This window comes from Amblyraja radiata, chromosome 45, assembly GCF_010909765.2.
Source record: "Amblyraja radiata isolate CabotCenter1 chromosome 45, sAmbRad1.1.pri, whole genome shotgun sequence".
NCBI classification, from domain to species: domain Eukaryota; kingdom Metazoa; phylum Chordata; class Chondrichthyes; order Rajiformes; family Rajidae; genus Amblyraja; species Amblyraja radiata.
This window is the reverse complement of record NC_046000.1, coordinates 7802962-7875050: the sequence shown is the minus strand read 5'-3', so window position 1 is coordinate 7875050 and position 72089 is coordinate 7802962.

Genomic DNA, 72089 nt, shown 5'->3' with positions numbered 1-72089 from the left:
TATTCTAGCTGTTGGGTTAGCATATAACAATTTAACCCATGTACGGTACAGTACTTCTCTCCCAATTGAAAATTTACCATCACCGAAAATAAATATGACCATTCTACCTGGTCAAATGTTTTTCAGCATCTAACGAAATAATTGCTAGATCTGCATTAGGAATGCTAATTGAATATATAATATTGATTAGTCTTCTAAGATTATAAAATAAGTAACGTTTTGGAATAAAACCTGATTGGTCGGGGTGCATTAATTTGTTAATCACTAAGCTCAATCTATGAGAGGATTTTGATAAAATATTTTCTGATCAGTATTTAAGAGAGCTGTTGCTTTATCCAATCCAATCCAACTTTATTTGTTAAGCACTTTAAAACAACCAATGTTGACCAAAGTGCTGTACAGAAGAATAAACAAGACATCATAAACAGACATCATAACAGCTCACATGAGGCGCAAAAATTACATATGAAATACAACAATAAATTAAAAGACATAAAACACGAGTAAAAATAATAGCCACGCAATAAAAGCAATCAAAATAAGAAATTAAAGAGTGCTTTACATGGAAAAAAAATTAAGCTTCCGTACATCCATAGAAAAATTAAAATTAAGAAAAATGACACAACATATTGTATAATTCAACACAAACGTCCACCCACAACAGAATAAAAAATGTCAACTGTGGGGAAAGGCATCAAAAAGTTCAGTCCTCTCCCTCTGTGATCACCCGAGGTCGGGGCCTATTTGTGGCCTCCGCAGCCAGTCCGATGTTTTCAGGCCCTCTTGCCAGAAAGCTGGAATGCCGGCATCGGGTGAAAACCCCTCGGCGGCTTGGAAATGTCTGGAGCGGCCGCTTCCTCCCCGGAGACCGCGGCACCCGAGGTCTTCAGACCGCGCTGGTTGGAGCTCCGACTCTGGTGATCTCGAATCCCAGGCTCCGCGGTGTTTAAATCCAGCGCCGCCTGCGACTGGACGCTCCGCAGCCACATCTCCTCGGATGTTGGTCGTCGGTCACAGTACTCCGGAGCTTTCCGCACGGTGACCCGGTAAGGCATCACCCACTCCGTGTTGGTGTCCCAGCGCTGCACCGTCGCCGAAGCTGTAGTCCCGGCCGATCCCGACAGGAAACGCTGCAAATGTCTGACGGAAGGTCGCGAGGAAGGGGCGAAGAAGCAGCTCGGAGGGAAACCGCCTCTCCGACCAGATAGGGACCCCTTCCCCTCCCCCCACCCATATAACCATATAACCATATAACCATATAACAATTACAGCACGGAAACAGGCCATCTCGGCCCTACAAGTCCGTGCCGAACAACTTTTTTCCCTTAGTCCCACCTGCCTGCACTCATACCATAACCCTCCATTCCCTTCTCATCCATATGCCTATCCAATTTATTTTTAAATGATACCAACGAACCTGCCGCCACCACTTCCACTGGAAGCTCATTCCACACCGCTACCACTCTCTGAGTAAAGAAGTTCCCCCTCATGTTACCCCTAAACGTCTGTCCCTTAATTCTGAAGTCATGTCCTCGTGTTTGAATCTTCCATATTCTCAAAGAGAAAAGCTTGATCACATCAACTCTGTCTATCCCTCTCATCATTTTAAAGACCTCTATCAAGTCCCCCCTTAACCTTCTGCGCTCCAGAGAATAAAGACCTAACTTATTCAACCTATCTCTGTAACTTAGTTGTTGAAACCCAGGCAACATTCTAGTAAATCTCCTCTGTACTCTCTCTATTTTGGTGACATCCTTCCTATAATTGGGCGGCCAAAATTGTACACCATACTCCAGATTTGGTCTCACCAATGCCTTGTACACCCACCACATAAAAGAAGACCTCCAACAAACATTTTGTAATAACAGGACTAAAAATAAAAATAAAAAAGGGTGAAAGGACGGACTGCAGGCAGAGCAGCCATACACAACGGCGCCCCACTCCTGCAGTCCAATTATATGAACCTAGGTCTTCAAGATCCTTATCAGTTTTTGGTATAAGTGTGATTGTAGATTCATTTAACGTTTCTGGGAGTTTTTGTTGAGAGTAAGCGTATTTGTACAGTGTCTGTAAACGTGGAGAAATCAGATCATAATGTTTCAAATAAAATTCAGACCATAGGTCATCAGGACCTGCGGTCTTTCCGTTTTTTAAAGATCTAATTGACTCTTCGATTACTTTTACCGTAATTTCAGCACCTAGTACGTTCTCTCTTTCAGATCTAAACCCGTAAGATTACATTTCTGTAAAAATGTTTCCATTCCTGCTGATTGTTCTGACGTTTTAGTTGAGTACAGTTTTTGATAGTAGTGTAACAATCTGTCGTTGATATCTTTAGGCAGTGTTAATGTTTCTCCCTCGTCTGATCTAATTTTGTAAATTGTTTTTTCCCCGTTTAGTTTACGAAGTTGACGTGCTAATAGTTTGTGTGGTTTATCACCAAATTCAAATTTTAACTGTTTTGTATGTTGGTAAAGTTTTATAACTTGGTCTCAGTATATCTTATTTAACTTATTTTTCAGAACTGCAGTTTTATTGTGTTTTACCATAGATGGTACTGCTGCATTACCTATGTCTAATCGCCTTATTTCCATTTCCAATGTCTGTTATTTGGCCCTACTCTCTTTATTAAGAAATGATTGGGAAGAGATTAATTCTCGTACAAATGCTTTGAATGTTTCCGAAAGAAGGGAAGCAGAAGTTCCAGGGCTATCATTAGCCTCAAAGAACATATTTATCTGTTTTACACGGTATTCATGACATACCTTGCATTTAAAGATTTGGGGGTTAAGTCTCCATTGAGACTGTTTCTTGGCCATCCCGCTTAATTTAATCATAAATGTTAGTGGAGCATGGTCCGAGATTATGATGGTATGATACTGCGAGTTATAGGTAAATGGGTTAAGTTTAGAGTCTACTAAGAAATTGGCTATCCTTGAGTAAGTTTTATGCACCGGTGATTAAAATGAATAGTCTCGACCACATGGGTTTTCAATTCTCCAGACATCCATAATGTTGGTAGTATTAATATATCAGTGAAACATGGTTGCAGGAGGGCTGTGAATGGAACTAAATATTCCAGGATTTCGTTGCTTCAGGTGTGATAGAATTGGAAGGACAAGAGGTGGAGATGTTGCATTGCTTATCAGGGAAGATATTACAGCAGTGCTTTGGCAGGATAGATTAGAGGGCTCGTCTAGGGAGGCTATTTGGGTGGAACTGAGAAATGGGAAAGGGGTAGCAACACTTATAGGGGTGTATTATAGACCGCCAAATGGGGAGCGAGAATTGGAAGAGCAAATATGTAAGGAGATTGCAGATATTAGCAGTAAGCACAAGGTAGTGATTGTGGGAGATTTAAATTTTCCACACATAGACTGGGAAACACATTCTGTAAATGGCCTGGATGGGTTGCAGTTTGTAAAATGTGTGCAGGATAGTTTTTTGCAGCAATACATAGAAGTACCTACTAGAGAAGGGGCTGTGCTGGACCTCCTGTTAGGAAATGAGACGGGTCAGGTGGCAGAGGTATGCGTTGGGGAACAGTTCGGGACCAGTCATCACAATACGATTGTTTTCAATATAATTATGTAGAGGGTCAGAACTGGACCTAGGGTTGAGATTTTTGATTGGAGAAAGGCTAACATTGAGGAGATGCGAAAGGATTTGAAAGGAGTAAATTGGGACAGTTTGTTTTATGCGAAAGATGTGGAAGAGAAATGGAGTACATTTAAAGGTGAAATTTTAAGAGTACAGAATCTTTATGTCCCTGTTCGGTTGAAAGGAAATAGTAAAAATTGGAAAGAGCCATGGTTTTCAAGGGAAATTGAACACTTGGTTCGGAAAAAGAGGGAGACCTACAATAATTATAGGCAGCATGGAGTAAATGAGGTGCTTGAGGAGTATGAATAATGTAAAAAGAATCTTAAGAAAGAAATTGGAAAAGCTAAAAGAAGATATGGGGTTGCTTTGGCAAATAAGGTGAAAGTAAATCCAAAGGGTTTCTACAGCTATATTATTAGCAAAAGGATAACGAGGGATAAAATTGGTCCATGAGAGAGTCAGAGCGGACAGCTCTCTGCAGAGCCAAAAGAGATGGGGGAGATATTGAACAATTTATTTTCTTCGGTATTCACCAAGGAGAAGGATGTTGAATTATGTGTGGTAAGGGAAACACGTAGAGTAGCTATGGAAATTATGAGATTCAAAGAGGAGGAAGTACTGACACCTTTGAGAAATATAAAATTGGATAGGTCTCCAGGTCCGGGCAGGATATTCCCTAGGACAATGAGGGAAGTCAGTGTAGAAATAGCAGGGGCTATGACAGAAATATTTCAAATGTCATTAGAAACGGGAATAGTGCCGGAGGATCGGCGTACTGCGCATGTTGTTCCATTGTTTGAAAAGGAGTCTAAGAGTAAACCTAGCAATTATAGACCTGTTAGTTTGACGTCAGTGGTGGGCAAATTAATGGAAAGGATACTTAGAGATAATATATATAAGCATCTGGATAAACAGGGTCTGATTAGGAACAGTCAACATGGATTTGTGCCTGGAAGGTCATGTTTGACTAAACTTCTTGAATTTTTTGAAGAGGTTACTCGGGAAATTGATGAGGGTAAAGCAGTGGGTGTTGTATATATGGACTTCAGTAAGGCATTTGACAAGGTTCCTCATGGAAGGTTGGTTAAGAAGGTTCAATGGCTGGGTATTAATGGTGGAGTAGCAAGATGGATTCAACAGTGTCTGAATGGTAGATGCCAGAGAGTAATGATGGATGGTTGTTTGTCAGGTTGGAGGCCAGTGTCTAGTGGGGTGCCACATGGATCTGTTTTGGGTCCACTGTTGTTTTATCATGTACATCAATGTTCTGGATGATGGAGTGGTAAATTGGATTAGTAAGTATGCAGATGGTACTAAGATAGGTGGGGTTGTGGATAATGAAGTAGATGTTCAAAGTCTACAGAGAGATTTATGCCAGTTGGAAGAGTGGGCTGATAGATGGCAGATGGAATTTAATGCTGATAAGTGTGAGGTGCTACATCTTGGCAGGACAAATCAAAATAGGACGTACATGGTAAATGGTAGGGAATTGAAGAATGCAGGTGAACAGAGGGATCTGGGAATAACTGTGCACAGTTCCCTGAAAGTGGAATCTCATGTAGATAGGGTGGTAAAGAACGCTTTTGGTGTGCTGGCCTTTGTAAATCAGAGCATTGAGTATAGAAGTTGGGATGTAATGTTAAAATTGTACAAGGCATTGGTGAGGCCAATTCTGGAGTATGGTGTACCATTTTGGTCGCCTAATTATAGGAAGGATGTCAACAAAATAGAGAGAGTACAGAGGAGATTTACTAGAATGTTGCCTGGGTTTCAGCAACTAAGTTACAGAGAAAGGTTGAACAAGTTAGGGCTTTATACTTTGGAGCGCAGAAGGTTAAGGGGGACTTGATAGAGGTCTTTAAAATGATGAGAGGGATAGACAGAGTTGACGTGGATAAGCTTTTCCCACTGAGAGTAGGGAAGATTCAAACAAGGGGACATGACTTGAGAATTAAGGGATTGAAGTTTAGGGGTAACATGAGGGGGATCTTCTTTACTCAGTGGCTGTGTGGAATGAGCTTCCAGTGAAGGTGGTGGAGGCATGTTCGTTTTTATCATTTAAAAATAAATTGGATAGTTATATGGACGGGAAAGGAATGGAGGGTTATGGTCTGAGCGCAGGTATATGGGACTAGGGGAGAATACGTGTTCGGCAAGGACTAGAAGGGTCGAGATGGCCTGTTTCCGTGCTGTAATTGTTATATGGTTATATGAGTTTAGAAATTCACTTGGCTGAGATTTTAATTTTCTTTGAGTTGATGATCTGTCTAAATAAGCATCCAGTGTACAATTGAAGTCTCCACCTATTATTAAGTTATGTTGTTGCATTCCTGTACAATGTTGAGTATTCACTTTTTAAAAATGGGGCTATCAAAATTTGGTCCATATACCTTAAGAAGAGTCATTTTTTAAAAAATATAACTCCCCTTCTAATACAATATATCTGCCATCGATATCTTCTAAAGTTGATATATGTTTAAAGGGAATACCTTTGCGGATTAATATTGCAACCCCTCTAGATTTATGTGCGAATGAAGAGTGATACGCGTTAGCAATCCATTTTGCTTTCAGTCTATGTTGTGCATCCTTTTTAAGATGTTTTTCCTGGAGGAATATTATATCTGCTGTAAGTGATTTTAAATGAGCTAATACTTTACCTCTCTTGATTGGTTCGTTAATTCCCTTAACATTCCAGCTACAGAATTTAATTCCTTCACCCCCAATTTTCAGATTAACGTCTTGCATCTTGTCAGTCTCCCTACCTGCTTCCACTACCTGCAAACTCCGGCAACCATCTGCAACCTCCGGGAACCGCACGGAAACATAGGGTGGGGAACAAAGACTCCAGAGGTTTCCGTTCAGGTTTCCTAAGTGGGACAGGGGCATAACTTACCATCGGGGACTTGGCCGAGTTCGGAGCGTGAAGAACTGTGGTGGCGCGCTGCTGCAGCCCGACCCCGGATTTTCGGAGACTCCAGCCGCAGGTCTGGTGGACGGTGACATCGGGAGCCCGCGGGTCCCTGGTGGGAGACCGTTTTACGAGGCTTCCGCAACGGCGACTTCTCACGCCCGAGTAATGGGGTTGAAAATAACTAGTGGCGGCGCGGCTCTGGCTGCAGCGGCTCTCCGGCAGTCCTGTTAGTTTTGTGTTTTTTGGTTTTTTGGTTTGTTTATTTTCGTTTTGGTTAGTCTAGTTTTGGTTTTTAGTTTGTGTTTTGGGGGGGGGGGGGTTGAAACGGGGCTTGCTGTCTCTCCCTGCGGGGGAATGCGACTTTTTGTTCGTATTTTTCTTCTCTGCCTCCGTCTGCGCTGAGGCCTAATGGCGGAGCTGGCGACCTCGAGGCTCAGGAGGCAGAGCCTGCCAGGACTCGCACTGAGCTCGCTCCCGTGAGGACGGCCCGGCTCGGGGCTGGACAGTGCTTTCGTGAGGGGCTGTGACGGCCGGCCCGAGGAAGGAACGGTGCTCCCGTCGGAGTAGCCGAGCTCGGGGAGGTACGGCGTTCCCAGCCTGAGGGAGGATGGGCGCCCGGTCAGGGCGGCCTGGCGCGAGGGAGGAGCGGCGCCCGGTCGGGGCGGCCCAGCCTGAGGGAGGAGCGGCGGCCTGGCGCGAGGGAGGAGCGGCGGCCTGGCGCGAGGCTGAGACGGTGGCAGTACTCACGTGAGGGCGATCCGGCTCGGGGCTGGAACGATGCTCCGGGGGCTGGAACGGCAGTTCTGGTGGCGGTGACCTGGGACCGGGGTTCGGCCGCGGGCCAGCGGCTGCGTCAGCAGGTCTGGTGAGCGGCAGCTTCGACTACCCCGGGCCGCGGTGTTTGAGCCGCGAGGACAGGTTTTAACATCGCCCGGGGGGTATCGCCTCAGCGCAGAAGGAGAAGAGGAGGGAAGAGACTGCAGCCCTAAGACTTTTGCCTCCATCACAGTGAGGAGATGTTGGGTGGACTCACTGTGGTGGATGTTAATATGTGTTTATTGTTGTTTTTTATTGTATTGTATTATATGTATGACTGCTTAAATTTCGTTCAGACTTCGGTCTGGATGACAAATAAAAGGCTATCTATCTAAAATGACCTGGAGCGGGGCGTTGCATCGCCCGGTGCGGCTTTAAATGGCCGCGGGACATGTTAGCGCCCGCCGGGGGCTCCAATATCAAGACCCGGAGCGTGGCCTTGCATCGCCCGGCGCGGCTTTAATGGCCGCGGGACTTACTGGCCATCGCCCGCCGGGGGCTTTGACTCTGACATCGGGAGGAGAATGGAGAGTGCAGGGGAGAGATAAGACTTTGCCTTCCAACTCAGCGAAGAGGAGATGCGCTGTGATGGATGTTTGTGTATTGTGTTGTGTCTTGGTTCTTCTACTTGGTTGTATGACTGCAGAAATTTCCTTTGAACCTCAATGAAGTTCAAATGACAACAAATAAATTGAATCATTGTATTGTATCAGATAGACGACAAGAGTGAATAACATACGGCAGACATAATGGGGGAAATTCGACAACGTAATTAAGCTTGCAATCCGCAACGCGGGTGAACTTTATTGTTTAAGTAAGTTGACTATTACATTGAATGGAAATTTGACTGCGTTCTTCAGCTCATTTCTGAATTTGCTCTGAGTAAGCACATAAATGCACGTATTACTGCAGGTGCAGGGAAGTTGAGGCTTCGCTGCTATGCCCTCTACAATGTAAACAGGGTCAGAAGGGGAGTAAGAGTAATTCAGTAAGAGTAATTCTTCGTAATTCGCTTATAGATATTAAAACCAACTTGTGTTGCCCACAACAATATGAAACTACCGGTTATACTGAATAGTAAAATGATGGATTTCCTGCGGTTCGCTATCTCCGGGTCTTTGTCTTTCCCTCCTTTGCTCCGGTCCAGGAGTCCCTTGCGGACTCTACTCGACACTAAATTCCGCCTGACGGTCACAACATTGAGCAGTAAAATGAAAAATAATGGAACACAGGGGGATAGAACTCGGTGAAACAACTCAAATGCCGCCCATGCGGCTGACGTGTAAAAGCTTGGATTATTGACACAAAGCCATGGAACGTTGTTAGTTATGTAGGAATGTTGCAATGTAAAGAATCAGGGGACACTTTCTAGACACCACAGCACACTCACTGTACCTATAACCACAGCCGCCGTTTTTTTCGGTGCAATATTTTGTTTTTAGCTTCTCACAACAAATGATCACAAATCGATCAAATGTGAAAGCAACTGTCAGCCAGACGGAAACCAGTGTTGATGCAAAAATCAGAAAATAAATGCATTGGCAGACCGGATTGCTGAACAGGAATGAACCTGAGAAATATATCAGAGGAATCCACCTTAATATGACGTCACTGATAACGACCAGGAGATCAGCCGCAGCCATTCCCACCAGGTAGCGAGTGATACATTTAGAGAGACCACATTTTCCTCTGGATATAATCGCAATTGCCACCAGATTAATTGCAACAGAGATATTTAGTAATACACTAGAGCATAACGGAGCGGTTTACATAAAACATAGAGATTATGAACAGGAGTAGGCAAATTGGCCGCTCAAATCTGCTCCGCAGTTTACTGACATCACATCTGATCTGATTATAATCTGAACTCGATCTCAATCTCAACTCGGAAAATTCAATTCACTGGCTGACCGAACATTTATTTAACTTCGTCTTAAAAGCACTTAATACCTATTTTCCACCGTTTCATTCAATAAGCAGAGTCGAAAAAAACCCACAGCCCACAGTGTGCGTCTTTGTTATCTTTAAGAGAAAGTCGTCAAGAGTGTCATATTCTTATCATATTCCGTTCCAATTCCCTTCCCGTCCCCACACTGACCTTTTCGACCTGGGCCTCCTCCATTGTCAGTGAGGCCAAACGCAACTTGAAGGAACATCTCCTCATATTTCGCTTGGGCAACTTATAACCCACAGGTATGAATATTATTTTTTCTAACTTCAAGTGTCCTTTCCATGCCTCTCTGGCTGTCCCTATTCCACCAGTCTTTTTGAGTCTCATTGTCTCGTTTTGATCTCGCCCACCCAATGATGGTCCGTTCCCTTTATCGTCGTTAATTTTTTGCATATTTTTCATTCGTGTTCTATATCATCCGACATCACTGTCCATATATTTCGTTTCCCTTTGCCCTGACGCTCAGTCTGAAGAAGGATCTAGATCCGAAACGTCACATATTCATTTGTTTTACAAGATCTGCTGTCTAATCCTGCTGAGTTACACGAGCTTTTTTTGTCTACGGTAAAAGCCTGCATCTGCTGTTCCTTAATAAACAAGGACAGGTCATTCGGCCCATATTGTCTGTGCCAAACATTATCTGCGTCCAACAGTATGATACCATCATTATATTCCTGCACGTAACCCATATATCTCCATTTCCTCCATATCCATATGCCTATCCAAACGTATTTTAAATGTCACTATCACATCCTCCGCCCACAATTTGCTTTTGAATCTGAATTCCACCATCACCAATGTCTTGTCGCAGAAAAAAAGCCGTTTTCACTCCCCATTGATTGTTGGCAAGGTTGGTTGCACGCACAAACGAATTAGTGTTAGTTAAGGTACAATAAGTCAAAGTATATACTTCATCCTCCATCGCGGCTGCGCGTTCGAAACACTCATCACCCTTGCACATCGCCATTAAATTCTGCTCTTCTCATGCTAAAGCTATGCTGTCTAGTATTTGTTTTATTTTCATCCAAGGTAAAATAAAAATATGTATGTCCACCCTATCTATACCCCACATTTATTTTCTATACTTCAATCAATATCACTCGATCAATGTCAGTTTTATGAAATGAATTTGCCAGTAGCGGTACAATGAAAAAGAACACACAAAAACACAATACAAATGTTTTAACACAAACAAGCACCACAGCATTCATCACTGTGGTGGACTGCACAAAATGTGGCCAGTACTCCTTCATTTTCCCCCGGCGTCGGAACCTCAACCCTCCGCAGCCGCCGCTGCGGGCGTCCAGCCAAGGCACAGTCCAGATAAAGTCCAGGTATGCCCTGAATCGGTGCTTCCCCACCGGAGACCGCGGCTTCAGCTTGGTGTAGGCCGCAGGCCGGCGGTGGAAGATTTAACGTCCCCGCCGTGCCGCAGCCAGAAACACCGCAGACGGCAGGGGCGGCGATCGGAGCATGTTCTCCTCCCGGGTCCCCAACGAGTGATCCCAGGCTGCGGACGCCGCGCCAGTTGGAGCTCCGCAGACCGCGAATTCGGGCTGCCGTGGGCAGCGAACGGAGTGCTCCCCTCCGGCGACCGCCGGCGACGGCTCACCCGCTCCGCTCCGCTACGAGAGTCCACGCTGCGCTCGCCGCTGAAGCCCCGGGCGCTTCTCCCAGAAATGCCGCCCGGTCCTCGATGTTAGGCCACGGGGGAGGCGACAAGGAAAAAGTCGCCTCTCCGTGGAGGAGGCGACAGAAGCGGTTTCCCCCTTAACCCCCCCCCCCCCCCCACTCAAGACACACAGATATACATTAAAACACACATTCAACATACAGAAAAAAATTGAAATTGAAAACACTTTTCAACCTCAGGTATTCCAGGATCACCGTGCAAGTCGGTGCAACATCCCCCTGCAGTTAATAGCCGCAAATCGAGGTACCATTCTGTTACACTTCATCTGCACATGTGCCAACGCCTTCCTGTGACGGGGCGTCCAGAACTGCATGCAATAAATTGGGGTTGCTCTAAGAATAGATGCATACACTGCAATTGGAACAAATTGAGAAGTTCTGGTAAATCTTTCCCTCCAATGTGTTATATATCAATCTTACCTTGCAGCTCTTTTTACAACACCCTCTGCTCCCACGGTTAATACACAATGAACCGTCGTACACGGTTATATTGCCATATCCGGAACTTGCGCACTATCTGCTTGCACTAATTATATTATCTACGGATTTACACACAGTTTGTTTAGTGTGGATTTAGCTGCAAATAATCTAAAAATTGACGTCTCCTAAGTCCCACCCAGAAATGGCAATGAAGGGAATTAAAGGAACAAAATGTCGCTTCCTATCAGACCTCACAATATGTTTCCATTTTTGTCCCTTCCAAATGACTGCGATAGTGGATAGTCCGTGTCAGCGATCAGCTGGCATCGTCAAAGTAACCATTGTAATATTTATTAATTGATCTTCGCATCTTCGAACGCGTTCTTCGCTGCTGCAGTCGCAGTTCACGTTACAATATAATAACGTACACATGTTTAAATTTAGAACCATAACCAGTGAACAGAGGAAAATTGAACTTACGGCGAAGAAGCCATGAAAGAGTCTGCAATAAATCATTTTAAAGAAAGGACTCTTCGGCATTTGTGGTCGTGATGCTGCATTAGTCCTAAGAATAGGATGTACCATGTGATGAAGAAGATATAGGCAGATGGTGGCAGGTTGGGGATGGAATCGGGAAACAGCGATGGTGGATGATAGTTAGAGTCGCGAGGAAACAAGAACAAGGTGCAGAGAGAGGCTAGTCGAGGTAGGGGAGAATGCAACTGGAGACGGAGGCTGAAAGGTAATACGTGAAAACAAAAGGCTGTATTGGAAACTAATTAATAAAGAATATAATGCGGAAAGCGATTTGTGTGTGTGTTTGTGGGGGGGGGGGAGGAGACAGGCGATACCAGTTGGAGAATCGATTATAAGAACATTTTCGCCCACTGACTAATAATGTGCCTGCACAGATGCTGCTCGACTCGCTGATTTCCGCCCGCAATTTGCATTTGGATCTAAATTCCACCATAACCAATGTCTTGTCGCTGACAAAACAGTTTTCACTCCTCAGAGATTATTGGCTAGGTCTGGTGCACGCACAATGAAATTGGTATTAGTTAAGGTATATGATCTTCTTCTTGCGTACAACCTAAAGTTGTAGGTCAACTTGTTCCATTTGATATATTTGTTTGTGCACGTCGGGTTGATTGCATTAGACGAAACAGGGTGGACCACGTGAATGTTGCAATCTCCCACCCCAACGAATATGATGAAAAATACAGATAATGGGCAACATATTTATTGGAAGATGTGTGCTATTTAATTGGGTTTTTGTGAATCATATCATGGTGAGAAACACAATTGAGAACAAAAGATCAAATTAATGTCACATCATCAAACTAAAACATAACTTTAGCTCGTGTGATTCCTGAATTTAGATCACTTAATGGAACAAGTACAGATAAAAGTATAGAACATCGCATTTCTTTATATAAGATAATAATAGTACTTGTAGTTCTCCGTCACAAAGATGAATTTCCATCATTAAATCGCTGAAAATAAGTCGACGGTTGTGAAATACCAAAAGAAAACATAATAATACAATTAATACTGAATTCAGCATGTACATCTGATATGACCGATTACCAGTAACTCCTGTTGCCGCAAGGAATGTGAAGAAAATTGATGCTGACGGAGCGATAGACGTATGTCCCATTTCTGAGTTTGGCAGTGTCCGCACGCACTTTGAAATCCACAGTTGTCATCAAGTGCACTGAGTTGAATCAATCAAAAGTTCTCCAGTTTATATTGTCTTATGTAACAACTGGATACGTGATATATGTGGCGACTTGGACAAACATATTACTTCAGTACCTTGGAATGCGATGTTGGCATTAAATTTAAATCAGTCATATGACATTCAACTATAGAAACTCTTCTCTTGGGGATAATTCTGAAGCTCCTATCATACACAGCACGAACAAGGCTAATAAGAACATAAGCGCATGACACATGAGCGGAGTTAGGCATTTCGTCACGTCAGGATTATTAGGCCTTTTGATCTTGGTTGATCATTTTTATTGCTCAACCACATTGTTTCCCTTCTCTGCTTAACCTTGGTCGCCCTCAACAAATTAGGAAACTAACAATTTTATTTTTAGTATACCCAATCACTTGGCCACCACATCCGTCTGTGGCAATTAATTTAATCGATTCACTATCCTCTGCTAAAATAAATCCGTCCTCATCTTTATTCTAAGGGCACGTACTTTTATTCTTACGTCGTGCCGTCTGGACTTTGACTATCCTACAGCTGGAAACAAGCTCTTTACGTACAGTCAATCTAGGCCTTTCATTATTCGGTAGGTTTCAATGAGATGCTCCCTCACTCTTCCAAACTCCAGCAAGTCCCGGCACAGAGACATGATATACCTGGGATTATTCTCGTCAACCTCGTTTACACCTTCTTCAACGCAGGCACACCTTTCCTCAGATATGAGCTCTAAAATTGCTCACAATATTCCAAATGCGGTCTGACCAGGGACCTTATCTACCACGGCAGTATCTACTTTTGTGCCTGCTATTATATTCCAGTTCGCTGGAAATGAATGATAACATTGCATTTGCTTTCCTTACTACAGACTCAAGCTCAAATTAGCCTTTTGTGAATCCGCTCCAAGTACTCACAAGGTCCTTTGCACTTCCAATTTCTGAATCACTAGAAAAAAAGTCTACGCCCTTTTACTATGTTAAATACTACACGACGGTATGCTTTATTCCATTTGCAATTTTCAGCCGTCCAAGCCCTATCGTGACCTCCTTTATTTTTTCACACCATCTGTCCTTCCACCTATCGTCGCACCATCCTCCCAACAAAGCCATAAATTCCAAAGGGCTGAAGAGTTGTACTAGGCCAGCCACGTGTGCTCTGCCTGCCAAGGCTATTGAATCTGTCGGTTAACAATAATTTTCGCAAATCTTCTCATTCCCGTATTCATCTGTCCTGAGTTTCCTCCATTACTAGAGTGAGGCCATGTGCTAACTGCATGAATTGCATCTCATGGTCGAATGGGTACCTTTCCAACAAACGGTATGAATATTGAGTTCCCCAACTTCAGATAAATGCAACCCTTCTTTTCGACAGCTCAAGTTATGTAAATAATTGTAAGGGGAGGGGCCGGGAGAAATGGATGCGCGTCCAGGTTGGACACTGAAGAAGGGGATGCGATCCGAGTGTTGGGAAAGAAGGGTTGCAGTTATCTAAATTTGGGGAACTAAATGTTAATTGCGTTTGCGGGAAAGTTACCCATGCGAATATCAGATGCAATAGTTACCCAGCCGAATATCAGTTAGCACGTGGCCACACTCTAGTAATGGAAGAGCTCCAGGACAGAAAGGTCAGTGCGGGGATGGGAAGATTAGCGAAAATTGTTAGGAACCAACGGATTCAATAGGCCTTGGCAGGCCGAGCACACGCATACAACTAAATAATCACAGAGTCTACATGTGGGCTCACAAATATGCAGGACGCCACATCGGGAATACTGGGTACACTAGCTGAAAGGCCGTTCAATTCATCTTCCTTCTCACCTGGAAGGACGGCTAGTGTCCCTGGATGGAGGTGAGTATGGAGGTGAAGGGGCAGGTGTTAAAGAAATGAATGAAGGAATGAATATTTTACTGTAACATGTGAAAAGTTAGTGACATTTTTTGTTTACATTACCAATGTAATAACCAAACAATAGCCACATAAGGTCGCTTCCAAAGTTTGCAGAGTAATTGCGCCGGGTCCCCACCCCCCCACCCCCCCCCCCCCCCCCCGGTCTCCCCACACCGGGTCCAAATTGTTCTTCCCCCTCCCTCAAGGCGGTTCCCCGACGACGGGTCATTATTTATTCCTTCCTTCGGCAGCGGTGTAGTCGCCCCACGTGTTCCTTCCTCGTCCGTCGGTCGGAGCCCCCATCGACCACCGCACCGACCTCTCCTGTATCGCTGCCGAGTCCTCTCGGGACGTCTCCGTGCCGTCGACCCAGGCCCCAGCCGCATGTGTCCGTCGATTCGCGGTGAGCGGGCTCCGAACAGCGGGAGCCCCGGTCTCGCCGCTTCCATCGCCGCGGGGGGTCCGGCCTCGGATACTCCGCGGTTCGTCGGAAGGCGTCGGACGCTATTGTTCGCCGGAAGGCAGCCGCCTCTGCAGTTAGGGGAAGACATTTGAATTGAGACGTTTCGCAGGATTGATTGGGGAAGCTATTGGGTATAGAAGATGTGACTGTTTTTTTTTTTTATCATGTTGGAGGTGATGGAGAAGTCGCAGGATGTGTTGTTTGTGGAGGTTTGTGGGGTAAAAGGTGAGATACAACGTAATTCGATTCTTGTTCCGTCTGGCGGAGCTGGAGCTAAACGTAACTGAGGAGACGTGAGTGAGCGGTCCTTTTATGACAGCAGAGGAGAAACCATGTTTGCTAAATAAAAATAACTCCTCGTATGTCCTGGAATGGAAATTCTCATCTTGAGAGCACATGGGAAGTACTGTTTCATGTTCCATATTGATAATCCATTACTTCTCATTTTAGTTTCAACCTAATGGTTTGGCCATTCTGTAATCTTGAATCTGAGCAGGCAGTCTTGGTCACTGCAACCAGCGCTGTCTATAGTTGCGAGATCGTAGGTTGCATTGTGACGGCAGCACATCAATGCCTGTCGCAAATACATTCAAATAAAGAGCACATAGCTTTGTTTTAGTTGTATTTTTTTTTTATTTCCACCGCACTAACTCTCTGTGGAGTACATTTGCTTATATCCCTGCCGCTTCTCCTCACTCGTAGATTATCGTTTTTCACAGAAGTACACGGGGCTATTTTACTTCGGAGCCACGTGAGTCACGTAACTTCTTTACTCAGAGAGTGGTGGCTGTGTGGAATGAGCTTCCAGGGAAGGTGGTGGAGGCAGGTTCGTTTTTATCATTTAAAAATAAATTGGATAGTTATATGGACGGGAAAGGAATGGAGGGTTATGGTCTGAGCGCAGGTATATGGGACTAGCGGAGAATACGTGTTGGGCACGGACTAGAAGGGTCGAGATGGCCTGTTTCCGTGCTGTAATTGTTATATGGTTATATGGTGAAGAACCCCGCCAGGACGCATGCGTGTCATATCGCTACACGCATTGCAACGAGTCACAGCATGGGGAACGACGTTCCCCTTAGCGGCAAAAATTGAAAGCCGGGAACAGCAGGTAAGGAGACTCTGCGTTCCAGAATTTGAAAGTCGGGAACAGTAGGTAAGGAGACTCTGCGTTCCTTCCACTTACCTTACAGGTGGAGACATGGACCAGATCCACGAAGGCTGCGGAAAAGCTGGCGGGGGAGAACAGCGGAGTTGCGGCCAGCCGGCAGCAGCAGCCAACGGCACGCCAATCTCCCGTAATGGGAACAGCTGTGCCCGAATTCGCTCCCGCACCGGCCATGGCCGGGCGGTAGAGCGAAGCAAAAAACTAACATAGTCGTTGACTCCGATAAGTCCGACTCTGTTAAATGGCTGGGTATTAATGGTGGAGTAGCAAGATGGATTCAACAGTGTCTGAATGGTAGATGCCAGAGAGTAATGGTGGATGGTTGTTTGTCAGGTTGGAGGCCAGTGACTAGTGGGGTGCCACATGGATCTGTTTTGGGTCCACTGTTGTTTTATCATGTACATCAATGAACTGGATGATGGAGTGGTAAATTGGATTAAGTATGCAGATGATACTAAGATAGGTGGGGTTGTGGATAATGAAGTAGATGTTCAAAGTCTACAGAGAGATTTATGCCAGTTGGAAGAGTGGGCTGATAGATGGCAGATGGAGTTTAATGCTGATAAGTGTGAGGTGCTACATCTTGGCAGGACAAATCAAAATAGGACGTACATGGTAAATGGTAGGGAATTGAAGAATGCAGGTGAACAGAGGGATCTGGGAATAACTGTGCACAGTTCCCTGAAAGTGGAATCTCATGTAGATAGGGTGGTAAAGAAAGCTTTTGGTGTGCTGGCCTTTGTAAATCAGAGCATTGAGTATAGAAGTTGGGATGTAATGTTAAAATTGTACAAGGCATTGGTGAGGCCAATTCTGGAGTATGGTGTACCATTTTGGTCGCCTAATTATAGGAAGGATGTCAACAAAATAGAGAGAGTACAGAGGAGATTTACTAGAATGTTGCCTGGGTTTCAACAACTAAGTTACAGAGAAAGGTTGAACAAGTTAGGGCTTTATTCTTTGGAGCGCAGAAGGTTAAGGGGGACTTGATAGAGGTCTTTAAAATGAGGATAGGGATAGACAGGGTTGACGTGGATAAGCTTTTCCCACTGAGAGTAGGGAAGCTTCAAACAAGGGGACATGACTTGAGAATTAAGGGATTGAAGTTTAGGTGTAACATGAGGGGGAACTTCTTTTCTCAGTGGCTGTGTGGAATGAGCTTCCAGTGAAGGTGGTGGAGGCATGTTCGTTTTTATCATTTAAAAATAAATTGGATAGTTATATGGACGGGAAAGGAATGGAGGGTTATGGTCTGAGCGCAGGTATATGGGACTAGGGGAGAATACGTGTTCGGCAAGGACTAGAAGGGTCGAGATGGCCTGTTTCCGTGTTGTAATTGTTATATGGTTATATGGTTATATGAGTTTAGAAATTCACTTGGCTGAGATTTTAATTTTCTTTGAGTTGATGATCTGTCTAAATAAGGATCCAGTGTACAATTGAAGTCTCCACCTATTATTAAGTTATGTTGTTGCATTCCTGTATAATGTTGAGTATTCACTTTTAAAAAATGGGGCTATCAAAATTTGGTCCATATACCTTAAGAAGAGTCATTTTTTAAAAATATAACTCCCCTTCTAATACAATATATCTGCCATCGATATCTTCTAAAGTTGATATATGTTTAAAGGGTATACCTTTGCGGATTAATATTGCAACCCCTCTAGATATATGTGCGAATGAAGAGTGATACGCGTTAGCAATCCATTTTGCTTTCAGTCTATGTTGTGCATCCTTCTTAAGATGTTTTTCCTGGAGGAATATTATATCTGCTGTACGTGATTTTAAATGAGCTAATACTTTACCTCTCTTGATTGGTACGTTAATTCCCTTAACATTCCAGCTACAGTATTTAATTCCTTCAGCCCCAATTTTCATATTAACGTCTTGCATCTTGTCAGTCTCCCTACCTGCTTCCACTACCTGCAAACTCCGGCAACCACCTGCAACCTCCGGGAACCGCACGGAAACATTGGGTGGGGCGCAAAGACTCCAGAGGTTTCCGTTCAGATTTCCTAAGTGGGACAGGGGCATAACTTACCATCGGGGACTTGGCCGAGTTCGGAGCGTGGAGAACTGTGGTGGCGCTCTGCTGCAGCCCGACCCCGGATTTTCGGAGACTCCCGCCGCAGGTCTGGTGCACGGTGACATCGGGAGCCCGCGGGTCCCTGGTGGGAGACCGTTTTACGAGGCTTCCGCAACGGCGACTTCTCACGCCCGAGTAATGGGGTTGAAAATGACCTGGAGCGGGGCGTTGCATCGCCCGGTGCGGCTTTATATGGCCGCGGGACATGTTAGCGCCCGCCGGGGGCTCCAATATCAAGACCCGGAGCGTGGCCTTGCATCGCCCGGCGCGGCTTTAATGGCCGCGGGACTTACTGGCCATCGCCCGCCGGGGGCTTTGACTCTGACATCGGTAGGAGAATGGAGAGTGCAGGGGAGAGATAAGACTTTGCCTTCCAACTCAGCGAGGAGGAGATGCGCTGTGATGGATGTTTGTGTATTGTGTTGTGTCTTGGTTCTTCTACTTGGTTGTATGACTGCAGAAATTTCCTTTGAACCTCAATGAAGTTCAAATGACAACAAATAAATTGAATCATTGTATTGTATCAGATAGACGACAAGAGTGAATAACATACGGCAGACATAATGGGGGAAATTCGACAACGTAATTAAGCTTGCAATCCGCAACGCGGGTGAACTTTATTGTTTAAGTAAGTTGACTATTACATTGAATGGAAATTTGACTGCGTTCTTCAGCTCATTTCTGAATTTGCTCTGAGTAAGCACATAAATGCACGTATTACTGCAGGTGCAGGGAAGTTGAGGCTTCGCTGCTATGCCCTCTACAATGTAAACAGGGTCAGAAGGGGAGTAAGAGTAATTCAGTAAGAGTAATTCTTCGTAATTCGCTTATAGATATTAAAACCAACTTGTGTTGCCCACAACAATATGAAACTACCTGTTATACTGAATAGTAAAATGATGGATTTCCTGCGGTTCGCTATCTCCGGGTCTTTGTCTTTCCCTCCTTTGCTCCGGTCCAGGAGTCCCTTGCGGACTCTACTCGACACTAAATTCCGCCTGACGGTCACAACATTGAGCAGTAAAATGAAAAATAATGGAACACAGGGGGTTAGAACTCGGTGAAACAACTCAAATGCCGCCCATGCGGCTGACGTGTAAAAGCTTGGATTATTGACACAAAGCCATGGAACGTTGATAGTTATGTAGGAATGTTGCAATGTAAAGAATCAGGGGACACTTTCTAGACACCACAGCACACTCACTGTACCTATAACCACAGCCGCCGTTTTTTTCGGTGCAATATTTTGTTTTTAGCTTCTCACAACAAATGATCACAAATCGATCAAATGTGAAAGCAACTGTCAGCCAGACGGAAACCATTGTTGATGCAAAAATCAGAAAGTAAATGCATTGGCAGACCGGATTGCTGAACAGGAATGAACCTGAGAAATATATCAGAGGAATCCACCTTAATATGACGTCACTGATAACGACCAGGAGATCAGCCGCAGCCATTCCCACCAGGTAGCGAGTCATACATTTGGAGAGACCACATTTTCCTCTGGATATAATCGCAATTGCCACCAGATTAATTGCAACAGAGATATTTAGTAATACACTAGAGCATAACGGAGCGGTTTACATAAAACATAGAGATTATGAACAGGAGTAGGCAAATTGGCCGCTCAAATCTGCTCCGCAGTTTACTGACATCACATCTGATCTGATTATAATCTGAACTCGATCTCAATCTCAACTCGGAAAATTCAATTCACTGGCTGACCGAACATTTATTTAACTTCGTCTTAAAAGCACTTAATACCTATTTTCCACCGTTTCATTCAATAAGCAGAGTCGAAAAAAACCCACAGCCCACAGTGTGCGTCTTTGTTATCTTTAAGAGAAAGTCGTCAAGAGTGTCATATTCTTATCATATTCCGTTCCAATTCCCTTCCCGTCCCCACACTGACCTTTTCGACCTGGGCCTCCTCCATTGTCAGTGAGGCCAAACGCAACTTGAAGGAACAGCTCCTCATATTTCGCTTGGGCAACTTATAACCCACAGGTATGAATATTATTTTTTCTAACTTCAAGTGTCCTTTCCATGCCTCTCTGGCTGTCCCTATTCCGCCAGTCTTTTTGAGTCTCATTGTCTCGTTTTGATCTCGCCCACCCAATGATGGTCCGTTCCCTTTATCGTCGTTAATTTTTTGCATATTTATCATTCGTGTTCTATATCATCCGACATCACTGTCCATATATTTCGTTTCCCTTTGCCCTGACGCTCAGTCTGAAGAAGGATCTAGATCCGAAACGTCACATATTCATTTGTTTTACAAGATCTGCTGTCTAATCCTGCTGAGTTACACGAGCTTTTTTTGTCTACGGTAAAAGCCTGCATCTGCTGTTCCTTAATAAACAAGGACAGGTCATTCGGCCCATATTGTCTGTGCCAAACATTATCTGCGTCCAACAGTATGATACCATCATTATATTCCTGCACGTAACCCATATATCTCCATTTCCTCCATATCCATATGCCTATCCAAACGTATTTTAAATGTCACTATCATATCCTCCGCCCACAATTTGCTTTTGAATCTGAATTCCACCATCACCAATGTCTTGTCGCAGAAAAAAAGCCGTTTTCACTCCCCAGTGATTGTTGGCAAGGTTGGTTGCACGCACAAACGAATTAGTGTTAGTTAAGGTACAATAAGTCAAAGTATATACTTCATCCTCCATCGCGGCTGCGCGTTCGAAACACTCATCACCCTTGCACATCACCATTAAATTCTGCTCTTCTCATGCTAAAGCTATGCTGTCTAGTATTTGTTTTATTTTCATCCAAGGTAAAATAAAAATATGTATGTCCACCCTATCTATACCCCACATTTATTTTCAATACTTCAATCAATATCACTCGATCAATATCAGTTTTATGAAATGAATTTGCCAGTAGCGGTACAATGAAAAAGAACACAAAAACACAATACAAATGTTTTAACACAAACATGCACCACAGCATTCATCACTGTGGTGGACTGCACAAAATGTGGCCAGTACTCCTTCATTTTCCCCCGGCGTCGGAACCTCAACCCTCCGCAGCCGCCGCTGCGGGCGTCCAGCCAAGGCAAAGTCCAGATAAAATCCAGGTATGTCCTGAATCGGTGCTTCCCCACCGGAGACCGCGGCTTCAGCTTGGTGTAGGCCGCAGGCCGGCGGTGGAAGATTTAACGTCCCTGCCGTGCCGCAGCCAGAAACACCGCAGACGGCAGGGGCGGCGATCGCAGCATGTTCTCCTCCCGGGTCCCCAACGAGTGATCCCAGGCTGCGGACGCCGCGCCAGTTGGAGCTCCGCAGACCGCGAATTCGGGCTGCCGTGGGCAGCGAACGGAGTGCTCCCCTCCGGCGACCGCCGGCGACGGCTCGCCCGCGCCGCTCTGCTACGAGAGTCCACGCTGCGCTCGCCGCTGAAGCCCCGGGCGCTTCTCCCAGAAAGGCCGCCCGGTCCTCGATGTTAGGCCACGGGGGAGGCGACATGGAAAAAGTCGCCTCTCCGTGGAGGAGGCGACAGAAGCGGTTTCCCCCTTAACCACCCCCCCCCCCCCACTCAAGACACACAGATAGACATTAAAACACACATTCAACTTACAGAAAAAAATTGAAATTGAAAACACTTTTCAACCTCAGGTATTCCAGGATCACCGTGCAAGTCGGTGCATCTTCCCCCTGCAGTTAATAGCCCCAAATCGAGGTACCATTCTGTTACACTTCATCTGCACATGTGCCAACGCCTTCCTGTGACGGGGCGTCCAGAACTGCATGCAATAAATTGGGGTTGCTCTAAGAATAGATGCATACACTGCAATTGGAACAAATTGAGAAGTTCTGGTAAATCTTTCCCTCCAATGTGTTATATATCAATCTTACCTTGCAGCTCTTTTTACAACACCCTCTGCTCCCACGGTTAATACACAATGAACCGTCGTACACGGTTATATTGCCATATCCGGAACTTGCGCACTATCTGCTTGCACTAATTATATTAACTACGGATTTACACACAGTTTGTTTAGTGTGGATTTAGCTGCAAATAATCTAAAAATTGACGTCTCCTAAGTCCCACCCAGAAATGGCAATGAAGGGAATTAAAGGAACCAAATGTCGCTTCCTATCAGACCTCACAATATGTTTCCATTTTTGTCCCTTCCAAATGACTGCGATAGTCGATAGTCCGTGTCAGCGATCAGCTGGCATCGTCAAAGTAACCATTGTAATATTTATTAATTGATCTTCGCATCTTCGAACGCGTTCTTCGCTGCTCCAGTCGCAGTTCACGTTACAATATAATAACGTACACATGTTTAAATTTAGAACCATAACCAGTGAACACAGGAAAATTGAACTTACGGCGAAGAAGCCATGAAAGAGTCTGCAATAAATCATTTTAAAGAAAGGACTCTTCGGCATTTGTGGTCGTGATGCTGCATTAGTCCTAAGAATAGGATGTACCATGTGATGAAGAAGATATAGGCAGATGGTGGCAGGTTGGGGATGGAATCGGGAAACAGCGATGGTGGATGATAGTTAGAGTCGCGAGGAAACAAGAGAGAGGCTAGTCGAGGCAGGGGAGAATGCAACTGGAGACGGAGGCTGAAAGGTAATACGTGAAAACAAAAGGCTGTAGATATTGGAAACTAATTAATAAAGAATATAATGCGGAAAGCGATTTGTGTGTGTGTTTGTGGGGGGGGAGACAGGCGATACCAGTTGGAGAATCGATTATAAGAACATTTTCGCCCACTGACTAATAATGTGCCTGCACAGATGCTGCTCGACTCGCTGATTTCCGCCCGCAATTTGCATTTGGATCTAAATTCCACCATAACCAATGTCTTGTCGCTGACAAAACAGTTTTCACTCCTCAGAGATTGTTGGCTAGGTCTGGTGCACGCACAATGAAATTGGTATTAGTTAAGGTATATGATCTTCTTCTTGCGTACAACCTAAAGTTGTAGGTCAACTTGTTCCATTTGATATATTTGTTTGTGCACGTCGGGTTGATTGCATTAGACGAAACAGGGTGGACCACGTGAATGTTGCAATCTCCCACCCCAACGAATATGATGAAAAATACAGATAATGGGCAACATATTTATTGGAAGATGTGTGCTATTTAATTGGGTTTTTGTGAATCATATCATGGTGAGAAACACAATTGAGAACAAAAGATCAAATTAATGTCACATCATCAAACTAAAACATAACTTTAGCTCGTGTGATTCCTGAATTTAGATCACTTAATGGAACAAGTACAGATAAAAGTATAGAACATCGCATTTCTTTATATAAGATAATAATAGTACTTGTAGTTCTCCGTCACAAAGATGAATTTCCATCATTAAATCGCTGAAAATAAGTCGACGGTTGTGAAATACCAAAAGAAAACATAATAATACAATTAATACTGAATTCAGCATGTACATCTGATATGACCGATTACCAGTAACTCCTGTTGCCGCAAGGAATGTGAAGAAATTGATGCTGACGGAGCGATAGACGTATGTCCCATTTCTGAGTTTGGCAGTGTCCGCACGCACTTTGAAATCCACAGTTGTCATCAAGTGCACTGAGTTGAATCAATCCAAAGTTCTCCAGTTTATATTGTCTTATGTAACAACTGGATACGTGATATATGTGGCGACTTGGACAAACATATTACTTCAGTATCTTGGAATGCGATGTTGGCATTAAATTTAAATCAGTCATATGACATTCAACTATAGAAACTCTTCTCTTGGGGATAATTCTGAAGCTCCTATCATACACAGCACGAACAAGGCTAATAAGAACATAAGCGCATGACACATGAGCGGAGTTAGGCATTTCGTCACGTCAGGATTATTAGGCCTTTTGATCTTGGTTGATCATTTTTATTGCTCAACCACATTGTTTCCCTTCTCTGCTTAACCTTGGTCGCCCTTAACAAATTAGGAAACTAACAATTTTCTTTTTAGTATACCCAATCACTTGGCCACCACATCCGTCTGTGGCAATTAATTTAATCGATTCACTATCCTCTGCTAAAATAAATCCGTCCTCATCTTTATTCTAAGGGCACGTACTTTTATTCTTACGTCGTGCCGTCTGGACTTTGACTATCCTACAGCTGGAAACAAGCTCTTTACGTACAGTCAATCTAGGCCTTTCATTATTCGGTAGGTTTCAATGAGATGCTCCCTCACTCTTCCAAACTCCAGCAAGTCCCGGCACAGAGACATGATATACCTGGGATTATTCTCGTCAACCTCGTTTACACCTTCTTCAACGCAGGCACACCTTTCCTCAGATATGAGCTCTAAAATTGCTCACAATATTCCAAATGCGGTCTGACCAGGGACCTTATCTACCACGGCAGTATCTACTTTTGTGCCTGCTATTATATTCCAGTTCGCTGGAAATGAATGATAACATTGCATTTGCTTTCCTTACTACAGACTCAAGCTCAAATTAGCCTTTTGTGAATCCGCTCCAAGTACTCACAAGGTCCTTTGCACTTCCAATTTCTGAATCATTAGAAAAAAAGTCTACGCCCTTTTACTATGTTAAATACTACACGACGGTATGCTTTATTCCATTTGCAATTTTCAGCCGTCCAAGCCCTATCGTGACCTCCTTTATTTTTTCACACCATCTGTCCTTCCACCTATCGTCGCACCATCCTCCCAACAAAGCCATAAATTCCAAAGGGCTGAAGAGTTGTACTAGGCCAGCCACGTGTGCTCTGCCTGCCAAGGCTATTGAATCTGTCGGTTAACAATAATTTTCGCAAATCTTCTCATTCCCGTATTCATCTGTCCTGAGTTTCCTCCATTACTAGAGTGAGGCCATGTGCTAACTGCATGAATTGCATCTCATGGTCGAATGGGTACCTTTACAACAAACGGTATGAATATTGAGTTCCCCAACTTCAGATAAATGCAACCCTTTTTTTCGACAGCTCAAGTTATGTAAATAATTGTAAGGGGAGGGGCCGGGAGAAATGGATGCGCGTCCAGGTTGGACACTGAAGAAGGGGATGCGATCCGAGTGTGGGGAAAGAAGGGTTGCAGTTATCTAAATTTGGGGAACTAAATGTTAATTGCGTTTGCGGGAAAGTTACCCATGCGAATATCAGATGCAATAGTTACCCAGCCGAATATCAGTTAGCACGTGGCCACACTCTAGTAATGGAAGAGCTCCAGGACAGAAAGGTCAGTGCGGGGATGGGAAGATTAGCGAAAATTGTTAGGAACCAACGGATTCAATAGGCCTTGGCAGGCCGAGCACACGCATACAACTAAATAATCACAGAGTCTACATGTGGGCTCACAAATATGCAGGACGCCACATCGGGAATACTGGGTACACTAGTTGAAAGGCCGTTCAATTCATCTTCCTTCTCACCTGGAAGGACGGCTAGTGTCCCTGGATGGAGGTGAGTATGGAGGTGAAGGGGCAGGTGTTAAAGAAATGAATGAAGGAATTAATATTTTACTGTAACATGTGAAAAGTTAGTGACATTTTTTGTTTACATTACCAATGTAATAACCAAATAATAGCCACATAAGGTCGCTTCCAAAGTTTGCAGAGTAATTGCGCCGGGTCCCCCCCCCCCCCCCCCCCCCCCGGTCTCCCCACACCGGGTCGAAATTGTTCTTCCCCCTCCCTCAAGGCGGTTCCCCGACGACGGGTCATTATTTATTCCTTCCCTCGGCAGCGGTGTAGTCGCCCCACGTGTTCCTTCCTCGTCCGTCGGTCGGAGCCCCCATCGACCACCGCACCGACCTCTCCTGTATCGCTGCCGAGTCCTCTCGGGACGTCTCCGTGCCGTCGACCCAGGCCCCAGCCGCATGTGTCCGTCGATTCGCGGTGAGCGGGCTCCGAACAGCGGGAGCCCCGGTCTCGCCGCTTCCATCGCCGCGGGGGGTCCGGCCTCGGATACTCCGCGGTTCGTCGGAAGGCGTCGGACGCTATTGTTCGCCGGAAGGCAGCCGCCTCTGCAGTTAGGGGAAGACATCTGGGGAGGGGTGGTTTTCGAGGGAGGGTTTGAATTGAGACGTTTCGCAGGATTGATTGGGGAAGCTATTGGGTATAGAAGATGTGACTGTTTTTTTTTTATCTTGTTGGAGGTGATGGAGATGTCGCAGGATGTGTTGTTTGTGGAGGTTTGTGGGGTAAAAGGTGAGATACAACGTAATTCGATTCTTGTTCCGTCTGGCGGAGCTGGAGCTAAAGGTAACTGAGGAGACGTGAGTGAGCGGTCCTTTTATGACAGCAGAGGAGAAACCATGTTTGCTAAATAAAAATAACACCTCGTATGTCCTGGAATGGAAATTCTCATCTTGAGAGCACATGGGAAGTACTGTTTCATGTTCCATATTGATAATCCATTACTTCTCATTTTAGTTTCAACCTAATGGTATGGCCATTCTGTAATCTTGAATCTGAGCAGGCAGTCTTGGTCACTGCAACCAGCGCTGTCTATAGTTGCGAGATCGTAGGTTGCATTGTGACGGCAGCACATCAATGCCTGTCGCAAATACATTCAAATAAAGAGCACATAGCTTTGTTTTAGTTGTATTTTTTTTTATTTCCACCGCACTAACTCTCTGTGGAGTACATTTGCTTATATCCCTGCCGCTTCTCCTCACTCGTAGATTATCGTTTTTCACAGAGGTACACGGGGCTATTTTACTTCGGAGCCACGTGAGTCACGTAACTTCTTTACTCAGAGAGTGGTGGCTGTGTGGAATGAGCTTCCAGGGAAGGTGGTGGAGGCAGGTTCGTTTTTATCATTTAAAAATAAATTGGATAGTTATATGGACGGGAAAGGAATGGAGGGTTATGATCTGAGCGCAGGTATATGGGACTAGGGGAGAATACGTGTTGGGCACGGACTAGAAGGGTCGAGATGGCCTGTTTCCGTGCTGTAATTGTTATATGGTTATATGGTGAAGAACCCCGCCAGGACGCATGCGTGTCATATCGCTACACGCATTGCAACGAGTCACAGCATGGGGAACGACGTTCCCCTTAGCGGCAAAAATTGAAAGCCGGGAACAGCAGGTAAGGAGACTCTGCGTTCCAGAATTTGAAAGTCGGGAACAGTAGGTAAGGAGACTCTGCGTTCCTTCCACTTACCTTACAGGTGGAGACATGGACCAGATCCACGAAGACTGCGGAAAAGCTGGCGGGGGAGAACCGCGGAGTTGCGGGCAGCCGGCAGCAGCAGCCAACGGCACGCCTTCTCCCGTAATGGGAACAGCTGTGCCCGAATTCGGTCCCGCACCGGCCATGGCCGGGCGGTAGAGCGAAGCAAAAAACTAACATAGTGGTTGACTCCGATAAGTCCGACTCTGAATAGCCGCGAGCGGCAATTGCCCGTGCGCATTGGGACCGGTTGGAGCGGCTTTAGGCGCAGCCGCGAGCGGCCAGTGCCCGTGCGGATTGGAGCCGGTTGGAGCGGCTGGGAGCTGGGAACAAAGCAGCCGCGACGGCCAGTGCCCGTGAGCATTGGAGCAGGTTGGAGCGGCTGCAGGAGCAGCAGCTTCAAAAGCAGCCTCGACGGCCAGTGCCCGTGAGCATTGGAGCCGGTTGGAGCGGCTGCTGGAGGAAATACTCCAAAGTGGCAGGCTCCGGGAGATGGAGGCTAGCCACAGTGGGCAGTTAGTAAGCCCCACAGCAGTACCTCTTGTAGGGCTGCACAGTGTTTCTCCCTCATCAGAGGGGAGCACGGAGGGTCAATCCTGGGCTGACTGCAGGAGCTGGAGCAGGAGCGGCTTCAGGAGCAGCCGCGACGGTCAGCGCCCATGAGCATTGGAGCCGGTTGGAGCGGCTGCAGGAACTGGAGCAGGAGCGGCTTCGGGAGTAGCGGCTTCAGGAGCAGCCGCGACGGCCAGTGACCATGAGCATTGGAGCCGGTTGGGTGCCCGAGAGCATCGGAGCTAGCTGGAGCGGCTGTTGGAGCAGGTAAGTGGCAAGCTCCGGGAGATGGAGACTAGTCACAGGGGGCAGCTAGTAAGTCCTACAGCAGTACATCTTGTAGAGCTGCACAGTGTTTCTCCATCATCAGAGGGGAGTATAGGGGGTCAATTCTGGGCTGAACCTGAAGAGGGGTGCAGAACATACCCCTAGTGCACATGGGGTGCAAGAAAACCTATTGGAAGACACTTACCATCAGGGAACTGCGAAACACTGAATGTTCCCAGTATTAACCAGCTGCCAAGGGGATAAGGGGCTACGGGGAGAGGGCAGGGATATGGACCTAGGTATGGTTAGTATAGTAAGACCTGAGTGATCTCCTGGACAAGTGTCGATCGCCTGGATTGGGGTCGGAGAGGAATTTCCCGGATTTTTTTCCCGAATTGGACCTGGGTTTTTATCCGGTTTTTTGCCTCCCCCAGGAGATCACGCGGTTCTTGGGGTGGAGAGGGGAGATAGAGGTATAAAGGGGAGGGTAGTGTCTTGTGTTCTGTGTCTTGTGTCTACTGTTTGTGGGTAAGGGTGTCTGTTTAGTGTTCAGCCATGAGCGAATGGCGGTGCGGGCTCGACGGACCTGGTGGTCTACTCTCGCACCTACTTTCTATGATTCTATGATTCTATGATTTGAAAACATGGCAGGGCCAGGGCCTTGAAACAACAGAAAGTTCTGAAAGTCATAACAGCGGGAATTCCGGGTTTCGCCCGCACAATAAACAAAAAAGACATGACACAAGATCACCAGGATGCACTGGCTTTATTTTGCAACTACCAATACGAGTAAACAGCATTAGGAAGAAGTGCCATCCAACCGGCTTTAGACCCTAATTTGCAGGCCAATGCAGACCTGGAAGCTCCAAACCACCAATATTACTATTTGGAGGCAACTTATCAAAACAGGTAAAAGAACTTGACAAAGAGGGAAAACCCTGGGGCTCATTAAAGCAACGTCTAAAAAATACTTCCTGGGGAATGCGCTAACCCTCAACACCGACCCAACTACAGATCCAGACACCGGCACCTCAACGTCCACGGAGGATGCCGAAAAAGTAATAAACCTACTAATAGTAACCATGGAGGAAGGTGGGTCTGGTTCCTTACGAGGTTGGTGGGAGATTACAATTCTATCTGGATGCATAGAATCAATTAACTACCGACACTTATATTTTCAGAAGTATAGGGTTATACCATAGAATTTATACAAAACATAATCCTCCAGTTCAGCATGTACCGAACCGAATGTTCGTGCCTAAAGGCAAATAAAATCAAAAGCGCATACTGAACTACAATGCCCATATAAAAAAGGAGTAATGGAGGATATCCAACACGAATCACAGGAATTCGTGTCCAAAATCTTTATCATAAAATAGATGGTGGTTGCCACATCATCATAGATTGGACTAATTTGAATACTTTCGTACTTTATATTCATTACTAGATGGGACCCTTTGTTACTGCTAAGCAATTGATTCCTAGGTTACTACATGACAAGCATCGTATTAAAAAATGCTTACTATACAGTACCCATTAGAGGTGACCACAGATGTTATTTAACACAATGGATCATCTGCGGTTCACCCTTAACACAGTTCACATGTCAGTGACTTTGCCGAAAGAAAAGGTTACAGCCTTAATGGAGGCTTGCAGCAAAACAAAACCATCCATCAGACTGGTAGCAAGAATAATTGGCATTATAGTGGCTGCGTTTCCAGCCACACAAATCGGACCTTTACATTATCAAAAATTACAGAGGGCAAACATTCGTGCACTCAAAAATTATGGGGGTCATTCTGACAGACCAATGAAGCTACCAACAGAGGCCACAATGGAACTAAAATGGTGGAAACATAACATTAGGCATTGTTCCGATCCAAACATTATCAGCTACCCGTCTATGGGACTACATACTGATGCCAGTGCACTTGGATGGGATGCTACCAATTCCATCTCCAGCTGTGGGGGAGATGGAATGCACAGGAGGCATCATTATTACAAACACTGGGCATAAACTACCTGGGAATGTTGAGTGCATTCCATGGCTTTAAGTCACATTGTTCTGGGTTATATCACCAGCATGTTAGACTACAAATTGACAACACCACCGAGGTAGCATATATCAACCATATGGGTGGAAACATATCGACATCATGTGACAATCTGGCCAACACAATTTGGCAATAGTGTATCCAGAGAGATATTTGGATATCAGCTACCTACTTACCAGGTAAACTGAATTTAGTGGCAGACAACAGGTCACGCTAATTCTATGAAAACACTGAATGGATGTTCGATAAAAAATGTTTTGCTGAAATTACAGCACGGTATGGAACACCAGATATCGACCTATTCGCATCCATGCTCTCACCAGTTATCGAATTATGTTCATGGGAACCAGAACCTGGGGCAGTGGCTACTGATGCATTTTCGCTGCATTAGGGGATTATTTATTTATGCATTCCCTCCTTCTGCCTCATCAGTCGGGTATTTAGGAATATACAGTAGACTCCGCGTCTGGTATTTTGATAGTACCCGATTGGCCTACTCAACCATGGGTCCCGGTGATACACGACATGGTTTTAGAACCATGCATCACCATCCATCATAGACCTAATTTACTGGTTCTTCCCGCAACAAGGGGTAGTTACCCATGTCATAATTATATAAACCTATTAATTCATAGAGTAGAAAGCACCTCTACTACACCTGGGACTGACGGACCGAACAGTGGATATTATTTCAACGGCCCACAGACAGTCCACCAAAAAACAGTACTTGGTGTCTGCAAGAAATGTGAAGTACTGTCACAACAATAAACATCACCCACAGATCTATGAACATCCCGTCTGTTCTGGAATTCCTGGCAAGCCTCCATTACGATGAGAGGCTCAGTCATAGTGCCATCAACTGCGCCAGAAGTGCTCTGTCAACATACATGTGGCAAGGAACAGAGCGGCATTCTGTTGGGACACACCCTGGTAACCAAACTCATGAGGGGCATTTTAATGTTAATCCCCCAAGAACCAGGTACTCCCAAATATGGGATGTGAGCATTATACTGACCATGTTAAGAAACTGGTCTCCAGCTACAGCTCTGTCCCTACAGAAACTGACTATGAAAACAGTCATGCTGATGGCCTTGGTCACGGCACAAAGAGTCCAGTCACTACAGAAACTAAGGCTGGACAACATGATTATTTCATCTGGAAATTTAACTTTTCACATCAATGAAATAGTCAAACAGAACAGGTCTAAAAACGGAATTCAGGGCCTACCCGACAGATTGTCGTCTCTGTATTGTAACACACTTACTATTATATATGGAGTATACTAAGACCATCAGAGGGAAGGAAATGTCACTATAATCAGCTACAAACAGCCACTCTAATCAGTGACAGTCCAGACCATCTCTAGATGGCTAAAACAGGTCCTAATAAAGGCTGGAGTAGACACTAGCATTTTTAAATCTCACTCCACCAGGGCTGCAGCTACATCGGCAGCTATGAAGTTGGACGTTCCTATGGACCAAATCCTCAAGGCAGCAGGATGGTCAACGGAGGAAACTTTCCAACGACTTTATAACAAACCAGTCATTGAACCTGGAACATTTGCAGAAACAAATTTAAGTTCTGTAATATAATTTACCCCATAAATAGGGGCATTAATTGGTGTTAATATATTTATCGTCGGGTTTCAATATCGTATTGATGTCTAATTATGTTAACTCTATTCTCCCCATAATCAAGGCAGATGTGACGCATGGACTCGTTTCCACGGCATGAAATCAGAGAGCTTTGAAATCTTCACGTAGTCACTCACGTGACTCCGAAGTAAAATAGTAAGATTAAACGAGAACTTACCAGTTTGAAGTTTGATCGTTATGTTATGAGGAGTAACGTTGAGGGAATACGTGCCCTCCGCTCCCACCCTTGATCATATACTCAACTGGTATCTCTTCTCTAATCTTACTATGTTTAGTCATTACAGTTATCTGTGATTTCACACCGCTGCTTTGAACAAAGCCACGCATGCGTCCTGGCGGGGTTCTTCACGTATTCCCTCAACGTTACTCCTCATAAAATAACGATCAAACTTCAAACTGGTAAGTTCTCGTTTAATCTTACTATTCTGCGGACTTGTTATTTACAGCAGAGGTGCCAAACTTAAGATGTCATCGCATATTGAACTACGACCCCATCACCAAGGAGTAACCAGTGCCCTCAGAATTCAAGTAACCCCAAAGCCCTGCTCTGCCACGGCGAGTGTAGATTTGCCGAGTGCAAGGTGTTTGATCAAAGTCATTACGCAATGCTCGGGTCCCCGGATTCACGTAAAGGCAAACAATGATAATGCTATCGGATGTTATTGCACGATTAATTCTCAAGGAGATCAGCTTACCATGTTAGCCGATGAATCGCAAATTTGAGGTAAATTCAGATAAATATGCAATGTTGCATTTTAGTAGGTCTTTAATAATGAAGTATGGCCCTGGGGAGGTTTCATCTGCAGCAGGATTTACGAGTGTCGGTACAGAGTTCACTGGATGGTAACAGTGCGTTTGCCATATTGGCTGCGATTAGTCCTGCGAGTGGGTGCCGAAAATGTGAGGACATGTTACAAATGTGCAAAACGTGCAGAAATGAGGACGTAGTTGGACCAACGACACCCACAGTTATCTGAGCTACACTTTGTTCTACCCTCCCTTGGCAAAGGCGAAATTGCGTACTCTCAATTCCATCGTCTCCTCCGCTCCCAAGATGAGATTTTCCATTCAAGGGCATCCGATGACCAACAATATCAAAGATGAAGAATTACATTGCATCATTTCTTGAAATACATAAAACAGAAAAAATATAATTTGATGAGAATGGGCCTGTTTAATGCACGCTTCTGTTTGATCTCACTATTCCATTATTTTACATAGCACTACAACGGACAGAATTAAACACGGATATGGAGCAATAATTGACACCTTTAAGGAATGACACCTGATATCAGAAATTATGTTGAATATAAGAAAAGTGTGCAGCTCTTTAATTCAAGAGTTTACGAACTGGGCAAAAGACCCCGCCACGGTGAATGTAACTGTAATGGTATGTTAGGACAGGCAAGAAATAGGTTCAGGACGTGTTGAGATTACAAGGCATAGCTCGGTGGTGTAAAGAAATCATGGGAGGTTGAGAATCATGCTGAGGGTAGTAAAGCCGACCAGGAAATAAGATGTGTCCTTTATTGCAGCATGCATCATATAAATGGGAGTGTAGTTTTCCAGCTAACAGGAACCAGAAGGTTAACTATTCTTCTGGGGAAATAGCAAAGCGAAATACCACGAAGATACGTAGATCAATCGTGAATTGTTTAAAATATATAAAATCAAAATGTTACCATTGTGTCGCAATAATATAAAAAACGATGACTATAACAATCGGTACCAAAATATCGAAGTGGAGGTCGAAGTAATTATGGCGATTTTGCCGGCCAACGTTGGTGAAGGTTAAATACGTTATGTGTATACGCAGTGGCGTGTGACGTTAGATACTGCTGCGGTGGGAGACGTGACAATACATTTTAGGCCCCTCTCGGTCATGTCTGACCACGGGTGATGCATCCTGGTCGGATGCAAGCCTGGGCGATATCATATGGAGGACAGGTTGTTACCTATGCAGCACGACCCCGCTCTCCACGTCGCTGATCGATCCAAAGAAAGAGTAGGGTCGTTACAGTTTGGCTACAGCACCGGCGCAGGAGCTGCCAGAGCGAGGTTGTGGACAACGACGAACTGCCTTAGGGTCTCCGACTCCGGACTTCTTGAGGTTTACTCCTGGAGCCTTTGCCATGAATGGATTTGGCCACAAGGCAATGGAGGTATTAAATCAGACTTTTCCTTCTCCGAGATGGACTGCCTTCACTGGCTCACGAGCCGCATCTTCCCGAGAATCGTGCGGGCGGCAGCGACTACCTTCCCGTGCATGTCTATAGCACATGCCCACTGTCAAACACAATAGTAACGTGCCATACATAAGTGAGGCGACAGATACTGGGACCTTCAGGAAAGACACAAGGATAGCTTTCCTTGGGGAGAAACATGAAGATTGTTTAACATAATATAACATATCGATAGAGCACCAGACGCAGTCACAACATGCTGCCGATAAGAAAAGCGGGAACATCCAATGTCAGTACAAACACTAATGGATCAAGACAACATATCGAAAAAACGATCGTGAAAGGATACGACCCGGAGGCATCCTTCGCTGACCAAAATGCATTGCGGCAGGGAGGAATAAATGGTCTTAACGATTTTTTGATTTTTTTTTAAAGCAGCAGCAAAGCGAGAATACGACTAGGAGGCTGCAAGGTGAATTGGATAGGCTGGGTGAGTGGGAACATGCATGGCAGATGCAGTATAATGTGGATAAATGTGAGTTTATCCATTTTGGTGGCAAAAACATGAAAATAAACTATTATCTGAATGGTGGCCGATTAGGAAAAGTGGGAGATGCAACGAGACCTGGGTGTCATGGTTCACCAGTCATTGAAAGTAGGCATGCAGGTGCAGCAGGCAGTGAAGAAAGCGAATGGTATGTTAGCATTCATAGCAAAAGGATTTGAGTATAGGAGCAGGGAGGTTCTACTGCAGCTGTACAGGGTCTTGGTGAGACCACACCTGGAGTATTGAGTACAGTTTTGGTCTCCTAATCTGAGGAAAGACATTCTTGCCATAGAGGGAGGACAGGGACGGTTCACCAGACTGATTCCTGGGATGTCAGGACTTTCATATGAAGAAAGAATGGATAGACTCGGCTTGTACTCTCTAGAATTTAGAAGATTGAGGGGGGATCTTATAAAAACTGACAACATTTATAAGGGCTTGGACAGGCTAGATGCAGGAAGATTGTTCCCGATGTTGGGGAGTTCCAGAACAAGGGGTCACAGTTTAAGGATAAGGGGGAAATATTTTAGGACCAAGATAAGAAGAAAAATGTTCACACAGAGAGTGGTGAATCTCTAGAATTCTCTTCCACAGAAGGTAGGTGAGGCCAGTTCATTGGCTATATTTAAGGGGGAGTTAGATGTGGCCCTTGTGGCTAAAGGTATCTGGGGGAAGGGAGAGAAGGCAGGTACAGGATACTGAGTTGCATGATCAGCCATGATCATATTGAATGGCGGTGCAGGCTCGAAGGGCCGAATGGCCGACGCCTGCACCTATTTTCCATGTTTCTCTGTTTCTATGTTTAAAATATAAGAAACTATGTTCGAGAATGGTGTCGGCTCTATCAAGTACTACATGGAAATAGACGGGAACAATGCCTGGGGGAGATCAGACAACGAGGAATATGGATAAGTTTCTGAGGAGGAATATGGACAATCCTCAACCCTCGACGTACATAAATTATCTACAGTACCAACAGCTCCGATTCGTAGAGCAGCCAAGCGATTGAACTACACAAGAATGAGTACGTTTTGGGGCAGCACATGGTTTTAAATTAATGGCTTCTTTTTAAGAGAAACGAATAGAAGTTAGTTATTTGGGGATGAGTTAGCAAAGGTTCAGTTGTAAAAGGAGCCCCGGAAAAAAAAGCACATGTGGTCACGGAGAGAACGGCCAAACTCCGCACAGATAGCACACGAAGTCAGGCTCGAACCGGCGTCTCTTGCGCTATAAGGCGGCAATTCTACCGCTGCATGACCGTACGGTGATGATGTGGTGATGTGTAATTATGTGTTTCAACTAACCATGTAATCCATCCTTTGTATTTGAATAATTCCATTGACCTGTGTGTGGTTGTATTTTACTATTTTTTCCGAGTACATTTATATTGTTTTACGTGTGTGAAGGTCTTTGGGGTTATCGCATGAGATGTGGCAACTTGCTAGGCAATTTTGGCTTGTATGAAAATAACTGAAAAGGCACGAATTGAGTCAGTCCACAGATTGTTACTCGTGTAGTAGGTTCTGCGAGAATGATGAATTAATCATATAGTCCAGATCTAATAGCTTGTCACTGAATGATTCTACTCCTCTGCGTGAAATATATTTGCACTGTGACTTAAGAGGTGGTGTCTCTTCGTTCAATGTGGAAATTAACTGGTTATTCCACGCTTTCCTTTAGTTACTTATGAAGGTTTTAACGAAGGAGAGGTGTACGTATGCAATTTTATTTTTACATATCTATTTTCATTTTTCTTTTTTTTTCATTTATTGCTTTTTTAATTGATTTCAAAGTGAGATCCGAGCTTTGTAATGAATGTTTGAAATCAAAGCTTAAATGTCCATAATATGAGTTTCCCTACTCCGGGTAAATAATGCCTACATTTCTGATAGAAATTGGCATTTGGAGAAATTGTGACAAGTATACATGTACTTTTACTACGTTGTGGCGGCACCTTGTGGCATTCCACTGGCAGAGCGAACCCTCGACCCTGGAGGAAGGAGATAGATGTCTCGGTGTGGGAGGTGCAGGCCAAGGGGTTGACCTTAGGTGCATTTATAGTTGGTCAACGCCCGTGCCCATTTGAGGAGAAGGGAGCTGTATCTTACCGATTAAAACACGTCTCATGCACACAACTTGTGTCCGCTTAATTTTTGGCTGGTGTCCTGCGAGTCACCGCTATAAAGTATACATTTATACGACGAATTTGAAATTGGTACTTTGGGAGATATTTGGGAACGACTGTGATGTAGTTTTTCACCTCGCTTTTCATAACACAACATATTTCCGAATGGTTTAAAGATATTGCTCACGAGTTATGAATTTCTGAGTTGAAAGTGTTGAGTTCTTTCGGCAAAGCGTGCTTTGATGTAATCACGCTATTTGTTTTCTAAAAGGCAAATGAGCAAGCATGATTCATGTCACCTGGAATGCAAATGTATAAATACTTGCGGTTCAGCACGTGTGTGGTAAAGTACAAACGAGGGTCCTTGCAATATGGTGTTAGTCAATTACGCGAATCCCTATTATACAAAAGGGGTTACAAGGGAACTCACAAAGGGAGGCACACAGTCTAGAGAAAAAAGTAGACTGGGGTGTGGGAGAAAAAATGTAGATTGGTGAAAATCAATTCCCCTCTCCAACACTGGGACTCTTAGATGTGAATAAACACTTCCATTCCTTCTGCGATAATGAGCGACGGTGCACTAAAGTAGCAATGTTACAGAATTTTGAGAATTAAAAAAGTCAAGTCTGCAATTTAGCCCATCAGATAAAGCATAAAAAGAAGTTTAATTTGACACCTAATTCTCTTTCATATCTTCAGTATTAAAAGGTTATGGCCATTTTCATACTCGGAAATTAGCATATTGTTCCCTATTGATTTTCCATTGACTTAACACAAAAGTTGTGATCAAGGACAGTGAAATGGCCATAACTTTATTAAAAATTAAGAGAACTGAAAGACATTTTCAGTTATTATAGATAGAAGCATTCTGAAACAAATATTAAACATTTTTACTTGGATGACCTGAAATTAAAGCATATAATTAGTTAGTTACCCAATTGTAGCTAATTCCAAAATTCAATTACTAGATCTAAACATCTATCCATTTCTTAAGAAAAGATTAACATTTTTAAATAGCCTAAGTGTCCAAAGAACATTCACACAAGATTTCACAATGAAACATGATTTTTAAATCTCATTGACATTAATTTATTGGCCAAATGGAAGGGATTTAGTGTTCAATTGCTGTAAATTAATAGCCATTTAAATCAGCTTGCCAGTGAGTTTTTCTCCAACGCGATGGTTTGGAACGTTGCCATTGCGGTGGATTTGTAGCCCATATGCCCAGAAAGATACTGCGGGATTGAATGGGCCCCCAAATCACGTAGTCGCAACTTAAAATGTTGAATAAAGGGATCTTAAGAAGCCCTTTTTAATGTAAAAATAAGCAACCCACCTTGCCTTGTCCCCTACATGACTTCCGTCCGGTTGTCGGCGGTCGCGGCTTTAGAGGATGATTTTTAATCTACTATAGTAATTAAATAACCCAATATAGTTTAAAAATAGCTGCAGCGAACGAATTTCGCAGCGATTTTTCGTCAGTAACTAAGTAGGCTGAACAACCTCGATTTCAACAGCCTAGAGAAAATCGCGTTTTAATCCCGCCCCCCTCTCAAAGGCGCCAAAGTCGCGCACACGGGAAGCGGCAGAACTGCAGCGCCGCTGAAGGTAAGTTTTGCAACATACCTTTATAAAGCTGTAGAAACACAAAGGTAGACACAAAATGCTGTAATAACTCCGCGGGTGAGGCAGCATTTATGGAGAGAAGGAATTGGTCACATTTCGGGTCTGAAAAGGGTCTCGACCCGCAACATCGCTAATTCCTTCTCTCCATATATGCTGCCTCATACGCTGAATTACTCGAGCGTTTCTGTCTACCTTCGATTTTACCAGTACCTCTTTCTTACACATTAACACAAAAGCAGGAGGACTGAATGAGGACATTTGCAAATTTTTCAAGTAGGCAAAGGCCAGTGGAAGTTGGGATGCACCGATGTGCTCAGACATCCGACAGTGTGATATGGGCATGGAAGAATCATAATCCATCACACTGATGGTAGTGGGGGTGGGCAATGTGTTAAAACTTTCTCCCTAGTATAATGCGACTCTTTGATGCAGGGAAGTTAAGCATAGTATCAGATAACTGACGTCCAAAATGGGAGAGCGTGTATTTCCTGCTGCCTAACAAATACAGATGTAATTAACGAGACCCTTGCTCTAGTTTAAAAATGTAAAGTACGTTTTGGTACCGATCGATAATAGTAAGATTAAACGAGAACTTACCAGATATAAGTTTGATCTTTATTTTATGAGGAGTTACGATGAGGTATTACATGAAGAACCCGCCAGCCCGCATGCGCTGCAGCTTCAAAGCAACAATTTTGTTGGCGTCTACAAACCTTCCAAACACCAGATCTAGTTTTGCGTCCGTCTTTCCTTTGATGGCACAGGTGCCGTTTGACCCCCTGATTTCCTGGGAGCAATTTATATTTTGCTCCAGATTGTAGCATATGCAGTCACCGGTGTCTCGAGGGCACAAAGTCTTTAACGCCAAGCTCTTTGTTCCATAGATACGAATGAATATCTATGGAACAAAGAGCTTGGCGTTAAAGACTACGGCTGTCCGAAAGAGGCAACATGGTTAGACATCAGGTGAATACCTTTATATCACGGTTCATGTCGCAGGACGGGGAATCGAATATGAATTCGGATACATTATTTCGCAACTGGTTAGGGCGCACATTGAGTATTTTGTACAATTCTTGTCGTTTCACTATTGGAAGGATGAGCCTGCGCAGCAGATACAGCAGAGGAGATTCACGAGCGTTTTATTTCTGGAGTCAGAGTAATATTCAGAGAGTCATACATCGTGGACACGCCTTTCATCCCAACTTGCCCACGGCGAATAGCATGCCCAATACACACGACTCGCACCTGCTTGCGTTTGAATCATATTTTGTCTAAACCTAACCTAACCATAAACCTGTCCAAACGCTTTTTAAACCTTGTTATAGTCCCTTCCTCAATTACATCCTCGAACAGCTAGTTCCATATAACCACCACTCTTCATATAACATAGTTGCCTCTCGGATTCCTGTTTAATCTTTCCCTCTCATCTTATGTCCCCTAGTTATTGATTTCCCGACTCTGCGAAAGGGCATGAACTCTCCGTGCATGAACTCTACACATTCCTTCATGATCATTCACACATCTATAAGAATAGCCCTCATCCTCCTGCTTTCCATAGAATAGTCCTGGCATGCTCACACTTCCCATATCGCCCAGGCCCTCGAGAATTGACAACATTCTCCTAAGTCTTCTCGGCATTCTTCCCAGTTTAAAGACATCCTTCCCTAAACAGTTTGACCAAAATTAAACTAAGTACTCAAAATGAAGGCTCACCAAGATCTTGCGCATATGTATCATAAACGATACATATTTGACGACAGATGGCGCAATGGGCTAAGTGTTCGGCTGGCAACCGGAAGGTAGCCGGTTCGAATCCCGCTTGGAGTGCATACTGTCGTTGTGTCCTTGGGCAAGACACTTCACCCACCTTTGCCTGTGTGTGAATGTGTGTGAATGTGTGTGAGTGATTGGTGGTGGTCGGAGAGGCCGTAGGCGCAGATTGGCAGCCACGCTTCCGTCAGTCTGCCCCAGGGCAGCTGTGGCTACAGAAGTAGCTTACCACCACCGAGTGTGACTGAGGAGTGAATGAATAATGCGATGTAAAGCGCCTTGAGTATTAGAAAGGCGCTATATAAATCCCATCCATTATTATTATTATTATTAAACGCACCAACTTCCATATTCAATTTTCTGACCAACGACGTTGAATGTGACGAAAGTCTTCTTGGTGACTCTATCTGTACGTGACGCCGCATTCAACGCACCTGCAGGTCTGGATCCGTCTTTCTGCAATACAACCCAGATCCCTGTCATTGACGATGTAGGTCTTACTCTGATCAGATTCCCCAAAACTCAACACGTCGCACATCCCTGTATAAAAATCCATTAACCATTCCACAGCCCACAAGCCCAATTGATAATGACCCTGCTGCAATTCTGATTACCGGCTTTGACATCTACAATGCCATCCACTTTATTGCCATCTGCAAACGTATTAATTCTGCCTTGTAAGTAGTCATCCAAATCATCGATATAGATGACAAACATTAAATCGACCATCAACACCACTACTACCGGCAACCAGTCCGATAAACATCTATAACCATATAACCATATAACCATATAACAATTACAGCACGGAAACAGGCCATCTCGGCTCTACAAGTCCGGGCCGAACACTTATGTTCCCATAATTCCATCAACCTGCACTCAGATCATAACCCTCCATTCCTTTCCCATCCATATACCTATCCAATTTAGTTTTAAATGATAAAATCGAACCTGCCTCCACCACTTCCACTGGAAGCTCAGTCCACACAGCTATCACTCTCTGAGTAAAGGAGTCCCCCCTCATGTTACCCCTAAACTTCTGTCCCTTAATTCAGAAGTCATGTCCTCTTGTTTGAATCTTCCCTACTCCCAATGCGAAAAGTTTATCCACATCAACTCTGTCTATCCCTCTGATCATTTTAAAGACCTCTATCAAGTCCCCCCCTTAACCCTCTGCGCTCCAAAGAATAAAGACCTAACTTATTCAACCTTTCTCTGTAACCTAGTTGCTGAAACCCAGGCAACATTCTAGTAAAACTCCTCTGTACTCTCTCTATTTTGTTGACATCCTTCCTATAATTGGGCGACCAAAATTGTACACCATACTCCAGAATTTGTCTCGCCAATGCCTTGTACAATTTTAACATTACATCCCAACTTCTATTCTCAATGCTCTGATTTATAAAGACTAGCACACCAAAAGCTTTCTTTACCACCCTATCTACATGGGATTCCACCTTCAGGGAACTATGCACAGTTATTCCTCGATCTCTCTGTTCAACTGCATTCCTCAATTCGCTACCATTTACCATGTACGTCCTATTTTGATTTGTCCTGCCAAGATGTAGCACCTCACACTTATCAGCATTAAACTCCATCTGCCATCTTTCAGCCCATTCTTCCAAATGACCTAAATCCCTCTGTAGACTTTGGAGATTTTCTTCATTATACACAACACCACCTATCAAGTCAAGTCAAGTTTATTCGTCACATACACATACGAGATGTGCAGTGAAATGAAAAGTGGCAATGCTCGCGGACTTTGTGCAAAAAGACAAACAAACAAACAAACAAACAAACTATAAACACAATCATAAACACACACATATTATTTTGCATATTAAATATGGGAAGGAAAAACGTTCAGTAAAGTTAGTCCCTGGTGAGATAGGAGTTTACTGTCCGAATGGCCTATGGGAAGAAACTCCTTCTCAACCTCTCCGTTCTCACAGCATGGCAACGGAGGCGTTTGCCTGACCGTAGCAGCTGGAACAGTCCGTTGCATGGGTGGAAGGGGTCTCCCATGATTTTATTGGCTCTGGAGTTGCACCTCCTGGTGTATAGTTCCTGCAGGGGGGCGAGTGAAGTTCCATAGTGCGTTCGGCCGAACGTACTACTCTCTGCAGAGCGTTCTTGTCCTGGGCAGAACAATTCCCAACTCAGATGATAATATTTCCGGACAAGATGCTTTCCACAGCCGCTGCGTAGAAGCACTGGAGGATCCTCGGAGACAATCTGAATTTCCTCAATTGCCTGAGGTGGTAAAGGCGCGGCCTTGCCTTACTCACGAGTGCTGAGGCGTGTGATGTCCATGTCATATCCTCAGAGATGTGGACTCCCAGATATTTAAAACAGCTCACCCTATCCACATGATCCCCATTTATCCTCAATGGTGTGTACGTCCTCGGATGATATGCCTCCTAAAGTCCACGATCAGCTCCTTCGTTTTGTTGATGTTCAAGAGGAGGCTGTTATCCTGGCAGCAGAGTGCTAGATCAGCCACCCCCTCCCGGTAGGCCTTCTCATCGTTGTCTGAGATCAGGCCCACCACCACAGTGTCATCAGCAAACTTAATTATTGAGTTGGAGCTGAACCTAGCCACACAGTCATGTGTGTAAGGGGAGTACAATAGGGGGCTGAGGACGCAACCCTGGGGCGACCCTCTGCTCAGTGTGAGGGACTTCGATGTATTCTTGACTACCTGGGGCCTAGCGGTGAGAAAGTCCAGGACCCAGGCACACAGGGAGGTATTGAGCCCCAATTCCAGTAGCTTCCCAGCCAGTCTGGTGGGGTCTATTGTGTTGAAGGCTGAACTGAAGTCTATGAACTGCACCCTCGCGTAGCCCTCCTTCTGGCTGTCAAGATGAGAGAGAGCGGTGTGCAAAACCTGGGAGACCGCATTGTCCGTGGATCTGTTCGGACGGTATGTGAACTGCAACGGGTCCATGTTCCGAGGGAGGAAGGCGCAGATGTGTTTCTTCACCAGCCTCTCAAAGGACTTCATGAATACCGAGGTGAGGGCCACCGGTAGTCATTCAGACAGGCTGGGGAGGCATTTTATGGTACCGGTACAATGATGGATTTTTTGAAGCAGGCAGGGACCACGGACTTGTCCAGGGAGAGGTTGAATATTGTAGTGAGCACCGGAGCTAGCTGCGTAGCACAGGACTTGAGTACTCGACCCGAGATGCCATCGGGGCCTGCAGCTTTCCTCGTGGATACTAAGATACTAAGATACTAGGCATCCTAAGATACTATCTTGGTATCATCTGCATACTTACTTTAGACCATCACGTGCTTCCTTCCATGAAACGAATGTTCTAACCAATCGGCTAGCTGTCCTTGGTTCCCATAAGAACAGGCTCTTCGGAGCAGCCTACCACAACCGTTTTGCATAGATCTTCAAAAGCGAACAGGAAAATACTGGAGACATGGTTAATCGCTCTGTTTAACTTTCAATTAGATTGAATGCATCGGAATACGAGCCAATCACATTGCCCAACTAATCATTTGTAATGAATACACATTGCAACCGTCAAGTAACTAGAAAATAAACGTCACATTGTCGGAACGTGCAGAACTGCTGCCTCACAGCTTTGGAGCCCCTGCGTAATTCCGTAAATGTAATATTGACAGAATTGAATTTGCATACTGACTGCAAATTCAATTATTTCGGAACATTGCTTCCACCAGCGTTCTCAGAGTTCCTCCGTCATTTGTAAGACTCTGGTGTAGTTCGGCTGATTTGGCTGTTTCAGATGTGGGAACATCTGGAGGAGCTGATGGAAATGCGGGGCGCAATTGTTGTTTGCATGCCCATAGTTCCAGAATAAACACGTGCACATATACGGCGATACAGCCGAAACATAGAGAGCAGTTCTTTCCTTTGTTAACATATCCACTTGCTCTGCTGACAAGATATGTCAATAACTGAAAATGATTTAAAAAAAGAAGCGGAAATGAAAGCAATGCTCACAGATGTCCAATCGGAATGCACCATTTACATATGCCTTTGCAGCAGCCTAAGCCCCAGCCCCTCCCCCCCAACCCCGCAGCCTGTGTCGAAGCGCGTCATCACGTGTGTGGGAATAGAGAAAGAGGATTGGGGGTGATAGGGAAAGGGGAACAGATGGACTGTCTCTACCCCTCCCCTTCCACTCTCCCTCTCCACTATTTCCCCTCTCTCCCCCAACCCCTCTCCCCCTCCCTCCGCACTATCCCCCTCCCCTCCCCCATCTCCCTCCCCCCCTCCCCCACACCTCTCTCCCCCTCTCCCATCCCTCTCCCCCCCACCCCCCCCATCCCTCTCTCCGCTTCCTCCTTCCCTCTCTCCACCCTTCTCAATTTCCCCACCCCTCTACCTCTCCTCCCCCTCCTCCTCCCATCCCATCACTCTCTCCCCTACCCCCCTTCCCTCCCCTTCCCTCACCAACCGCTCTTCCCTCTTTCCCCATCCCCCTTCTGTACCCCACCCCCTTCCCTCTCTCTCCCCACCCCCTTCCCCCTCCCCACTCTTCCCCCTACATCCACAGTCTTCCCCCTCTACCCCTGCCCCATCTACCACCTCGCCTCCCCCCCCCACACCTCTGTCCCTCTTCCACCACTTATCCTACCCCTCCCTCCCCACTCTTACACTTCTCTCCCCCTTATCCACCCCTCTGCCTCCCCACCCCTCCCTCTCCCCCTCCCTCCCCTCTCTCCCCCACCCATTAATCCTAACCCTCTGACCCTCCACCGCCACTCCCCCTACCCCTCTCCCCCTCCCTCCCCACGTCATCTTCTCTCCCCCACACCCTCCCACTCTCCCCACTATTTCTCCTCCATCCCCCCAGCCCTCTTCCCCTCCCTCCACACACTTCCTCCTCCCTTTTCTACCAAAACTCCCTCCTCTCCTTCCTCCCCTACCACATCTGCCTCCTCCCCCCTCGCCCACACCATTGTCAACCCTCCCCCATCCCTCTCTACTCCCCTCCCCCACCCTCTCTCCTCCCCCTCTCCATCTCCCTCTCCTCACCTATCTCCCTCTCCTCCCACTCCTCCTCCCACCCCATCCCTCCCTCCCCCTTCCCTCACTACCGCACCCCTTCCCTCCCTCCCCTCGCCCCCTTCCCCCTACCCCTCTGTCCCTTATCCACAGAAGTAGTTGAGGCCAGTTCATTGGCTATATTTAAGAGGGAGTTAGATGTGGCCCTTGCGGCTAAAGGGATCAGGGGTATGGAGAGAAGGCAGGTACAGGATACTGAGTTGGATGATCTGCCATGATCATATTGAATAGCGGTGCTGGCTCGAGGGGCCGAATGTCCTACTCCTGCACCTAATTTCTATGTTTCTATGTTTCCCTCTCATTACCCCTCTCCCTCCTTCACCCATCCCTCTCTCCCCACCCCCCTTCACTCTCTACCCCACCTCCTCCCCTCTCTACCCCCGCCCCCTTACCCACTGTCCCTTTTCCACCACTCCTCCTACACCTCCCTCCCCACTCTTCCGCTGCTCCCCCTCACCCCACCCTTCTCCCTCTCCCACCCCTCACTTTCCCACTCCCTTCCCCTCCCCTCTTTCCACCCGCCCCTTACCCGTACCCCTATGACCCTCCCCACACTTCCACCACTCCCCCTCCCTCTCCCACTATCCCTCCCCACACCCTTCCCTCTCTCCCCCCGCCCCCTTCCCCCTACACCTCTGTCCCTCTTCCACCACTCCTCCTACCCCTCCCTCCCCTCTACCACTTCTCTCACCCTTACCCCACCCCTCTCCCTCTCCGACCCCCACCCCTCTCTCTTCACCCTCCCTCCACACTTTACCCCCTCCCTCCCCTTCCTCCTCCCTCCTCCACTCCCTCCCCATCCCTCCCCACTCCCCCACACCGCTATCCCCTCCCCATCCCTCTCTCCTCCCCTTCTCCTTCTCTTCACCCCTCTCACTCTCCTCCCCTCCCATCCCTCTCTCTCCTACTCACCTACCCCCCCCCCCTCCACCCCATCTCCCTCCTCCCCTCCCTCCGCCCCTCCTGCACACTTCTCCCCGCCTCCCCATCCCTCTGCCCTCCCCATCCCCACCCCTATCTCCTCTCCATCTCCTCACCCCTCTCATCACGCTCCTCCTCCCACCCCCATCCCTTTCTTCCCCCAACCCCATTCCCTCCCTCTCCCACCCTTTCCTCCTTCCCACCGGCTTCCCCTCTCCACTCTTCCCCCTCCCTCCACACTCTTCCTCCTCTCTCCCATACCCCTCACATATCTCCCCGCCCCTATCTCCTCCCCCTCCTCCATCTCCCTCTCATCACCCTTCTCCCCCTCCTCCTCCAACCCCGTCCCTCTATCCCACACCTCCTTCCCTCTCTACCCCATCCCTTCCCTCTCTTCCCCGCCCCATCCCCCTACCCCTCTGTACCTCTACCACCACTCCCCCTTACCCCACCCCTCTCCCTCTCCCTCCCCCACCCCTCACTCTCCCCCTCCCACACCTTACTTCCCCCACCCCTTCCACCTACCACTCTGTCCCTCTTCCATCACTCCCCCTTCCCCTCTCCCATCCCTCCCCACTTCCACTTCTCTCCCCCTCCCCTTCCCACTCACCCCACTCTTTCCCCTCTCTCCCCCCACACATCTGTCCCTCCTCCACCACTTCATCTACCCCTCCCTCCCCACTCTTACACTTCTCTCCCCCTTATCCCCCTCACTTCCCGACCCCTCCCTCCACAATCTTCTCCCTCCGCTCCTACCCTATAACCCCCCTCCCCTCCCTCCCTCATCCCTCCCCAATTTCCCACACCTCTCTCCCCCTCCCCCATCGCTATCTCCTCCCCTCCCCCACCCCTCTCTCCTTCCCCTCTCCAGCTCCGTCTCCTCACCCCTCTCCTCTCCTTCCCCTCCTCAACCACCCCCACCCCTCCCTCCCACACCCCCTTCCCTCTCTATCCCACCCCCTTCCCTCTGTACATCGCCCCCTTACCCCTACCCCTCTGTCCTTCTTCCACCACTCCCCCTACCCCTCCCTCCCCACTTCCACCTCTCCCCCTTACGCCACCCCTCTCCCTCTCCGTCCCCCACCCCTCTCTCTCCCCTCCCTCCCCCCACCCCTTACCCTAACCATTCCCCTACCACTCTGTCCCTCTTCCACCACCACGCTTCCACTCTCCACCTCCCTCCCTCCCCACTCTTGCACTTCTCTCCCCAACCCCCTCTCCCTCCCCACTCTTTCCCCTCTCTTCCCCCACCCACTCCTCCCCATCCCTCCCCCCCCATCTCCCACACCTCTCTCCCCCTCCCGCATCGCTCTCTCCTCACCACCCCCACCCCTCTCTCCTTCCCCTCTCCATCTCGCTCTCCTTAGCCCTCTCCCTCTCCTCCCCCTCCTCCTCCCACACCCATCCCTTTCTCCCCCACCTCCTTCTCCCTCCCCACTCTTCCCCATCCCTCCACACTCTTCCCCCTCTCTTTTCTACCCCATTTCACTCCTCACCCTCCCCACTCCCCCACACCTCTCTGCCCCTCCCCTCTCTCTTCCCCTCCCCCACTCCTCTCTCCACCTCCTCTCCATCTTCCTTGCCAAATACATTCTTCCCATAGAGGGAGTACAGAGATGGTTAACCAGACTGATTCCTGCGATGTCAGGACTTTCATATGAAGAAAGACTGGATAGACTCGGCTTGTACTCGCAAGAATTTAGAAGATTGGGGGGGCATCTTATAGAAACTTACAAAATTCTTAAGGGGTTGGACAGGCTAGCTGCAGGAAGATTGATCCCGATGCTGGGGAAGTCCAGAACATGGGGTCACAGTTTAAGGATAAGGGGGAAATCTTTTAGGAACGAGATGAGGAAAACATTTTTCACACAGAGAGTGGTGATTCTCTGGAATTATCTGCCACAGAAGGTAGTTGAGGCAAGTCCATTGGCTATATTTAAGAGGGAGTTAGATGTGGCCCTTGTGGCTAAAGGGATCAGGGGGTATGGAGACAAGGCTGGTACAGGATACTGAGTCGGATGATCAGCCATGATCATATTGAATGGCGGTGCAGGCTCGAAGGGCCGAATGGCCTACTCCTGCACCTAATTTCTATGTTTCTATGTATCCCTCTCTTCACCCCTCTCCCTCTCCCACCCATCCCTCTCTCCCCCATCACCCTTCACTCTCTACCCCACCCCATTCCCTCTCTCCCCCCGCCCCCTTCCCCTACCCCCTGTCCCTTTCCACCACTCCCCATACACCCCCCTTCCCACTCTTCCACTGCTCTCCCTCACCCCACCCCTCTCCCCCCACCCCTCTCTCTCCCCCTCCCTTCCCCCTTCCTCCACCTCCCTTCCCCCTCACTCCCCCACCTCCACCCCCTACCCCTCTGACCCTCCCCACTATTTCACCTTTCCCCCACCCCCTCCCACTATCCCTGCCCACTCTTCACCCTCCCTCCACACTCTTTACCCTCCCTCCCCTACCCCCTCCCTCCTCCTCTGCCTCCCCATCCCTCCCCTCTCCAACACACCTCTCTCCCCTCCCCTCTCCTTCTCTTCACCCCTTTCCCTCTCCTCCCCTCCCATCCCTCACTCTCCTACTCACCTTCCCTCTCCCCCACCCCTCCGCCCCATCCCTCTCCTCGCCCCCTCCGAATCTCCCCCACACCTCTCTTCCCCTCCCCATCCCTCTCACCCCCCTCCCCCACTCCACTCTCCTTTCCCTCTCCTCACCCCTCTCCTCCTACTCCTCCTCCTCCCACCCCCATCCGTCTTCCCCACCCCCATTTCCTCTCTCTTCCACCCCTTCCCTCTTCCCATCGCCCTCCTCCTCCCCACTCTTCCTCCTCCCTCCACACTCTTCCTCCTCTCCCCCCTACCCCACACATCTCTTCCCCGCCCCTCTCTCCTCCCCCTCAAAATCTCCCTCTCCTCACCCACCTCCTCTCACCCCATCCCTCTCCCCACACCTTCCCTCTTTACCCTACCCCCTTCCCTCTCTTCCCCCGCCCCCATCCCCTACCCATCTGTACCTCTTCCACCACTTCCCCTTACCCCACCCCTCTCCCTCTCCCTCACCCACCCCTCACTCTCCACTCCCACCCCTCTCTCCCCCCACCCCTTCCACCTACCCCTCTGTCCCTCTTCCATCACTTCCCCTACCCCTCTCCCCTTCCCTCCCCACTCTACCACTTCTCTCCTCCCTTCCCCCTCCCATCTCCCTCCCCACTCTTTCCCCTCCCTCCCCCCACCCCTCTCCCCCTCTCTCCTTCCTCCCCTCCCCCCCCATCCCAACCTCCCCCACACCTCTTTCCCCATCCCCCTCTCTCACCCCCTACCCCGCTCTTCTTTCCCACCCAAATCTCTCCCGTTTCCTCCTCCTCCTCTCCCCGCCCTCCCCTCTTCTCATCCCCCCTCCCCCCACATGTGTGTTTGGGGGGTGGTTAGTGTGAGTGTGATGCCGCAGCCCCCTCCCCCTCCCCCCGAAAACGCCGTTGGATAAACAGACCCAACGGGTCTGCACTTGGTCTAGTGTCTTGATAAACTCTTGAATAAATTATGCTTTTGAGAAATTAAAGACTACGAGGTTTTCTTGTGAGCCTTAGTTATAAATGCGAAAGCCCCCTACCTGAAACCAGAGTAGGGGCACAAATCAAATATACAATCCCCTTCATCAAATGGCGCAAGGAATAGGGTACTTCACAGGCCGTCTGTTAACAATGTGGCTGGAAATCGAGCGACTTGGTTTAATTTTACCACTGATTGTTAATAAAGTAGATTCCGTAGTCATATCAGGCGGTCGTAATTTGCGGTACGAAAAGAAAAAATCGGAGGGAAAAGAAAGCGTGATGACTGCTGTGCGAGATCGATGGAGGTTTAATACGTTATGTGGATATGCGGGGACGAATATTGAAGACAACAGCCACGTGTGTGTCATTCCACCGCGATAACACACCCACGTAGCTTGTGTTGGGTGAAAACACGGAAGTGGTATGAAATAATATTAATTATCGGTGGGGCACTTGAGGTTGGCTGACCGATAAGAAGCACGCTGATGTCAAGTGGAGTCCCCAATATGTTTAGTGCGAGTAATAGTGGATATTGATTTAAAAATAAAAACAATGACAGAAATACAGAGAGGGAGATGAATAATGTCCGTAAACTTCCCTAGCTGAACAAAACGGCTGGTGGCAGGGGCAAGGTAAAGGTAAATGTACGCACAACCATGGCGAAGAATCACCATGGAAAGGTAACACGTGGACGAGAGCAGCAGTGAAGCGCACACGGGATTGGAAAGGAAAGAAATCACGCGGGAAGATGGTAGCCGCTACATCGCCAACCACTATGCCAGTTGACTGAAACGACGTTGAATGGGAGAGTTTAGACGATGATACATATATATATGGGCATGATGAGGACTGGGGGCAGAAATGAAAATGTATAATGGGAAACGAAAGGGGACCGATAAGTCCATTCATCCGCTCGAGTCAGCTTTTACGTTCATTCCGATCATGTCCAATCTAAACGTTGCCTTATGTCCCTTTTCCAGCTATCTCCCAAAAACCGTGTCCCTCTTTGTTGGGTCTTTCTCCTGTTAAATATATTTAGCGATTATTCATGGCTCTCTCCAGAAGGGAATTATAATGATTACCGATCTACTGAGATAATTTTATTTTCAATATGTGGTATTAATTGGCGCCACCTTGATCCAAAACAACATTTCGACATACATAATCCGACCAGAAGAAGCAGTATCCCAGCATCGACACGGCATAATATCCTTGTATATTATTGCCTCTCACTTACTTGCCATGCGATGACTATAGTCCAGTACTGCTCAACATGTCCCAGTCTATCAGGCAACCGCCCCACCCCCCACCCCGCCTCCATTACAGGGATGAAACTGTTGTGACATCCCTAGACAACCTGTAAAGTAGGAACGTTTTAATGTATGTCCACCAAAACTTCACGCAATGCCACGACTGCAGCTTCACAGACGTGCCTTTATGCCACAATAACATTTACGCATATTTCGCTCCAAATCCGAGATGTATTTTTTCAGGTCTCAGTTTTAAACTACCGTCGTTTAAGTAATCAGCTGTTCCCCAATGACACTTATAAATTGAAACGCGTCGCGTGATTCCACCTGGATTCAAGGAATATACCTAATTAATGGCACAGATAAGGTTCATCGTAGGAAATATGAGTAAGGGATTTGGAGAGGATCTGAGTGTGGACTGATGGCTATCATCTCACCCAGAGCGGTGAATACCTGGTCTACACAACCGGAAAAAAAGTGAAGGAAGAATAATCCCTCAAACCAGTAAAGATGGGTCGTCAATCACCTTGTCCCAAATTCTGGTGGTGGCCATAATATTTATGACTACGACGTTGATGTGGTGGCAGAAATATGCTAATTCCATGATGTATGAGTCTGACCCTCTAATTCACTAATTTTCCATCTGCTTACTCCCTTACGGTACAATGCGCACTTTGATCCTCTGAACCTTTGGTCCACTTCGTGTGTTTGGATCATGCGAATATGAGGTTTTCCAACGCCAACCGCTCCATTCTCGTTATCAATATAGACTATAAATCAATTTCATGCAGACTCTATTCGCAAGAACGCAAAATTGTGCAGCCCGAGTTGGGCTGAGATCGGAACGTCGAGGTCGGAGCGAATTGGGCCAAAGTTGGAACCTCGTGGTCGTGGGAAGTCGGGCCGAATTTGAAGCCTTAAAGTCGCAGCCGGGACGACACCGCGTGCCAGTCGGGTCGAAGTTGGAAGGAGTCCAGAGGAGGTCCGAACCTCCAGGTCGGAGCAAGTCGCGCCGAGTTTGGAAGCTCGAGCTTGAAGCGATTCAAGCAGAAGAGGACGGATCGCGCCGTAGAAAACAACGGGTAATCAGTGCACGTTGGGTTGTGAGGGTGGGTGGGGGGTGGGTGGGGGGTGGGTGGGGGGTTAGGGGGTATCAGAACAAAGGGGAACACGGCGGGGAGAAGGGTGCACAGGGAATGACCATGGGTAAATATTTGTTTAATCTTTCTCGACGCCTTTTTGGCGATTATTTTACGTACTTCGTATGCAAAAGTTAATTGTTTCATTGTGCCTAGTTAAAAGTAATAATGATGTATCATCACCACCATCATTATCATCATCATCACCATCTGTGCAAAACACACACGACTGGCAATTTAAACTTTATCCCTCTCTGCTTGAAGTTATGCCCTTTAGTAATTGATTCTATTTTGAAAAAACTGTTCTGACTGTCTGCAATATCTATGTATCTCATAATGTTATATACTTCAATCAGATATCCCAGCAAGATCCAGCGTTCCAGAGAAATCAAACCAAGTCTGTCCAACCTCTCGCTGTAGTGAATATCACCTGAGCCAGGCATCTTATACATCTCCCCAGCAGCTTTCCCAAACCCAACACATTTTCCAAGATTATGACGGCCAGAAAGCAACGCAATACACGAAATGACAGGTAATCGATACCATTTCAAGCTGCATTATGACATGCTGAAACTTCTACACAATGCCCCGACCGATGAAAGCCAGGACGTCATATGCTTGTTTTATTCGTGTTGCCATTTCCCTGGAGTCATGGGCTACTCTTGGTAGTTTCCATCAAGCTCTGGGGTCCGATCGTCCAAAATAGTCATTCAGTCATAGAATGATACAGTGTGGAAACAGGCCCTTCGGCCCAACTTGGCGAGAGCGGCCAACTTGCCCCAGCTACAATATTCCCACCTCCCCGCGTTTGCACCCTCCAACCCTGTCCTACCCACGTATCTGACTAACTGTTTCTTAAATGTTGGGATAATCCCTTCCTCAACTACTTCCGCTGACACCTTGTTCCATATACCAATCACCTTTTTTTGTGAAGAAGTTAGCTCTCAGATTCCTATCAAATCTTTCCCCCTTCACATTAAACGTATGCCCTCTGGTCCTGGATTCAATACTCCTGGCAATAAACTTTTTACACCTACTCCTGATGATTTTTTTCACCTCAATGTGAGAACCCCTCATACTTCTACGCACCAAGGCGCCAAATGATCATCAATGGACCTAAGAACTCCTCCTGTTTTAACTGAAAGTTCCGATCATGATCGTATTCATACTCTGGTCTCACTGTCCACAATATTCCCATTTTCCGCGAAGAACGATGCGATGCACTGATTTAGTATCTCGCATCCATCCTGAGACGCTAAGCATAAATGATCTGACTTATTATTAAGTGGTTGCACCTCCTTTCGAGTTCTCCACTTGTTTGTTTTTAAATTTAATTAGAAAATGCCATTAGTTTCATTTAATCGTGGTAGCCATGAATATTTAATGCCCCTTCTATCTGTCATAATTCCCTGCTTCTTCTTTTTTTAACATTCGCAGAGGTCTGTCTGATATAATTTTCATAAAACTTAAATATGTTCATATATTTTTCTTTTCGACCACGTTTCATCCACGTGTGCCTCACCTTCTGCATCCTGTTACTCATCCGTACGGCAATATTGTGGTCGATAACACTGATCAGCTGGTCTTCTAACGACTCCCGGAAATCAGATGTGAGCTTACCTAATAAATCCTTCTTCCAATTTATCCCCTCACGTTCTGCCTTGTCATTTTGCAATTTGTTGTCCGCCAACTCAGTATCTTCCATCAAGATGCAGACTTACCTTTATTCATAATAATCTCAAAACTTAAAGTGATCTGATGTCCCATCAAAAATTATTAACTACAGGAACATATTGAGGAAAAAGGGTGGTTTAAATCTGGACCCGCGAAGTATTCGTTCATTTTACCTTCCAAATTAAACCCCGTCCCCCAACTGTACTATCCTATATGTTCCCTCTACGGGAAAAATATGGATGCTTATTTAGACCTGATTGACCATGACTGAAACAATATTTATGACAACGTGTTTTCTTCAGGTTCTTCAAACCTCGGGATAGAACGATAACGTTTACAACATGTTGTTCAGAAATGTTGTACACACGAGTATTTGTAAAATCCCTAGAGGAGAGATCGCATTACACAATAGCACGAGTAAAGATCGTTGACGGTGTTTGTTCAACATGTTATGGCTGATGTAACTGAGGAGGCGTTCCCACTAATTGGAAGAGTAGATCGTACCTATCCTATATTATAACTGCTTCATCCAATCGCCGGTATATGGTGTAGTTGGAATGATTTAAAAGACTGATCGTATCTTCCCGGAGAAGATGCCATCTGTTACAATATACGACGTCGCGAGCATTTATTATCCTGTACTGGCTGCAGTTGGTATACCCGGTAAGGAACACTATCTAATTACTATCCGAGACTTTCTGTTACCTGAATCATAATCCACATTGATGCATCTGTTGTCCAGTTCTTAATTCATTTGTGCCATTTCAGGTCGTTGAAATTATTATTTTGTCTCTGATTTTCGCATTTTAATGTAATCTCCCAGGCATTATTGGTACATATTTCGGATGTCCGAATTTCCATTAACAGGAACCCATAGATTTATTTAACAAACCTATCCATTGTTTGCTGTCCTTGCAGCTTGTGTTGACGGCGGACCAGAGCATTCCAGAACCCCGTCTTTCTCTGCCATGACGCAGCAAATTATCCCAACGGATGCATCCTTTGAAATACGGTCACATGACTGGACTCCATGGTGCAGACTTCTATGTGGATTGATACTTGCGCTTCCAAACCAGCTCAATGCTGAAACTGGCGTGTGACGAAGGCATTGTATGGTCGTCAAACAAATTCAGACAGTATCCGAACTATTCCGTCATGTCGATTCATTGAGGAGCATTTTGCTCTACGGGCAAAACATGATATGCTTCCGGATAACGGCGAGGGATAATGTTCACATAACACGACCAATGCGGAGGTTTTGCAAGGACAACAAATTGGGGACGAGGGGTCCAATCTCTATTATTGCGCCAATAGGGTCCACACACATACGTTAACTACAGAAAAGACCACATAGGACACATGCAGAGTGAGACAGCTGTTAAATGCAGAGCTGCATCACGTGTCCTGCAGCCCCGGCTCAATCTGCGCGGAGAGGACAACTGCACTGATATCACAGTGAAATAGTTGGCCCGTTCAGTTGCATACGGAGACATACAGGTCGTCGATGACATAAAGCTGCCACGCGAAAATTAGATCATCGTTTCGAATATCACACACTCAATACATATAATATATCTCTTGTCGGCCGCTTTACCAATATACCCTGTTCCATCTTGAAAACTGCCTTTGGCATCCTTCCATATTTCAAAGTGGCTCGACGTAACTGTGAGGGACCACTAGTCAATTACGTTCGGGCGAGCTACAGCATCCTGAATCCAACATCGAATTCGGTAACCGTCAGGTATCTCATCATACCTGCGACACCGGAAGCATCGTTTTCTGCTGCATTTCATCGTGTACAATTTGATCCGATTGTGTTCCTTTATTCACACACACTCTGTTATTGAATGAACCCGGCGTTCTGATTTTTGTTACTGTTTCCGCCCATTTCCCACTCTCATGTCACGGCCTTTCGTTGGTCTTTATGAACGAATTACCGTATCTGCCTTCCCCTATCGCAGATCGCAACGTTCGATTCATCCATTCAGTGTTGGTACTTTAGTCCAATTCGGCACATCCCGCACATTGTGCAAGATGAAACGACCACGTTTTCTCTAGTTCCTTGTTTCTATGAAAGGTTTCCGCTCTTACGACGTTAACGGATTTTTTTCACAGGTGCTGCCTGATCTGCTGAATGTTACGAACCGTTCTTCTTTATTTTAAATATATTGCGCTCAATGTACCGTTGCTTAGCCTTTGAATCATTTTCACGTTTTGCCCCAAGCTCCATATTAGGGATTTGCCGTTTGCCGTTTTGCCGTTTTGGCTGATTTGCCGTTTAAACCAGAGCAGTGAGAGCAAGTGGAGCTAGTATAGTAGTCGGCTATTCCAGATAGCGGTGCATTTGCTGTGCATTCAATTGTTTTTATTTGCTAAACAAGTGGTGCTGATCACCTTAAATGTTAGTGAAATTAACACTCTGGTTCCCTTTTCCGTGCAGTTAATTTAACAGCGATCGTGATCCTGTCGCGTGGAAGATGCGGACTTTCCAAATGTGTCACTCGCTACCTGATGGGAATGGCAGCGGCCGATTTCATGGTGATTGTCTTTGCTATTATTTTTGAACCGATTAATAACATCGATTTTTACGCCGGTTTCTTGCTCATAACACCGGTGTGTGCGTTGTCGCATCTTTTTAAACTTGCAAGCATGGACTGCTCCGTTTGGTTCACTGTTGCTTTCACATTCGATCGCTTCATCGCGATTTGTTGCCAAAACCTGCGGAAAATATATTGCACGGAGAGGACAGCGGCAATAATTATGGTAACAGTGGCGACAGTAAGTTGTTTACGGTGCATTCCTTTTTACTTTGTCGTCGAGTCTTATGCGATAATTGACAATGTGCCTTGGCGTTGCGTCCCAATACCTGAATACTTCACTTCCTTCGCGTGGAAAGCGTTCGAGGTTGTAGACAGTGTCATAACTCCGTTATTGCCAATTTCTTTCATTCTTCTGTTTAATGGATTAACGGTCAGGCATATAATCATGGCAAATAAAATCCGCAGGGGCCTCCGCAGCAACAGTGAGAATCAGAAAGATTCAGAAGTGGAAAACCGGAGAAAATCAATGATTCTGCTGTTCGCTCTGTCAACCAATTTTATATTATTGTGGTTACCCTACGTAATACACTCCATGAACTGGCAAGCAGAGAATATGACTTACACAGAAAAATCATTGAACACTCCGATATATGTCTTTCAACAATGTGGGGCTATGTTAATAGCCCTCAGTACCTGCACCAACACCTGCATCTACGGACTGACACAAAAGATGTTCAGAGAGGAGCTGAAAAATGGAATTAAGTATGTGTTTACATTAAATGGGCTGCTGTGTAAATAGAGTGAATGCCATCTGTATGTAATTTGCTTAATATTTCAATTAAATATTCGAAAGTATTTGTAATTTTCGCAAGCATGCCATAAGCCTGAGAATGACAACAGTTTGAATCGGGATCCCAGTGTTCAAGCGGCAATAAAATAAACAATTATAATAATAATAATAATAATAATAATAATAATAATAATAATAATAATAATAATAATAATAATAATAATAATAATAATAATAATAATAATAATAATAATAATAATAATAATAATAATAATAATAATAATAATAATAATACATTTTATTTAATGGGCGCCTTTCAGACATCTCAATAATAATAATAATAATAAATTTTATTTCTGACATGCATAGCAAGATTTACATAATTCACCTTATTTTGTGCGCGAGATATAGAGGGTTGCAGTGTTCAGTATATCAGCTAACCAGTGAAAGTGATGTACAATTCAACGTATGTAATAATAATAATAGATTTTATTTAATGGGCGCCTTTCATACATCTCAAGGACACCTTACATAGTAATCGGAATAAAACATATAATCGGAATAAAACAAGTAATTAAAGACATCACAGTGACACAAATTAAAAACAGAATTCAATCCAAAAACAGAAAATCAAAAACACAGTGTGAAAAGAGAGCAGCGGCAGCCAAAGCGCGCCAGCGTCCACTCTCTCTTCACGGCAGCCATCTTGGACACAGACCTACAGGACTACAATTAGACAAAAAAATCATCCCCCCACAGTGGATAGCACTGTGGAGGAAGGCACAATGTCCAATCCCCACCCCATGTTCACCCCAAAGTCAGGCCTATTGAGGCCACCACAATTGCCTCTACGGAGGCCCGATGTCCCTGGCCGTTCTCACCGGGTGGTCTTGCCCCGGCGTCGGGAGAGTCCTTTCGGCGGCTGGGCCACTTGGAACGGCCGCTTCTTGGTTGGAGCCCGCGGCTGCCGAAGCCGACAAGGCCGCGCCGGTTTGGAGCTCCCAGGCTCCCGATGAAAAAGTCGGCGCCGCTTCTCCGCACCGCCGCCTCTCTGCTCCGCAGTCCCGCAGCCCGGAGGTGTTGCTCTCGGCGGTCCAGCTCGCCAGAGCTCCAGCGCGGCGACCCAGGCAAGGCATCGCCCGCTCCGCTCCGCTCCGCTCCAACGCTGTGCCGCCGCCGAGGCCGAGGTGCTGGGCGGTCCCCGCCCGGAAACGGCGCTCCAAGCCCGCTGGTAGGCCACGAGCAAAGATCTTATAAGATCTTTGGCCACGAGGACGGGTCGACGGGCAGCCCGGAGAAAAGGCTGCCACACCGACCAGGTAGGGACCTAGAAATAAAGTTTACACCTACCCCCCACATTAAAAAGACCATATCCCCTACAAACAAAAAACATGACTCACTAAAAACTATTAAAAAAAACGAATTTAAAACGGACGGCTGCTGGCTAGCAGCCGTTCACCAAGATGGCTCCTCCCCTTTGTACATTACTCTTAATACATAGAGTAACTAAACTTGTGACATCATTGTTACTTTGATAGTCTTCACATTCAAGTTACATTACTCGCTGGTAAGGTTTAAAACAATAAAATGCATCAATGCTCGAAAAATTAATATGTGTCCTCAAAATAGACATGGATGACCATGTTTGAAGGCTGGATAGCAACACCCGTCATTTCATCTCTAACCACGCGCGCCATTGAGGGCTCCAGTCTGTTACTCCAGGTGAACCAGAGATTGATTTGCTATTCTTCCATTTCATTGTTCTGCATCCTGATTATAAACTGCTCCCCTTTATGATAGACTAGTCAAAGCGGGGCCCATTGGCACACGGCAGGCCTGGTCCCCCAACGCAATATTCCACCACTCGCCCATAGCCCCTAACTGCACTGGCTTGGCTGACGGGTTCCCGTTGTGTTGGCCCTCACCCCCCCCCCCCCCCGCCCCCACTCCACCCCTTGCCCTTTAACCTCCCGCCCCCACGCACTCACTCCATTCACCCTCAACCTCCCACCGTCACCCCACCCCATCCACTCTTAGTGGCACTCCGGTAGCGCCGCCACTCCCGCCCATACGGTTCCCATTGTGACATAGAACACGCAGGTATTACTACGTAGGCGCAGCTGACGGGCAAGAAAGAAAAGTACTACTTAATGATTCCAGGGAAGTGTCAGGTACATGGGGAATTGATGTTTCTCATCGTACCGTTGTGCGGAAACAAGATGCAATTGTCGAAGAATAATTCTGCAGGATTTTCAAATGCGGAATAGATGAAATCAATACAATCATCCAGTCCTTTTGGTGATCGAACCATGACCTCTGGCATTTCAATGGCATCGTCTTTATTCTTTAAAATCGCGTATTCTCCAATTTACTAGAATAAAATATAATAGTCACCTTCTCCCTCTCTCAATCGCATATTTGTCTGCAATTGAAACTTGGTCAACAGTTTCCACAAGTAGGATTTCTTGTTGCAGGTATTTTTTCATCATTACATTTCCCCCTTTCACTACAGGAAATTGTCGAAAGTCGCCATAACAAATGGTAAGAATGCCGCCAAAATGCTTAGTGTTCGTGGACACATCTTGAAAAGTTCTGTCCACCGGTGCAAAGCTCTCCCTCCGAATCATTGGGCATTCGTCCCAAATAATGAGTTTCACTTGCCGCATTGTTCTTGTGAATGTTACAGAATGCATCTTGGATCACTTGGATGGGTATCTTGAATCGATAAAGTACAGTTCTTCCACCAGACATTAATTTAACTGCTATCCAAGAGGTTGCTGCGGCAATAGCCACATCACCCTGACCTCTAACTTTGGAGAGGAAGAAATTGGTGATAAATATTTTTCCCGTTCCCCCAGGTGAAGCAATGAAAAACATTAAAGGAAGCTTCCTTTTCAAGCAGTTGCACACCTGGTCACACACTGCTCTCAGCTCAGCATTCAGCGGAGGCTCATTCTCCTCAACAGATTGCTGTTTTTCAGTTCTATTGCTAAGGTTCCCGTTCTTTGTACTCGAGGCGGTGGCTGCTGGGGGGTGGGCGAGCGTCCTACAACCGTAGGGGGCGAACGTCCAACAACCGGCAAAAAGGACGAGCGTCCTACAACCGGAGGGAGCTGATGGATGGAGGGGGGAGAGTCCTGCAGCAGGGGAGTGAGACGGCTTCAGGCAAGGGCTGTCGGGGGGCGATGGGAGAGAGCACCCTGCAGCCGAGGGAGTGGGACGGCTTCTACGAGGGCTGTCGGCGGCCGGTCCGGAGCGTCCTGCAGCCGGGAGGGAGAAGCGTCTCCCGGTGGGCGTTTCAGGAGGTGGACGTTGAAAGGGGGCGGGGCTTCCTGGAGGGCCAGTACAGATGTTGTGCGCCTAAGGGACTGCTTTCCTGAGGGCTAGTATGGATACTGTGGATAAGAGGGACATTTCTTGGGTTAGTAAAGGTGTTATGGGCCGGCACACGTCCTCGACCGGGATGGGCGGCTATCGGGCTGGGTGGCTCTCGGGCTAGGCGTCTAGGCGCATTTCGGGCCGGGCGGCTGGGCGGATCTCGAGGCGGGAAGCTGGGCAGCTCTCGGGCTGGGCGGTTGGGCGGCTCTCAGGAAAGGCAGCTGGGCGGGTCTTGGGCTGGGCGGCTCTCGGGCTGCGCGTCTGAGCGGCTCCCGAGCTGGGTTCACTCGTTCGTGGCAGATAGGCTGGATAGACTCGACATATACTCGCCAGAATTTAGAAGATTGAGGGGGGAACTTATAGAAACTTACAAAATTCTTAAGGGGTTGGACAGGTAATATGCAGGAAGATGTTCCGATGTTGGGGAAGTCCAGAATAAGGGGGTCACAGTTCAAGGATAAGGGGGTAGTCTTTTAGGGACGAGATGAGACAAACATTTTCTACACAGAGTGGTGAATCTCTAGAATTCTAAGCCACAGAAGGTAGTTGAGGGCAGTTTATTGGCTATATTTAAGAGGGAGTTAGATGTGGCCCTTGTGGCTAAAGGGATCAGGGGGCATGGAGAGAAGGCAGGTACGGGATGCTGAGTTGGATGATCAGCCATGATCATATTGAATGGCGGTGCACGCTCGAAGGGCCTAATGGCCTACTCCTGCACTATTTTCTACGTTGTTATGTGTCTATGTGATTTCTCGACTCTCTCTCTCTCTCACTAACGGACTCTGGACTCACTCACGGCTTGTGGACTCAGCTCGCCCTCCGGGATTTTATTCTCCACGCCCCGGTGATTAACAGCGGGTGTCTGAAGGGGCGTGTAAAGGGGATTAACAGGGGAGAATATAAATCTGCTGATCTTACTATATTTAAACCTTCATAACTTTTGTAATGTTCTACCGATCGGAATAAAGGTTGATGCGCTTGGAGAACATGATGACGAAAATCGTAGCGCTATCGGGTACACTTTTTGCACACATTTAAAAACAACGCAAACCGGAAGAACACAAGATGAGAGTTTTAGTTAAGTATGATAGATAGAGAGATAGAGAGAGATAGAGAGAGATAGATAGATAGATAGATAGATAGATAGAGAGAGAGAGAGAGAGAGAGAGAGAGAGAGACAGATAGACAGATAGACAGATAGATAAAGAGACAGACAGACAGACAGACAGACAGACAGACAGACAGACAGACAGACAGACAGACAAGACAGACAGACAGACAGACAGACAGACAGACAGACAGACAGACAGACAGACAGACAGACAGACAGACAGACAGACAGACAGACAGACAGATAGATAGATAATCCCGTATCTGCCTTCTCTCCATACCCCCTGACTCCCTTAGCCAAAAGGACCATATCTAACTCGCTCTTAAATATAGCCAATGAACTGGCCTCAAATACCTTCTGTGGCAGAGAATTCCAGAGATTCATCACTCTCTGTGTGAAAAACATTTTTCTCATCTCGGTCCTTAAAGACCTCCCCTTTATTCTTAATATGTGACCCCTTATTCTGGCCTTCCCCAACATCTGGAATAATCTTGCTGCATTTGGCCTGTCCAACCCCTTAAGAATGTTGTAAGTTTCTATAAGACCCCCCCTCAATCTTCTAAATTCTAGCGAGTACATGCCGAGTCTATCCACTCTTTCTTCTTATGAAAGTCCTGACATCCCAGGAATCAGTCTGGTGAACGTTCTCTGTAATCTCTCTATGGCAAGAATGTGCTTCCTCAGATTACGAGACCAAATCTGTACGTAATACTCCAGGTGTGGTCTCACCAAGAACCTGTACAACTGCAGTAGAACCTTCCTGCTCCTATACTCAAATCCTTTTGCTATGAATGCTAACATACCATTCGCTTTCTTCACTGCTTGCTGCATCTGCCTGCCTACTGTCAATGACTGGTGTACCATGACACGCAGGTCTGTTTGCATCTCCGCTTTTCATAATCGGCCACCATTCAGATAATCGTCTACTTTCCCGTTTTGCCACCAAAGTGGATGACCTCACATTTATCCACATTATACTGCATTTGCCATGCATTTTCCCACTCACCCAACCTATCCAAGTCACCTTGCAGACTCTTAGCATCCTCCTCACAGCTAACACTGCCCCCCAGCATCGTGTCATCCGCAAACATGGAGATGTTGCATTCAATTCCCTCGTCCAAATTATTAATATTCATTTTCAATAGCTGGGGTCCCAGCACTGAGCCTTGCAGTACCACCCTAGTCACTGCCTGCCATTCTGAAAACGACCCGTTCACTCGTACTCTTTGCTTCCTGTCTGCAAACCAGTTCTCTATCCACATCAATACTGAACTTCCAATACCTTGCGATTTAAGTTTGTATACTAATCTCTTATGTGGGACCTTGTCGAAAGCCTTCTGAAAGACCAGATATAACACGCCCAATGGTTCTCCCTTGTCCACTCTACTAGTTACATCCTCGAAAAATTCTATACGATTCGTCAGACATGATTTTCCATGCTGATTTGTCCAATGATTTTACCATTTTCCAAATGTGCTACTATCTCATCTTTAATAACTGACCCTGGCAGTTTCCCCACTACCGATGTTAGACTAACTGGTCTGTAATTCCCCGTTTTCTTTCTCCCTCCCTTTTTAAAAAGTGGGGTTACATTAGCCAGGAACTACTCCAGAATCTAAAGCATTTTGAAAAATTATCACTAATGCATCCACTATGTCTGGGGTTACTTCCTTAAGTACTCTGAGATGTAACCTATCTGGTCCTGGGGATTTATCGGCCTTTACTCCATTCAATTTACCTAACACCACTTCCCGGCTAACCTAGATTTCACTCAGTTCCTCCATCTCATTTCACCCCCTGTCCACTGCTATTTCCGGCAGATTATTTATGTCTTCCTTAGTGAAGACAGAACCAAAGTTGTTATTCAATTGGTCTGTCATGTCCTTGTTCCCCATGATCAATTAGCCTGTTTCTGACTGCAAGGAACCTACATTTGTTTTAACTAATCTTTTTCTCTTCACATATCTATAAAAACTTTTGCAGTCAGTTTTTGTTGTTCCCTGCCAGTTTTCCCTGTCAGTCTCTACAAAGCTGAGGCCATGCGCCAACTCTCGGACACCTCTTCCTACTTAAACCTGGACCATGACCCCACTGACGAGCACCAGGCCACCATCTCCAGCACCATCACCGACGTCATCAACTCCAATGCCCTACCCGACCGAGCCTCCATCCTCATCGTTCCCCAGCCCCGCTGGGCCCGATTTTACCTTCTCCCCAAAATCCACAAACCGGACTGTCCCGGAAGACCCATTGTCTCTGCCTGTTCGTGCCCCCACCGAAATCATTTCCAAATACCTTGATTCCATCCTATCCCCCTTGGTTAAATCCCTCCCTATCTATGTTCAAGACACCTCAGACACTCTCCGTCGTCTCCGCGCATTCCATTCTCTAGACCCTCACCCCCTCATCTTCACCATGGACGTCCAGTCACTCTACACCTCCATCCCCCACCAGGATTGTCTCAAAGCCCTCCGGTTCTTCCTCGACCAGAGAAGCAACCTATACCCAGCCACTGACACTCTCCTCCGCCTAGCGGAGCTGGTCCTTACCCTCAATAACTTCACGTTCGACTCCTCCCATTTCCTCCAAATAAAAGGCGTAGCTATGGGCACACGCCTGGGCCCAGCCATGCCTGCCTATTTGTCGGTTTCGTCGAGCAATCCTTGTTCAATACATACCAGGGCCCCATCCCCGACATCTACCTCCGCTACGTCGACGACTGCTTTGGTGCCACCTCCTGCACCCGCACACAACTGACTGACTTCATCCACTTCATCCACTTCACCACTAACTTCCATCCGGCACTCAAATACACCTGGACCATTTCCGACACTTCCCTACCATTCCTTTACCTCACTATCTCCATTGCAGGTGATAGACCTCTGACCGACATCCACTATAAACCCACTGACTCCCATGGCTATCTGGACTACACTTCTTCCCACCCTGCTTCCTGTAAGGACTCCATCCTCTACTCCCAATTCCTCCGTCTACGCCGCATCTGCTCCATGGATGAGGCGTTCCACACCAGGGGATCTGAAATGGCCTCATTATTCAGGGAACGGGGGTTCCCCTCCCCCACCATATATGAGGCTCACACCAGGGTTCTTCCATACCCCGCAACACTGCTCTCTCTCCCCATCCCCCCACTAGCAACAAGGGCAGAGTCCCCCTAGTCCTCACCTTTCACCCCACCAGCCGTCACATACAACAATAATCCTCCGTCAGTTTCGCCATCTCCAACGTGACCCCACCACACGCCACATCTTCCCATCTCCCCCCATATCTGCCTTCCGCAAAGACCGCTCCCTCCATAACTCCAATGTCAATTCTTCCCTTCCCTCTCGTACCACCCCCTCCCCGGGCACTTTCCCTTGCAACCGCAAGAGATGCAACACTTGTCCCTTTACCTCCCCCCCTCGACTCCGTTCAAGGACCCAAGCAGTCGTTCCAGGTGCGACAGAGGTTTACCTGCATCTCCTCCAACCTCATCTATTGCATCCGCTGCTCTAGATGTCAGCAGATCTATATCGATGAGACGAAGCGGAGGTTGGGCGATCGTTTCGCCGAACACCTCCGCTCGGTCCGCAATAACCAAGCTGACCTCCCGGTGGCTCAGCACTTCAACTCCCCCTCCCACTCCGTCTCCGACCTCTCTGTCCTGGGTCTCCTCCATGGCCACAGCGAGCAACACCAGAAATTGGAGGAACAGCACCTCATATTCCGCTTGGGGAGTCTGCATCCTTGGGGCATGAACATCGAATTCTCCCAATTGTGTTAGTCCTTGCTGTCTCCCCCCTTCCTCAGTCCCCCTGCTATCTCCTCCCATCCTCCAGCCTTCGGGCTCCTCCTCCTTTTTCCTTTCTTGTCCCCGCCCCCCACCCACCCACCCCGCGGTCAGTCTGAAGAAGGGTTTCGGGCCGAAACGTTGCCTATTTCCTTCGCTCCATAGATCCTGCTGCACCCACTGAGTTTCTCCAGCTGTTTTGTGTACCATCGATGTAAACTAACTGGTCTGTAATTCCCCGCTTTCTCTCTCCCTCCCTTTTCAAAAAGTGGGGTTGCATTAGCTACCCTCCAATCCTCAGGAACTACTCCAGAATCTAAAGAGTTTTGAAAAATTATCACTAATACATCCACTATTTCTAGGGCTACATCCTTAAGTACTTTGGGATGCAGCCTATCTGGCCCTGGGGACTTATCGGCCTTTAATCCATTCAATTTACCTAACACCACTTGCCGGCTAACCTGGATTTCACTCAGTTCCATCTCATTTGACCCCCAGCACCCTGCTATTCCCAGCAGATTATTTGTCAGGTCTCGCTTTTGAACTAGTTTCTGTTTCTTATTGGTTTATAGTATTAGAGTTTGCATTCTTGTTTTATTTTAGTGTCTCACATCTCCTATTGTTTCAGGTCCCATTTTCTGTCAGGTCGGTTACCCTCAGTGATTGTTGGCCCCGCCCTGATGTGTTTCACCTGTGTCTCGTTATCCCCTGCTAGTCTGTATTTAAGCCCTTTGTGTTTTAGTTCCCATTGCCAGTTCGTGGTGTATGCTACTTGGTGTCACCTCGTTCCAGCTCTAGAACTCCTGTGCCCTTGTGATCTCGACCACTGCCTGTTTTTCGACCACTGTTTTTTGCCTGCTCCTAGATTGTACATTTGCCTCTGCTTTGCCTACCTGTGTACCGACTTGGACCGACTAAACTCTGAAGACTGATGTGCCCTGTGTCTGAGCCTGCATTTGTGTCCTCCTCCCCGTTCAGTTCTGCTATTACGAACTGGCCAACATCGGGTTCTGATCCCTTCCGTGCAGCGCTCCAGAAGCAAGAGGAGCGCATCTCGCATTACGAGGGTCAACTAACCTCGATCGTCGCCGGGTTCCGGGACCTCGGCGAGCGTCAGCAGGGGTTCCTGGCGGACATCGTGTTCACAGGTGAACACTTTAAGTTCTCGGTTTGAACACCTGGTTACTCGGCTGAATTTTTTGTTTCCTGCTGCGGCTCCTGTGCCTGCCGAGTCTGTTTCCTTGTCTGTGTCTCCAGGAGCTCCGATGGCCACGGCTGCCGCAGCATCTCCATTCGTCCACCTGGCAAGACCGGAACAGTTTTCGGCGGAATCGGAGAAGTGTAGACCTTTTTTGATTCAGTGTGGACTGCATTTCGAACTTCAAGCGGCTTCCTTTCCATCAGAACGCTCAAGGGTAGCCTTTATCATCACGCACCTGTCGGGTAGGGCGGAGGCTTGGGCCACGGCGGACTGGTCTCGGAATTCTCCTGTTCGCCAGACATCGGTCCTGTTCATGGAAGCTCTGTCCCGCACGTTTGATCACTCCAATCCTGGCCGAGAGGCTTCACAGAACCTGGTCTCCATGAAACAAGGTAATCGCTCAGTTATGGATTTTGCTATTGACTTTCGAACTGTTGCTGCTAAGAGTGGATGGAATGAGGCTGCTTTGTTGGATGCTTTTCGCAATGGATTGTCTGAAGCTATCAAAGATCAATTGGCTCCACTAACCCTGCCTTCCGACTTCGATTCTATGATTTCCCTGGCTGTCGAAATTGACGCTAGGCTCAGAGAAAGAGATCGAGAGAGGAGATCGGCGGCAGTTCGGTCCTCCTCCCAGCCGTGGCGGCAGCGTCACCCTTCACCTTCCGGTCGGGACTCCTTCCCTCTCGGCCGGTCCAGTCAGCCTACAGCGCCACCTGTCTCTTCGGAGGAGCCCATGCAGGAGGGACGAGCCAAATTCAGCCCGGAGGAACGGCAGCGCCGCCTAAGGGAGGGGAGGTGTTTTTACTGTGGTGAACTGGGACATTTGTTGAACAGCTGTTCAGTAAAAGACAAGGCTCACCAATGAAAGAGAGGACATTGGTGAGTTGTACCACTCCTATGAGCCGTTCCTCTCGTCAATTGTCGACGGTACAATTGTTTGTCCATTCCCAGTGGCACTCCCTGCAGGCTTTGGTTAATTCTGGGGCAGATGAGAACTTCATGGACATTCGCTTGGCTGATGAATTGAAGCTGGAACGTGAACAGCTTCAAGATCCTCTGGAGGCTAGTGCCCTGGATGGGCGCCTACTGTACAGGGTAATTCACCGAACTCAACCTGTTCAACTAATCGTGGCAGGTAATCACCTTGAGCCCATCAGTTTTCATCTCCTCGACTGTCCTCTTCATCCTCCGGTTTTGGGGCTCCCTTGGCTGTCTTACTATAATCTTCACATGAACTGGGGTACTGGCGAAGTAATTTCTTGGGGGAATAACTGTAAACTCGCCTATCTGCATGATTCTTCTATGAAGGATCCATCAAGGAGCAGTTTGGTGGGATCTTCCAGGACCACCCTCCGGCAGCCTCCCCGTTCAAGGGAGGAGGATTTTCCAGATATCACCAAGGTTCCTTCATGTTATCTAGACCTAAAGGAGGTGTTCAACAAGGCCAAGGCCACATCTCTTCCGCCGCATAGACCGTACGACTGCTGCATCGACCTTCTGCCAGGTACAGCGCCTCCTAAGGGTCATCTCTACTCCTTGTCTTCACCTGAGCGGCTCGCCATGGAAAAGTACATTGACGACGTCCTTGCTGCTGGGGTCATCAGACCTTCCTCTTCACCTGCAGGAGCTGGATTCTACTTTGTGGATAAGAAGGATGGAACACTTCGGCCCTGCATTGACTACAGAGGACTCAATTATATTACTGTTAAAAACAGATGCCCTCTTCCTCTTATCTCCTCTGCATTTGAACTGTTAAAAGACGCGAAAGTATTCACTAAGTTAAATCTTAGAAATGCTTATCATCTGGTGAGGATAAGGGAGGGGGATGAATGGAAAACTGTGTTTAACACACCCAGTGGTCATTATGAATATCTGGTCATGCCGTTTGGTCTTAATAATGCTCGAGCAGTTTTTCAAGGCATGGTTAATGATGTATTACGGGACATGCTGAACAGATTTGTGGTTGTGTACCTTGATGACATTTTGATTTTTTCTCCAGACGAGACATCCCATGTGCAGCATGTACACCAGGTGCTGGAACGTTTTCTCCTGAATGGTCTGTTTGTGAAAGCTGATAAATGTGAATTTCATGTTAACACTGTTCAATTCCTTGGTTATGGTGTATCACCTGCTGGTATACAGATGGACCCGAGCAAGGTCAGTGCTGTGGCCGCCTGGCCTACACCTTCCAGTCGTAAGCGACTTCAGGGGTTCCTTGGGTTTGCTATTTTTAATAGGAAGTTTATCCGGAACTTTAGTGTCACTGCTGCACCACTCCATGCTCTTACCTCACCCCACGTGCCTTTCTCTTGGTCCTCTCAAGCAGAAACTGCATTTATGAGACTCAAGAGGAGCTTCTCCTCAGCCCCCATCCTGGTTCACCCTGACCCGTCACTCCATTTCGTGGTTGAGGTGGATGCCTCGGGTGTGGGCATCGGGGCGGTACTCTCCCAGAAATCCTCCACAAATGGTCGATTACATACCTGCGCTTTCCTCTCAAAGAAGCTTTCTCCTGCTGAGAGAAATTACGATGTGGGTAGCCGTGAACTGTTAGCGGTTAAAACAGACTTGGAGGAATGGAGACATTGGTTGGAGGTTACCAAGCAGCCGTTTCTAGTTTGGACAGACCACAATAACCTGGAATACATCAAGTCAGCCAAACGCCTCAACTCGCGCCAAGCAAGGTGGGCTCTCTTCTTTAATCGATTTGATTTTGTACTGTCTTACCGCCCTGGTGCCAAAAATGGCAAACCTGATGCTCTCTCCAGACAGTTTGATCCTGACCCGTCCCCTAAGGTTTCAACTCCCATTCTGACTGCTTCCTGTTTTGTTGGGGCGGTTACTTGGGAGATTGAGAAGAGAGTTTCCGAGGCAACTGCTGGTGTTCCGCCTCCGCTAGGGTGTCATTGTAATCGTCTGTTTGTTCCCGAGTCTCTTCGTTCACAGGTGATTCACTGGGCTCATACGTCTCGGATCTCCTGTCATCCTGGTGTCCGCCGAACCCTGTTTGTGGCCAAACAGCGGTTTTGGTGGCCTTCCATGGAGAGGGGGTTTAAGGAATACGTCGCTGCCTGCAGTATTTGTGCTCAGAACAAGACCTCACGTCGGGCCACCTTTGGCCTCCTGAATCCGCTGCCTGTCCCTTCACGCCCCTGGTCAGACATCTCCATGGACTTTGTCACGTGCTTGCCCTCTTCTGAAGGTAACAACTCAGTCATGACTGTGGTGGACAGATTTTCTAAGATGGTCCATTTCATTCCGTTGCACAAACTTTCCTCCGCCAAGAAAACGGCAGAGGTCATGCTGTCTCATGTTTTTCGAATTCATGGGTTTCCCAGAGACATTGTGTCTGACCGGGGGCCTCAGTTCGTGTCCAGGTTTTGGAAGGAGTTTTGTTCTCTGTTGGACGCCACGGTCAGCCTTACATCTGGTTATCACCCGGAATCCAATGGACAGACTGAACGCCTCAACCAGGAATTTGAAACAGGACTGCGGTGCTTGGTGACACAGAACCCTTCAACTTGGAGCAAACACCTTATTTGTGTGGAGTATGCCCACAACACACTTCCTTGCTCATCCTCTGGTCTCTCTCCATTCCAGTGTGCCTATGGTTATCAACCGCCATTGTTCCCTGATGTGGAGAAGGAGTCCAGTGTGCCCTCCGCTCAGGCTCTCATCCGTCGCTGTCGCAAGGTTTGGAATGGGGCTCGTCAGATGCTGTGGCGCAGTTCTGCGCGTTACAAGAGGATGGCTGATCGTGGAAGAACGCCGGCTCCAGTATACTCGCCTGGCCAAAAGGTGTGGCTCTCCACTCGAGACTTACCTCTGAGGGTGGAATCCCGGAAGCTGGCTCCTCGTTTTGTTGGTCCTTTCCCCATATCGAAGGTCATCAATCCTGTGGCGGTTCGTCTCAAACTCCCCCGTGCCATGAGGGTCCACCCTACTTTCCATATCTCCCGTCTGAAGCTATTTAAGGAGAGTCCTCTGGTCCCTGCCTCCACACCCCCTCCGCCCCCCCCCCCCCCCGGTTCCTTGATGGGGGTCCAGTGTTTACGGTCAGCCGGTTGCTGGGGATGCGCCGGCGTGGTCGTGGTTGTCAGTATCTTGTGGATTGCGAGGATTATGGACCTGAGGAGCGGTCTTGGGTGCCGGCTCGCAACATATGCGACCCGGAACTTATCAGGGAATATCGGCGCCAACATCCTGAAGCTCATGGGCCGTCAGGAGCCGGCCGTGGAGGAGGGGGGGGGGGGGGGGGGGGACTGTCAGGTCTCGCGTTTGAACTAGTTTCTGTTTCTTATTGGTTTTTAGTATTAGAGTTTGCATTCTTGTTTTATTTTGGTGTCTCACATCTCCTCTTGTTTCAGGTCCCATTTCCTGTCAGGTCGTTTACCCTCATGTGATTGTTGGCCCCGCCCTGATGTGTTTCACCTGTGTCTCGTTATCCCCTGCCAGTCTGTATTTAAGCCCTTTGTGTTTTAGTTCCCATTGCCAGTTCGTGGTGTATACTACTTGGTATCACCTCGTTCCAGCTCTAGAACTCTTGTGCCCTTGTGATCTCGACCATTGCCTGTTTTTCGACCACTGTTTTTTGCCTGCTCCTAGATTGTACTGTTGCCTCTGTTTTGCCTACCTGTGTACCGACTTGGACCGATTAAACTCTGAAGACAGATCTGCCCTGTGTCTGAGCCTGCATTTGTGTCCTCCTCCTCGTTCAGTTCTGATATTATTCATCTATTTCTTAGCGAAGACAGAACCAAACTCGTTTTTCAATTTGTCTGAAATTGTCCTTGTTCCCCATGATCAATGCACCTGTTTCTGACAGCAAGGGACCTACATTTGTTTTAACTAATCTTTTTCTCTTCACATATCTATAAACACTTTTGCCGTCAGTTTTTATGTTCGCTGCCAGCTTTCTTTCATAATCTATTTTCCCTTTCCTAATTAAGCCCTTTGTCCTCCTCTGCTTGTCTCTGAATTTCTTACCTCTGGTAGGTTGCTTTTTCTGGATAATTTGCACGCTTCATCTTTTGTTTTGATACTTCCCTGATTTCCCTTGTTAACCACT